Source organism: Bidens hawaiensis, unplaced genomic scaffold, assembly GCF_021521415.1.
Source record: "Bidens hawaiensis isolate Kalapana, Puna unplaced genomic scaffold, B.hawaiensis_p1.1 tig00043404_1, whole genome shotgun sequence".
In the NCBI taxonomy this organism is placed as follows: Eukaryota; Viridiplantae; Streptophyta; class Magnoliopsida; order Asterales; family Asteraceae; genus Bidens; species Bidens hawaiensis.
In genome coordinates, this window is record NW_027497683.1 from 1 (window position 1) to 59,635 (window position 59,635).

The following is a 59,635-nucleotide window of genomic DNA, read 5'->3' on the forward strand; positions in this document are numbered from 1 at the left end:
TGTTAAGGCAAAACCCTTCACATACCTAGCACCCGCAGGGAATTGAAGCCAAGAAAACCTTGGCAAACAAGTAACCGTAAGACGGATGCGGGTACAGTGTTAAGGCAAAACCCTTCACATACCTAGCACCCGCAGGGAATTGAAGCCAAGAAAACCTTGGCAAACAAGTAACCGTAAGACGGATGCGGGTACAGTGTTAAGGCAAAACCCTTCACATACCTAGCACCCGCAGGGAATTGAAGCCAAGAAAACCTTGGCAAACAAGTAACCGTAAGACGGATGCGGGTACAGTGTTAAGGCAAAACCCTTCACATACCTAGCACCCGCAGGGAATTGAAGCCAAAAAAACCTTGGCAAACAAGTAACCGTAAGACGGATGCGGGTACAGTGTTAAGGCAAAACCCTTCACATACCTAGCACCCGCAGGGAATTGAAGCCAAGAAAACCTTGGCAAACAAGTAACCGTAAGACGGGTGCGGGTACAGTGTTAAGGCAAAACCCTTCACATACCTAGCACCCGCAGGGAATTGACGCCAGGAATACCTTGGAAGTAAAGTAACCGTAAGACGAGCGCGGGTACAGTGTTAAGGCAAAACCCTTCACATACCTAGCGCTCCGCTGGAATTGAAACCAAGAAGGATCTTCTGGGCAATGCTTGCGGAAACGGAAATAACATCCCCGCATAGCGGGAACGTCGAGAACTACGTTGTTTGAAGCTCCAGGATGGAATTGGTGGTTTTAACATAATTGATCACTATGTTCAAAACTACCAAAACCTCATGGAGAATCCACACAAGTGGGACTCAACGCTCCTGACTTGCGAGGAGGTTACAGACCTACCCGCATCATACCCAAAGACCAAGCAGGAAACTCGGGAATTTCTGCAAGTGACAAGGACTTCCGCGGGAAGAATCCCCATGGAAAACCTTAAAAAACCCTTTTCAAAACCCTATGCTTAAGTCCAAAAGTTCACCTCACTTTATTAAACACTCATGAGAAGAACATTGGACTGGGGGGACTTGAAGAGGTAGGTCCCAGCAGAGCCCAGTTGGACCCGCAAGACTCACCTGGAAGAGGGACGTCTGCGCAGAAACCAACTGGATCCGCAGGACCAACCATGCTCAGAGACGTGACGTCCTTACGCGCAGTACGCAAGCTGTTCCCGCAGGAAATGCCTCCCAATGGTGAAGGACTCCGCCTGTCCCCGCAGCCTCGGATACAAGCCATCAGGGAAGGCCACCCGCGCAGCAAGGCTACACGCACAAGGCACTTAGCTCTCAATCATTCAGTGTCACCTGAAGGAATGAGCAAAGCCGGGAACAATCCCGCACAGTGGCGGGAGGGGGAATACTCCCGCCCAAATAAGCCAGTCCGTACGATACAGGAAGATCTTCTGTACTGTACCTGATGAGGTATGGGCAAAAGATCTGACTAAAGATACGACAGCTTATTGACAACAGTATGGCGAGCAGCATGCTCCTGTACTGTATGTCACTATTAGCCGCTGCCTGCTCACCAACTCCTGTCATACCACGTGCATAGCCGGCAGTTGGTGGAAAAGGAATAGTATACAGCAGGCCTGGTCACTATCAGCCGCTGCCTACCCACCAACTACCAGCAGGGCACGTGCGTAGGCTACTGTTGGAGAATGAAACAGGAATACTATTCAGCAGGCCACACCTCCTTGGAAATCTACCTTCGGCTATAAATACCACAAATGGTATGACCATCTCATCTTATCATATCTTACCATATTATCATCATATTATACCTGATATCTGCTCTAGCAATCTCTTAATATACATTTATATTTAAAGAGCAATCTAGTCTGATTCTCACGCCGGAGGGTAGTCACAAGGAGGAACCCCCCCCCCCCTTCTCAGTGACAAGCTCACGGTGTCTGTTTTGCAGGTTATCAGAAGAACCATCTTCTCTGGGTCTAACCCTCGTGGGAAACATCTATCTAACCCCCAGGTTACTCGTAATCTGCCCGGGGTCCCGGTTAGTGTTTCTTCAATAATATAACATGACCAGGTAAAAATAATAATTTTTTAGGTTTCTGATTTGGTCCGCCAAGAACATGTTGGACCTCTATGCGTAAATAACAAAACTTCTGTTAAGGTAAGATTCAGAGGGTCACCATGATCAATAACAAGATAAGATGCTACGTGAGCATCCGAATATATTCGAAGAAAATAAAACTAACAAGCTAGCCACACTTATTATGGAACTAGTTTCTTAATAGTCACTCAAGCTAAACCTTCAAACAAATTAAGGCTAGTTATTTGAATTATGTCTCCTTCCCTTGACAACTGGTGGTGCACCAATAACTCTTTAATCACCTGAGTATATGCTTTATCTATTTTCACAATTTCAAATTTATAATAATAAAAAAAAAGAAACTTATAAAGCCAAACTGCGAGTAAAACACTAAATTAATTTACCCTCATTCGCTTCTCCACGTGCACATAATATGTAAGTTCTTCCACACGCTTTTCTAATTCGTCTTTCCACCTTTGGAGGCACGTGCACGGATGTGCAGCCTAGAATTTACAAATAATTAATCACCAACTCCAACATGCTATAGGACACACTACACCATGTGATCTCACAATATCAACAAGTCAACACAAAATATTTAGACGGCTGTTCTGATTATAAAAATAATAAACTTTGAAAATTATTGGTCAAAACGGCTGCTTGAACATCTGGATCTTAGTTAAAAGATTTTTTATTAAAAAAAACACATGCACGTACAAGTTTAAGGCATCGAAGCTCTCTTCTTGCGACTCTACGCCTCCAACAACACTGGATATATAATGCAGCATTCTCCGGATTCTGAAGACTCTTGTAAAAATAATATGCTTTGTAGCAACGATGGTGTGCCTGCATTCCATCACAAGTTCCTTTAGTAATATTAATATTATCTAATTTATATATACTACTACTACTAATAATGAAGAAACACTAACCTGACCCCTGACAGATTACTGGTAACCTGGGGGTTGGATAGCTGTTTCCCACGAGGGGTTAGACCCTTGGAAGATGGTTCTTCTGATAACCTGCAAAACAGACACCGTGAGCTCGTCACTGAGAAGGGGGGGGGGGTTCCTCCTTGTGACCACCCTCCGGCGTGAGAATCAGACTAGATTGCTCTTTAAATATAAAAGTATATTAAGAGATTGCTAGAGCAGATATCAGGTATATTATGATGATAATATGATAATGTAATGTTGAGATGATCATACCATTTGGGGTATTTATAGCCGAAGGTAGGTTTCCAAGGAGGTATGGCCGGCTGCAACAGTGTTCCTGTTCATCAACAGTAGCCTACGCACGTGCCCTGCTGGTAGTTGGTGGGTAGGCAGCGGCTGTATACTATTCCCTTTCCACCAACTGCCGGCTACGCACGTGGTATGACAGTAGTTGGTGAGTAGGCAGCGGCTAATAGTGATACAGTACAGGAGCATGCTGCTCGCCATACTGTATCAGTGAGCTGTCGTATCCTGATCAGATCTTTCGCCCATACCTCGTCAGGTACAGTAAAAGGTCCTTCAGTATACAGACTGGCTTATTTGGGCGGAGTATTCCCCCTCCCGCCTCTGTGCGGGATTGCTCCGGCTTTGCTCATTCCTTCAGGTGACACTGAATGATCGAGAGCTAAGTACCTAGTGCGTGTAGCCATGCTGCGCGGGTGGCCTTCCCTCATGGCTTGTATCCGAGGCTGCGGGAACAGGCGGAGTCCTTCACCATGGGAGGCATTTCCTGCGGGAACAGCTTGCGTACTGCGCGTAAGGACGTCACGTCTCTGAGCATGGTTGGTCCTGCGGATCCAGTTGGTCTCTGCGCAGACGTCCCTGTTTAAGGTGAGTCTTGCGGGACCAACTGGGCTCTGCTGGGACCTACCTCTTCAAGTCCCCCCAGTCCAATGTTCTTCTCATGCGTGTTTAATAAAGTGAGGTGAACTTTTGGACTTGAGCAAAGGGTTTTGAAAAGGGTTTTGTAAGGTTTTCCATGGGGATTCTTTCCGCGGAAGTCCTTGTCACTTGCAGGAATGCCCGAGTTTCCTGCTTGGTCTTTGGGTATGATGCGGGTAGGTCTGTAACCTCCTCGCAAGTCAGGAGCCTTGAGTCCCAGTTGTATGTATTTTCCATGAGGTTTTGGTAGTTTTGAACATAGTGATCAATTATGTTAAAACCATCAATTCCATCTTGGAACTTCCAACAACGTAGTTCTCGACGTTCCCGCTATGCGGGGATGTTATTTCCGTTTCCGCAAGCATTGCCCAGAAGATCCTTCTTGGTTTCAATTCCCAGCGGAGCGCTAGGTATGTGAAGGGTTTTGCCTTGACACTGTACCTGCGCTCGTCTTACGGTTACTTTACTTCCAAGGTATTCCTGGCGTCAATTCCCTGCGGGTGCTAGGTATGTGGAGGGTTTTGCCTTTACACTGTACCCGCACCCGTCTTGTAGTTACTTGGTTGCCGAGGAATACTTGGCTTCAATTCCCTGCGGGTGCTAGGTATGTGAAGGGTTTTGCCTTAACACTGTACCCGCGGCCGTCTTACGGTTACTTGTTCGCCAAGATTTTCTTGGCTTCAGTTCCCTTTGGGTGCTAGGTATATGAAGGGTTTTGCCTTTACACTGTACCCGCACCCGGCTTATGGTTACTTGTTTGCCAAGGTACTTGGCTTCAATTCCCTGCGGGTGCTAAGTATGTGAAGGGTTTTGCCTTTACACTGTACCCGCGCCCGGCTTATGGTTACTTGTTTGCCAAGGTAAGGGGTATTTTCCCGCTTTTTAATATTTTCGAATTTTGAATTTTGAAATTCGAAGAGTTGGTGAAAAGATAAGAACAGTCCAAACCTCTGAAACGTCGTGCGACGGTTTCTTCTGACTGTGTCAGGACGTGCAGGAAGTTATGGTGACGTGACAGAACATGGTCATTCCAGTCGCTTTTTCAGGCGCGTGGGCGCGATTTTTCGGGCGCATGGCCGCGAAATTACTGGCATACGTCCTTTCAACAGCTGTTGCCAGCTTGGTTTTTGCCACGTGTCATAGTTTCATTGCACATTCGATTTCTCTCTCCTCCGCATTAATTTCACCGCATTAATTGCGATTACTATATAAAGGGGGAGAGGGTTACTTTGCAATTCACACTTTTTACTCTTCTCTTCATCTTTAAGGCGATTTCCGGCGAATACTCCTTTAATTCAATCGAGCATTCTCTCGAAATCGTTCTCTTCTTTCTCTGCAAGATGTCTTCTCGTGATGCTGAAGCTATATCTGACGACAGGGGCACTGCTGGCGAGTGCCAGTGTGCTCTGCCCGGCGATCAGTACCGGTATGTTGTCAGGAAGTTCATGCTCGATCATCTCGAGCCTGAGTTTCCTGAATCCCACCAGACCGTGTATGATGCCCCCAGAGGCAAGATCGGGGTTTATGCTGCATTTTTTGTCTATGGGAATCTTAGATTCCCGTTGACAAAATTTGTTTACCGTGTCCTTGAGAGGCACGGTGTTCATTTGACCGAGCTGCACCCCATGGCGATCGCCAAGATTCGCCATTTTGAGTGGGTGTGCCGGATTTTGGGCATCGAGCCCCATGTGGACCGCCTGATGACCTTCTATACCTGGAGGTGCATCCAGGGGTGGTACACCCTGACGACCCGTATTAAGGGTCTGAAGATTTGCGACACCGAGCGCAGTCTTCGCGCGTGGAAGCAGGAATTCTTCTACATTTCTGCCCGCGCCATCCCCCTTGCCATGAAGTTTAAAAATGGCCAAGCGATACCGAGCCTTCACGCCCCCAACTACCAGGAGGCGGAATGGTTTTCGAAGATATCCCGGATCCAATCTCCGGTTTACCGGTTTGCGGAATCCGGGATGGTTATGTTAGGGATGAGCCGGGTGTGGAAAGATGCGTCTCAGGTTCCCATCCTTCTCGAATACGGTTTGAACTCTATTCCCTATGGTATGTCTTGTCTTTCTTTTTGATACAAGTTTGTCTTCTAACTGTTTCTTTTCTTTCAGAGGGAAATAATTTGGAGTCGCTTCTGTTCCCGCGGGAAACCGACGGTCCCGCGCGGATGGGTTACTCGTGCTTTGGACGAGGGCGAGTTGCCCATCCTGGAGCAAACGGCGGATCGTTTTGTGGAGGTCTATCCGCTGGGCCACGAGATCCTGAGCCACCGGCGGCCAGGTAAGGCGATATTCTTTCCTCAACCCCTTAATGCTGTACCCGCTGTTGGAATTCTTGACCTGTCTTCTTCTGAGGAATCCTCAGATGCTCCTCCACTGGTGCGGAAGAAGAAAGCTACTGCCGGCGGGAAAGGGAAGGAGAAGGCCTCCACGGCTGGTCCGGTGGTTCTCTCTGACTCGAGTCAGATAGTGAAGAGGTGGCGGGGAACCCCGGTGGTGAGGAGACCACTGCTCCGGAGGCTACGACCGTTACCTCCGGAGAACCAACGAAGACGACGGTGACCGGTACCAAGAGGCCGGCTCCATCGGGTTCCTCCCCGCCCGTCCGTACGTTCAGGGTCAAGAAAACCCGTAAGTACAATCATAATGTCTTTGCAGATTTATCACTATAAATTTATCTAACACTTTCTTCTTTGTGCAGGCTGTGGGTGTTGACGCATTGCGGGGTGAAGCGCAGGGGAGTATCTCCCCACCAATGACGGTAGGCTCGGTCAGCCTTCCTGAGGCGTCGACCCAGGCGCCTGCGCCTGCATCCGCTGGTCCAGTTGCTCATTCCTTTGAGCCAACTGTTCCGGCAGAGATGACGTCACCGCCGGCTGTGAGTGCGATTTTTACAGCATCCTTCACAGAGCCGGCGGTTACTGCTGCTGCTTACAAGGCGGCGACCACGGCGGCGACCACAACGGCGACCACGGCGGCTGCCACCATGCCCGCGCCACCGGCACCGATGGCCGGACCATCAGGTACGCGCAGGGCTTCCCGCCGATTTTTGCCACCTTCCCGTCTGCCTGACCTGTTGGATGGATTTCCTTTAGGTTCAGGTGATGGGTTTGGCGGCTATCGGCCTGTCATTGACCCTACAGGTGCGTAGGGTTCCTTTCTTTTTCCCTTATGTTTTTTATCATCTTTTCCTTACTGCTTTTGTTTCTTTTGCAGTGTCAGATTCCAATGAAGTGTATGTTCCTCGATGGAACATACGCCGAGGAACAACCCTTCGCACACCTGTGGAGTGCGTGGACTGGGCTCGCCACGCTGCTCCTCCGGGTGCGTTGGGGGAAGCCATGGTTAGCTACCAGGAGGGTAGGCTAACTAATGAGCTTCGGGTTCTCCAGGCCCGGATGCAGCCGCGAGTCGAGCTGCTTTGTCGTGAAAACGACAAGTTGAAAGCAGCTCGCGCCAAGGACATATCTGAGGCGCGTGCTCTTCGGGAGGAGAACCAACAGCTGGCGGCAGCTGCCGCCGACAAGGAGAAGGCCTTCAAGGCCCTCGAGGTTGAAGTTCAGGCGCGACTCGAGGCCCGCTCCAAGGCTGCCCAAGCTGTGAATGAACAGCTTCGGCTGGCCAGGGAGACTGCGCGAAACGCAACCGAGAGGGCTGCCAAGGCTGAAGCCGTTGCTGAGCCTTTGCGTGTGGAGAATGAGGAGCTCAAGGCCAAATTAGAGGCTCTCCAACGCGCTCATGATGCCTTGGCAATGGAAGATGCCAAGAAACTCCAGGAAATCCTGGACCAGAGGGGGGTGCTTGACCACACCGAGCGGAAACTTAAGGGCGTCGAAGAGGCTGCCGCAAAGGAAGTTTTACTTGCCAACCTTAACAAGAGCGAAGCCGAACGCGCCCATAACGAAGCTCAAGCTGCCCTCCAATGGCTTCTTCGAGAAGCGTTGCCTCAGGTATGTGTAGTTTTATCTTCACGCTTTTCTTTTGTAAGAAAAGGTTCTAATACTTGTGTTTTCTTTGTAGGTTGTGCGTCGGGTCTTTTCAGAGACCTCTTACGATGATGCTATGACCGCAGCCCTCAACGCTTCTCATGAGGATGGGGAAAAGGCCGGCTTCTTGCTTGGTCTAGGGTTTGTTGAGAAAGGCGTCCCGCCTTCCAACTTCCCTTTGTTCAATGTGGATACCGAAGCCGTTTATGACCAAGCATTGAACCAATACGCCGCCTTCCCGCATCCAGTGGTGGAGAAGGTGGACGAAGTAGCTGCTGCTGATGATGGGTTAGCTGTCCTCAAAGCGTTCCTCGAACCACCCCGTTCTTCTGACGGAGCGGGTCCAAGTGGAAGCGGCCCTGAAGCTTGATCCTGAAGATCCCTTCCCATTGCTAAGATAGACTTGTATAGTTTTTTTTCTTTTAGGCGGGTAGTTACCCGGCCATTCTTGTAATATATTCTTGAAATATTAATCTTTTTGCGTATAAGATTGTTATTTCCTTCTTTGGGTTCCTTGCTTTATAAACTTATGACTTGCATACTTAGTTTAAATTAGCAATTTTCCAAGTGTTTTGAATAAGAACCTTTGAACGTGGTTGATAGTGGGTTAAAGTTTCGCTTCCTCCTTCGTGATTGTGCGGGTAGAACCGTCACTTGCACTTGGTAGGATGGCTAAACTTTAACTTTTATCTGACCTGCGTGTAGGTTTTCCTTTTCGAAATTTCTAAGGCATTAAGATAAGTTAACCTTTGAACGTGGTTGATAACAGGAAGTCTTGCTTCCTCTTTCGTGATTGTGCGGGTAGAACCGTCACTTGCACTTAGTAGGATGGCAAAACTTTACCCTTATCTGACCTGCGTGTAGGTTTTTCTTACCTTTTGAGGATAAGTTAACCTTTGAACGTGGTTGATAATAGGTGTGAAGTTTTGCTTCCTCTTTCGTGATTGTGCGGGTAGAACCGTCACTTGCACTTAGTAGGATGGCAAAACTTTACCCATACCTGACCTGCGTTTAGGTTTTTCTTACCTTTTGAGGATAAGTTAACCTTTGAACGTGGTTGATGATAGGTGTGAAGTTTTGCTTCCTCTTTCGTGATTGTGCGGGTAGAACCGTCACTTGCACTTAGTAGGATGGCAAAACTTTACCCTTATCTGACCTGCGTGTAGGTTTTCCTTATCCTTTTTAAGAATTTTGTTTTGAACCGTTCGACGCGCGGTTGTCGATAGGTTAGTGTTCGGTTTCCTTTAATGATTCATGCGGATAGACCGGCACTTTCATTTTTGGGTGCTGAACTCTTCCCCTTCAACTGACCTGCGTGAAGGTTTGTCAAGTTATTGGGTTCGTGCGGGTAGGACCGCCTTCCCACGCAACGACTTCACGTAATGTGAACGCCGTCACCAATGTTGTATAGTTTAACCGTTCGACGCGCGGTTGTTGATAGGTTATTATTCAGTTTCCTTAATGATTCATGCGGATAGACCGGCACTTTCATTTTTGGGTGCTGAACTCTTCCCCTTCAACTGACCTGCGTGAAGGTTTGTCAAGTTATTGGGTTCGTGCGGGTAGGACCGCCTTCCCACGCAACGACTTCACGTAATGTGAACGCCGTCACCAATGTTGTATAGTTTAACCGTTCGACGCGCGGTTGTTGATAGGTTATTATTCAGTTTCCTTAATGATTCATGCGGATAGACCGGCACTTTCATTTTTGGGTGCTGAACTTTTTCCCCTTCAACTGACCTGCGTGAAGGTTTGTCACGTTGCTGGGTTCGTGCGGGTAGGACCGCCTTCCCATGCAATGACGACGTAATTATGCGGTGAAAACCGGCATATTAGTTCAGAAAAGTATAAATGTAAAATCATCAGCTTCGGTGTTCTTAAAGAGAATCATTTCCATTAGAAGTGGCTCTTGGCCTTTTCTTTACAAATTGGAATTGATTTACATGCAAACTGTGTAAATGAGCTCCCTTCCATGTTGGGATGGGAGTGCCATCGAGCCGATACGCACCTGGTTCGGGAACTCGTTCTTTACGCAGCATGTAGTCTCGATTTTGAAGCTGGAATTGATTCGTGTTTTCCCCAGCTGGGGTTCTATACGCACTCGCCTGCTCAGCCTTTATTACGCCACGAGGTGCGCGAGCGTCCCATCTCTGACAAATGCTTCGACCATATCTTTTACATCTATGCATTCTTCAGTGTTGTGGCCCTTTGTCTTGTGAAAGTCACAGTATTTGCTCCGATCAGCATCGTGACGATGTCGGATTATTGGAGGCTTTGGCCATGGGAGCTCTTCAGTGGCGAATATCTCAGTGACGCTTTTGGTGAGTGGCGTCCATCTGGAGTTCCGGTGCGACTGTACATTATCCCTTCCGCCCAACCGATGTTGCAAGCCGGATGAGGTGTCAAAGTTTACCCTTGACTGCCAAATGCCTAGCTTTCGTTTTTTATTTAGTCGGGCGGTGAGGACGTTGTCTTCTCTCGTCCTCTGGGTGTAGAGGTTTGTGCTCTGTGGGAGATCTCTACCCAGTTGCTTCTCTGTTTCCGCATAGCGTTTTGCTGCTGTCATGATGCCATCCCATGTGGATGGCATGCCATCTTTACCCGTTAGGGTGCGGATGAGCTCTGGGTCATGTGCGCCCTGGATGAAGGCAGCGCGAACAAGATCTTCGCTGATATTGCCCAAACTTAGCTTCTTTGAGTTGAAGCGAGTGATGAAGTTTGGCAGAGATTCGTCTTCCTCTCGTATGCATTTGAGGATTGTCCATTGCTCCTCGGTATACTTCCGTTGCTGGCTGAAGTGTTGGCTAAACTTCTGTTGGAAGTCTGCCCAGTCGTAGATGTGGTTGACCGGTAGACGATCGAACCATGCTCTAGCAGCCCCAACCAGCGTCATTTGGAACATGTAACACCACGTGGGTTCCGTCCAATTGCTGACGGTTGCCCCTGCTATGAACCTGTTCAAATGATCGTCTGGATCAGATATACCGTCATATGTGCCTATGTTGGGCATTTGTTTGGCACTCTTTGGGGCGATTGCTTCAGCAATGTCCCTTGCAAATTTGGACGTTCCTGCATTTGCAACGTTTGGTCTGAACGTTTTAGAGAAGTCTCGTGGACTTCCACCTGTGCTTTTTGGTTTGAAGGCTTGTCCAAAATGCCTTTTCGGTTGGGATTCCGTTTCCTTACGCTTCCCTTTTGCCCTATGGCGAGGGTTCGCGTCGGAGTCGGATTCCTCCGAGTCATCCTCCCAGTACTCGAATTCGTCGGCCTGTTGCACGGAACGCAAGCGTTCGTCCAACTCAGCCTGGAATTCCTTTTGTCGTGCCTCCGCCCATGCCTTAACTTCATCGAGAGTCTGGCGGGGGAGTCTTCGTTTCTCAAACTGGATATCGGTGGATCCCAGTAGGTGATCATTTACTGCACTTGCCCCAGCTTTGGTAAGTGGGGTAGTGTTCGTAAAATTTACTTCACTTGCCCCGGCTTCGGTAGCCGGGGTAGTGTTCGTAAAAACTGTGTTGCCGGTATTCCCCCTAGTAGCAGGGGTTGTGGTTACCGGAATTTCTCTAACCATCTTTGTAGAAGTTTGAAAAAACTGGAGAAAAATAAAGTTCTAGCTTTATACACGGATGGCGCCAATGAAGAAACACTAACCTGACCCCTGACAGATTACTGGTAACCTGGGGGTTGGATAGCTGTTTCCCACGAGGGGTTAGACCCTTGGAAGATGGTTCTTCTGATAACCTGCAAAACAGACACCGTGAGCTCGTCACTGAGAAGGGGGGGGGGGGTTCCTCCTTGTGACCACCCTCCGGCGTGAGAATCAGACTAGATTGCTCTTTAAATATAAAAGTATATTAAGAGATTGCTAGAGCAGATATCAGGTATATTATGATGATAATATGATAATGTAATGTTGAGATGATCATACCATTTGGGGTATTTATAGCCGAAGGTAGGTTTCCAAGGAGGTATGGCCGGCTGCAACAGTGTTCCTGTTCATCAACAGTAGCCTACGCACGTGCCCTGCTGGTAGTTGGTGGGTAGGCAGCGGCTGATAGTGACCAGGCCTGCTGTATACTATTCCCTTTCCACCAACTGCCGGCTACTCACGTGGTATGACAGTAGTTGGTGAGTAGGCAGCGGCTAATAGTGATACAGTACAGGAGCATGCTGCTCGCCATACTGTATCAGTGAGCTGTCGTATCCCTGATCAGATCTTTCGCCCATACCTCGTCAGGTACAGTAAAAGGTCCTTCAGTATACAGACTGGCTTATTTGGGCGGGAGTATTCCCCCTCCCGCCTCTGTGCGGGATTGCTCCCGGCTTTGCTCATTCCTTCAGGTGACACTGAATGATCGAGAGCTAAGTACCTAGTGCGTGTAGCCATGCTGCGCGGGTGGCCTTCCCTCATGGCTTGTATCCGAGGCTGCGGGAACAGGCGGAGTCCTTCACCATGGGAGGCATTTCCTGCGGGAACAGCTTGCGTACTGCGCGTAAGGACGTCACGTCTCTGAGCATGGTTGGTCCTGCGGATCCAGTTGGTCTCTGCGCAGACGTCCCTGTTTAAGGTGAGTCTTGCGGGACCAACTGGGCTCTGCTGGGACCTACCTCTTCAAATAATAATAATAATAATAAATAATATATTTCACCTGCATAAAAAGTGCATTTCTGGTTTGCTTTCCGTGTGCCATTGCTCTAAATCCTGATGCCCTATGTGTTTGCTCTTCCATTGATGTCATTGAAAATTTTATAATAAAATTCTTCTAACTTTAAATAAAATAAATAAACGATAAGAGAGAAAAAATAGATGCACATAACAGAATTATATTGACTACTTCTCATTCTCTATTAGTAAGTTGATGTTGAATATTAATACACACATTGATTATAAAATATATCTAAATATCTAATAGCTATTATTTTTATTATTATTATTATTATTAGGGGTGAGTTATTGTACAATAATGACTTATCATTACGTACGGGACACTGCTGGTCATTGATTTCAATTTCACGCGGTGGCAGTTTGGTAAATAACCCAAACAGTAGTTCGCGATCAAATTCATCGATTTAAAATCGATTCCGATCCAAATTCAGAACTCCTTAATCTATCTCATCCAAACTCTAATCACAACTTACAGTATGAAATCTCAAAAGTCAAAACCCAAAATTGAAAAGAACGTCACTGAACATTAAAAATCTTAAAATTGATCAAAAATTGATGATTTAATCAATCGAATTGATTTGTAAGAGGCTTTAGAATCATTAATCGATTATGATAATACAGATTAACACACTTAATTGAGCTCTGATTAGAGTTCATGTTTAAACGTTCTGACCAAAATAAACACCAAAATGATGATTGCATTTAGATTCATCAATCAATTATGGAATTGCAGAAATAACGCACTCAATCGAGCTCTGATTAGGGTTCAAAATATTATGTTTAAACGTTCTGAAACAAAACCGAATACCTTTAAACGTTCTGACCAAAAAAGAACATCTTTAAACGTTCTAATACATTCTACGAAGCACTGGGTGTTCAAAAAAAATGAACATCTTTAAACATTCTAATACGTTCTAAGAAGTTCAGGTTGTTTAATAAAAGTTTAGAAGTTCTGATAAAGTTTAGAAGTTCTAGGTGTTTAAAAATCTGGGTCTTCAAAAAAGTTTAGAAGTTCTGATAAAAAGTTTAGAAGTTCTAAGAAGTTCTGGCTGTTCAGAACTTTTAAAACTAACCAAAAAAAAAAATTAAACACATGTAAACATGAAATTGAACACTGAAATCACTTCATATAATCTCATAATCATCAAACAATCATCAATCGACTGTTAATTTGATCATCGATTCGACCATATGAACAAAATATGGAACGTCTGCAACTGGGTTTCTGCAAACACTCAAAATTGATTAATTGAAACTTCAAATTTATGATTAATTGGACCAATTTCAAAGTTTAATTGATAAATTAGTTCAACAATTTCAATTTCAATTTCAATTTCAATTGGACAATTTTATCAACTGACATGTGAGCAACGATCGATGGTTGTGTCGGAAGAAGATGGTGGTCGCGAAGGTGGATGGTGGACGGAATCGTTGAACGGCGATGGCAAAGGTGGACGGAATCGACGACGGAGGCCGGCTCGCGTATTTGTGATTTTAGGTTAGGATGGTTATTGAAGATGGACGTTTCAGAATGTCGCGTACCTATTGTACGATAAAGGATTTTCGTATTCCATCCTTTACCATTATTATTATTATTATTTGAATTTATAAGTTTTATTTCAAATTTAATTTTCTATGCAACAAAAATATATTATCCTTAAATTCTAGATTTTTATTTTTATGAACTTTTATTATAATTCTTCAATAAGAAGTTTGAAAACTTATGAAGCTTTTTACAAACGATTTTAAAGGAAAAAATTCATCAACTTTTTAGGGTGATAATTTAGAAGATACTTCAATGTTATTATGTTCATATTCGTGCCGTTATGGAAGAGGTATGTACCCGCCTCAACACCGAGCGAGGCGGGTCAACCCACAAGATATAGACAAGAGTCTTGAAATCAAGACATTATGAAGGCACAAAGCCAAAACCTATGCGCATGGCGCATATAACATATGCTCATGCATCACATGCTCAGGCATCACATATGCTCACGCATATCACATGCTCAGGCATCACATATGCTCACGCATATCACATATGCTCACGCATATCACATATGCTCAGGCATCACATATGCTCAGGCACATCACATCTGCGCGTGGCGCATCCGCGCGTGGCGCATATCACATGCTTGTGCATATCACATCTGCGCATGAAACATCTGCGCGTGAGAATAAAGAGAAGACCTCGCGCATCCTCAGGATAGGCGCGTATCACACATGCACATAATCAACCTCGTCCTTATCCAAATCAGGATTAGGGCAACCTTGATTGTGCACGTCAGACAACCTTCCAGAAGGTATCTTTTTAAGGAATAAGAATATGCTGATGTTGACTGCTGCCAATGAAAGGTGGACAGCCCAGCAAAACCCATGTGCTACCACGTAATTATAACCAATGAAAAAGCACCAGGTGTCCCCAAGGACACGTGGCGCAAATCAATTGGAGGAGGCTAACAAGGCTGAGCCCAATCAGTGGAAACCTTAGCACTATAAATACCACATCAACTCCACAAAGAAGACATTCAATCACACTCAATTACACCCAGTAACACAATCACACAGTATTCAGCTACATTAAGCAATACTCTCCAGATTTCCTTACTCTCATATTATTATCTTCTCCTACAAATACTTATTCTCACACCGGAGGGTTACCCCAAAGAGGACCCCTCTGTCCCTTTCTGAGGGGTAAGTTGACGGTGCTGTTCATTTTGTAGGTGGAAGAACCCAGATCCCAGAGAACCATCGGTGAAATAGCATAATCACACCCGAGGAAAGTAGATCGTCTACCAGTGAGTCGATCCACGTCTCTTCATTGGCGCCATCCACTGTTACAACGGCAACAAGATCTTCGTCAGATCTATAAAAAAACAAATTTTCACCATGGTTTCTGGTGCTCGTAACGTCGATCAAGTTCTGGAGGATATTGAACGTGAGGATGTTAATGAGGGACAGCAGTTTCTGAGGATGCCGCGTGATTCTACGCGCACCACCAGTAACCGTCCCTTCATCACAACTCCTCATGGCCAGACTGAAACTCCTCCAGACGATCTCACGTTACAAAATCTTGCCGGCGCGAAACAAAAAGGACCAATGGGTCCAGAAGATGAAACAAATGACCCTAAAGAATGGCTCATAAACGAGCAGCGGCGTCTAATGGACAAGTATAATGAGCTGGTCAAACAAAAAACACAAAGGCAAGCGTTTGATAAGCAAACTGTTCATGGAACAAGAAGGGGGCGCGCGCCGGAAGAGGGTCACTCTGTTCACACTGAACACGCTGAGTTTAGTGATGAAGAAGTGCACAGCGTCAGGAGGACGCGAGATACTCATGCAGGAGGCTCACAGCCCCGCGCGCAATTGAACATGGCGCCTGGATCCAGAGCCGATCTGGATCTGCACGCACCATACAGCCCACCAGTGAGAGGGCAAGTGGACGTAACCACACCGTACAGGCCAGCCATCTTAGTGAAACATTCAAAATTCACTGAGCGCATCGCGAAGGCCCCCATTCAGCACAAAACCAAGATGCCAAGTGGTTTGGGCAAATATGACGGCACAACAGATCCAGATGATTATTCTTCATCACTAACTATGTCATGTTATGTTTATTCGTGTGTTGCCGTTATGTTAGTAACAAAAAATCTAACATGTTAAAACTCATTTTAATCCAAACTCATTGTTCATGACTTGTTCTGACTCGATACCCCACCCACCCTTTTTGCGGGCTGATATGATCATGCAAACTCCTAAACCGTCAATTTCCCAGTAACACAAGAGAAGAGAAAATAAACCCAAAATAATAATTCTTTCTTATTATAATGAGAACACCGAAACATTGAACATGAACAAAGTAAAAACTTCAAATCCAAATCAAACACAATTAAAAATAAACAGATAATGATATTTAAATATTAAAACTATCCCGCAAGATTTTTGTTAATCCAAATAGGAGATTGCGTGATCATATCACGAGCTTACAAAGATTGGAAGACTTTCAATTTATACAATGAAAACTCGATAAATAGTTACAAACACCTAGACAATTTATACAACCAAGTAATAAACCATGTTAAAATTTCCATACAAACATAAAAACTGGTTCTCTAGTCTACAACATGCATAAAAAGGTAAAATATACAAAAGGGTTATAACCCTAATATAAAAAATAAAATTTAACACAAAAGTAGATCTACAAATGAAGGTATGATATACAGTATACAAAATGAAGTTATACAGTTTTGATGACACTACTTGCAAATTGTCACCTAACAATTTGCATCTATAAATACAAAAATATTTCAAAACCAATAACATCACACACTTTTGGCAATATTATGAATTGCCATAACTAATAAATAATAATAATAGTAATAAATCACCCCATTCCAACCCAACCCAAAGGCTCAAAAGGAGTACAAAATAAATTGAACCCCAGACACTATTAAAAACCCAAAAAGCCTGAGAAAACGAAAAAAAAAATGTATTGCACACCGAAATAAATAAAACCGAAAAGATACTGTATTGACATGTATGCATCTTTTCATTCGGTCCGTTGATGTAAAAACACAAAACCCGAGTTTTCACGAATCAACGGTGGAGGTTCGATATCGCCTATTTCAACTTGCGGCATAGATTTGGATATATCGTCCACCGAAAATGGTATGCTGCAATAATAATAAAAATAACCCAAATATTAGTAACTATAGAAAACCATTATTAATGTGTCTTAAGTTTTGTAAATTTACCTGGAGTCGTCATCTAGTAAAAACGAGCTGCTAACAGCATTGTTCGAGTCCTCTGTCATCATAACTCTCATACTTGAAATGACCTAATTACCAAAAATAAAAACAAATTAGGATTTATTGAAATTATAATAAATTCCACAAAAAAATAATAATAAAGCAACTTACTTCTGAAGAAACACTGTGTGTACCGTACTTATCATCCCAATACATCGTGCTAATTCTGTATAACTGTTGTATACTAAGCACCTGAACATAACCAAGAAAAAAACAAATCAAAATTTATTCATCCTTTATACTATGTTTATATATTTTTTAAAAGATAATCTTACCGGACAAAGTTCGTTGGTTATTTCATTCAAAGTTTTCTTGGGCTTTTGATGAATAACCAAAAATCCAACAGCTTGTCTAATATGCTTCAACTCGTCCCACGCAGTGCCTGCATACTGAAAATAAAATATATTTTAGTAAAGCGTAATATTAAAATGTATTATAGTATGATATTAAAACACTCGGGTTAATGCTTACTTCCTCAGTTGCATAGCAACACCATTGTTCAAGTTCAGCCAACCCTGATTTTACATATTCGCCATTACTGAACGAGCAGCACTCGCGTCTCAACAGAAGACTAAATAAAAAATAAAAATGGTCAGAAATAATATATAGCATTTAATTATTTATGCTTTCGTCTCACCTGTTAAATAGCTGAACATTGATAAATGAGAATATCTGTGTGAATACTTTGCGCACCAAAAATGGAGGCACCTGTAAATCCAGAAAGCACATGATATAAATATTTTTAAACATAAGAAACCAGAACAAATTTGACGCGGTTATTTTTACTAGGCCTGTAAATGAAATGAACCTTCAGTGAACTGTTTATGAACCGTTAAGAAAGAAGTCTGTTTATCAAATAAACGAACGAACATGAGCACATGTCTCGTTGACTCGCTCATTCATTTGTTCGTTCATTTACATTCATTTATGTTCGCTAGTTTACATTTATTTAAGTTTGTTCGTTTACGTTCATTGATAGTCATTAATTTTTTTAGGCATATTACACTTTAGCTAGTTATGTACGCTCATCTATTTTAGCTATGTTCGTTTGTTTATGTTCGTGAACAGTTCGTTTGTAGTGTTAATGAACACACACAAACGAACACGAATGCACTATATTTCTAAATGAACAAACAAGGAAAAAAACCGCATTCGTTTAATTATTCGGGTTCAATCGTTTGTTCACTTAACGTTAAACGAACAAACATGCTCCGTTCATGTTCGTTTGGTTCGTTTTACAAGCCTAAATTGTACTTTTTAGGATATAAAACTTACAAAATTTGCTTTCATTGTCTTCAGATAATTATCAAGACTTTTAACAATACTCTGCCAATGAGCAATTAACGCTTGTTGAGCAACAGCATTAGCTTGTGACCGCCCTTTAACTAAACTTGCACGTGATGTCCTTGGAGCCTGCATTCAGTAAATTATATTAATTTCATCTTATAATTACTTCCTTTAAGATATTTCACTCGAGTCAAACTTTTACCTGAATACATAATCCAAGCAATGGAGATATTTCCTTCTTCAAATTGTCACGTATCATTCCGTATATTTTCTCAAGAAACGCAGTAAGTTGTTGTTTAAACAACAAAGCTGGATATTTTGCTTCCACTTGGCGAAGATCATCGAGTCTACCGAGCACTCGACCGTTGAGAAACGAAAGGCCAGCACTCTGAGGAGATGCGCGTAACCCCTGAAAGTTTTAAACTTTATTAGAAAAAAATATTACTAATAATATGAAAAATGGAATATATATATTTATGATGATCATACTTGTGACATTCTTCCAAAAAGTGAAGCTGATGATGATCGTCGCCTTTGTGGGGTCATATGAGCGGCCCCGCTTGCTTTAAGTGTGTGTTGAAGTAAAGTGAGTAAAGTGGAAGTGTTACATAACCAGTAGCCTAACACGTCATTACTATCCTGGACCTTCATCACACAAGATTCAAAGTCAGTTGACTTGTTGAAAATTAAATTTTTAAATAAATATATATTAACAAACACAAAAACGAACAAACTTAAACTAACAAACATAAATGAGCATAAACAAATTTAAATGAACGAGCATTCACAAACATAAATGAACCAACAAGACATGTGTTCGCGTGCATTCGTTTAACTAAACAAACAAAAAACTTCATTCATGTTTGTTCGTTTATTAAATAAATGAACCTCCCACCGAACAGTTCACTAAACGTTCGATTCACTTACGGGACTGCTAGCGGTTCGTTTACAGGTACCTAAAATTTAAGTTGATTTCTATCGTGCGCCTAATTTAAGGTTGGTTGCTAAAATGGCAAAAGTGTAAATATATGAAGCAGTCACCTCTATAGCTGAAGCAATGGTTTGAATTATACGATCAAACACGGTGGTTCTTTCAACTTCAAATGACCTCCAATGAAGAAGACTTTTGTATATCAAAACAGCTGCAACCGGTTTGCCACTTGAAAACCCTAGATCTTGTGTAATGCACTTGATAAGTAGATCTTGATTCTCCTATTAAAATTATTAAAAAAAAAGAAGCATAATATTGATAACGTATCAATTTGTTTTTATGAGCATAAATCAGAATAATTAATGATCATAGTCACTTACTTGTTGTTTTTCATTGAGATACTTTTGTGGTCTCTCCTCAGACTCGGGCTCTCTTGTATTTGATAAAGCATGTGTTGTGTCCTGATAAACATTAAAAAAATAAATATATATATATATGATCAGGATCATGTGAGAACTATTTTGAAATTGAGAATCATTTTAGACCACAAAAAACCCAAAATTTTAAAAAAAATCATAAAACATAAAGAAACGCAAAAATGAAAAAAGTAAAAAATCAAATTTCTTATTTAACATCCCAATTTCAAAAAAAAAGTCTCGGTTTAGCTTCGTTATACACATATGTATAATATGTACATACATGTATTATTTTTATACACATATGTACAATTTAAGGTAAATGATAATGTACATTAGTGTACATTACGTAACTAGGGATTAAATGAAATTATACACGTGTATAATACGAAGGCTTTTTTTTTTAAACCGGAATGAAATATAAGAATTTTGGTTTTTTACTTTTTAAATTTTTTTGTTTTTTTTTTGTTTTATAATTTTTTAAATATATTTTTAGAGGTTTTTTTGTGGCTCAAAATGGTTCTCAAAGTTCTCAATTTTAAAAGGGTTCTCTTAGGATCCTATATATATATATATATATATATATAATCAATTTTTGCATTTTTTAATATGTTTAGGAAGTCTATTTCAATAACATTAAATATTCTTACAGGTGTCGCCACCACCCTTGTTTCTCCTTTTTGAACATTTCCATTCTCTGGAGTTCTCTGTACATTCATAAAAAAATAATAATAATAACAAATTAATAATGCCTATAAACTATACATCAAGAATAACAAATAAACTTATAAATTTATTTTGTATGGTACCGGAATAATCATTGTTCTTTGCCTTAAAGAGATGGACTTTCCAATTGGTGACATGGCGAGTGCTTGCTGGCGAAGTACTTGATTCTCGGATTCCATATTAGATAGCTTTTCTTCAAGCCTGTTATATAATAATTATAAATATATTAATACTTTATCATCACAAACAATCAAGTGTATCAAAATCAAACCTTTGATTAGATTCTTGAAGCTGTTCTGCTCTTTTCTCGGCATCTTCGAACTTTTTCATTAACTCGGCATTCTTTGCATCAGCTGCTAATAAAGACTTTCTAGCCTCTTCTGTCTCTTGTTTTTGAGTCAACATCAACGCCTTTAAACTTGCAACCTCAGCAGTCAAAGAGTCGATCTTTTCGGTGTCTTGAATAATGACAGGTGTCTCCTTAACAACCGGTGGTGCTTCTTCAATAGCTTTACGTGCTGCCTCGCGTTCTTTAACTACTTTAGCATTCGCTTCGTCTATTTGAACTTGCATCATACGTAAAGCATCCTGCAACTTCGCAGTTTCTTGAGCTTTTGTCTCTTCTAATTCACTCTGTAAGAAGTTACATCACAAGTCTGAATTAAAACAAATCAGCCAATAGGCGAGAACTAGGGGTGTGCGTGGTTCAGTTTGGTGCGGTTTTTTCGATTTTGGTTCGGTTTTCCTTTTGGTTTTGGTTCTGATAGAAGCCGATTCGAGATGGCTAATCTCCCAAGATAGTGACCCTTTGAGCGGGTTAGACTCCAAAGAAATAGAGAGAACAAGACATAGTAATTTACTTCAATAATCTTCTTAATTAATCCAACAACGTATGCAACCTTATATAGGCTTACAAAGAAGACAATATATCAATCAATCATACCCAGTAGAGTCCCACCGACAGCAAAGCTATAAGTAGGGTCTGGGGAGGGTGGGATGTAGGCACACGGCACCTCTATCCAAAGGAATAAAGAGGTGGCTTCTAGAGAGACCCTCGGCTCTAAGTACATGTGTATGAAGCAAAATAAAGGAAATCAAAGTTTAACAGTTTTATAAAAACTACTACTAATAATAATAATATTAATAATAAGATCACAGTTTAACAGCTATATAAAAACTAATAATAATTATAATAATAATAATATATGTAAGGGAAATCCATTATGGTATGTGACCTAAATAAGTTAAGTCTAAGCCCTAAGGTATTCAATTCTCCCTAAAAATCCTTAACTTTAATTCTACTTCTCCACGAATTCCTATCCTCAACCATGTCCTCGGAGAGGTTTAGGTCTATCAAATCGTGCCTAATCCTCTCATCCCAAGTCAATTTCGGTCGTCCTCTACCCCTCCTCCCCGCTATAGTAATGTTTTCTACGGATCTAACAGGATTCGTCGTCTGTCTTCTCTTCACATGTCCAAACCATCTCAATCTCCACTCTCTCATCTTGTCTGCTATGTTCGCCACCCCTAATCTCTCGCGAAACACAGCGTTTCTTATTCGGTCTAGCCTTGTGTGCCCACACATCCAACGTAGCATTCTCATTTCTGCTACCTCCATCTTCCGCACTTGTGCCTTCTTGATGGCCCAACAATCGGTTCCATAAAGCATTACAGGTCTAACTGCCACCCTATAGAATTTTCCCTTTAGTTTAGTCGGGTAACTCTTGTCGCACAATATACCTGTGGCTGCTTTCCATCTACACCATCCTACCTGAACTCGATGGGTCACATCACTGTCTTGTTAGGATTAAACGCACACACAACTGAACACGACACGAAAGCAATAACGAACATGAGGATTTAACGTGGTTCGGTCTAAACTGACCTACGTCCACGGGTGGCAACTAGGTATTTCTTTTAATGAGTGACCAATATTACAAGTACATAATGTTGTTTATATAGAGACTGAACTAGGGTTAGTAAATTATTATACAAGAAATCTAAACCGGGCCGGGCTTGGGCCCGACCGCCCACACCCGTCTCCTCTTTTGACTTCATATAATAAACCGGGCCAACAAGGCCTACGAACCCAACAATCTCCCACTCGGAGGCCTTGAGTACTCTCGTCTGCACTCCTGATTGTACTTCTGTAATCTGAACATTAAACTTCTTCTAGTTGCCACCGCCTTCTCATCAATTAACCTGAAGGCCCGTTGAAGCTCCCCGGAGCTCCAACACGTCAGTCACGGCTGAAACTGCCCCTGACCCATTCTCTGTCCCTACCGGCTCCCACTGTAACGAACTACCGGATCCTAAGATAACCTGAGAACAAACACTCTCCATATTCAGCAAGTAATTCATTGGAGAGACTTTTACAGCTGGAATACTGGTTTTCTTAATCCACTGTCGACCTGGAACTGTAACTGAAACACGACCTGTGCTCCCACTGTCACGATGTCCCCCAACTGATTTAACCTTCCTAGCTCGTTCATCCTGAATCTTCACTTTGGCTCTGGGTTTGTTACTTGCAAAACGAACCTTCTTCTGCCCACGAGATTCTGTGAACCGGATTTTGTCTTTCACCAAAACTGGATCCACTCCTTTCGATGACATGCCGACCATATACAATGAACCAATTTTCTTTCCACGAGCAACAACGAGATTCCCTTTGACTACTTTCCACTGCCCATTCCCGAACTTAACATCGTGCCCTTGGTCATCCAACTGCCCAACTGAAATCAAACGTTTCTTCAAACTTGGAATAACCCTCACGTCTTTCAAAGTCCAAGAAGTACCGGCTGAAGTTATCAAATCAACGTCTCCCATACCTGTAACCTCTAAAATATCATCATTCGCTAGTCGAACCTTTCCAAAATCCCCAAATTTAAGATTCTTCATCGTTTCACTACAGTGAGTGGCATGAAACGATGCACCAGAATCCATCACCCAAGCATCAACGCTACTCTCAACACTACAAACCAAAGCCTCATCACTACTGACCCCGTCATCTGTGTCGTCTTCTGTAACGTTCACCTCTTTCTTACCATTCGGACACTGATTCCTGAAGTGTCCTTTCTCTTTACAACCCCAACATTCAATATCCTTACGAGTCTTAGACTGACTCCTCTTCCTGCTCCCACTGCCTCGCTGTTTTCCCCTACCTCTACCTTCTGTGACTAGCATATTGCCTGATGATTCACCTGAACTTTTGCGTCTTGAATCTTCTCCCAGAATCAGATCTCGAATCCCATCGAAAGTAATATTTGTAGACGAACTACAAACTGCAGTCACTGTTTGCGACCAACTGTCGGGCAAAGAGGATAATAACAAGAGGCCTTGAACTTCATCATCAAACTTAATGTCAACTGACACTAAGCGGGACAAGATCGAATTAAGATTATTGATATGAGTTGTAACTGACCCACCCTCTTTCATTCTTGTTATCACTAGCTCTCTGATAAGATAGACCTTATTCGCTGCCGAAGGCTTCTCATACATGTTGGATAGTGCGTCCATCATACCACGTGCTGTGGTTTCTTTCATGACGTTAAACGCCACATCTTCCGACAACGACAATGTAATACAAGCCCTAGCTTTCTTGTCTAACTTCTTCCAATCTGCTTCTGACAACTTTTCTGGTTTTTCATCCTCAAGCACTACATCCAAGTCTTTCTGACAAAGTAGTGCCTCAATCTGCATCTTCCACCAACCGAACTTCTGTCCGTCAAACTTCTCAATCTTGATCTTTCCGTCCTCAGCCATTATCCAAACTGAGTTTTGATTACAGCAAACAACCAAACTACCCAAGGAATAAAAGGACTAGAAACTGATCAGAATAAACGAACCAGCAGCTGCGGAACCCTAATCAGCGGCGGCGGAACTGTAGCGGCGGCCGCGGTACTGTAGCGGCGGCGGCGGTACTGTAGCGGCGGCGGCGGTAGCGGCGGCAGCGGTACTGTAGCAGCGGAGCAGCGGCGGCGGAACTGTGTGTATAATCGAGAACCAGGCTCTGATGCCACTTGTTAGGATTAAACGCACACACAACTGAACACGACACGAAAGCAATAACGAACACGAGGATTTAACGTTGTTCGGTCTAAACTGACCTACGTCCACGGGTGGCAACTAGGTATTTCTTTTATTGAGTGACCAATATTACAAGTACATAATGTTATTTATATAGAGACTGAACTAGGGTTAGTAAATTATTATGCAAGAAATCTAAACCGGGCCGGGCTTGGGCCCGACCGCCCACACTCGTCTCCTCTTTTGACTTCATATAATAAACCGGGCCAACAAGGCCTACGAACCCAACATGTCTAATTCCCCATCGCTCTGTACAAATGATCCTAAATACTTGAACTTCGTTACCTGCGGGACCACCTGCCCTTCAATGGTGATCTGTGCGTCGTCATTGTCGTTTATCCCACCAAAATCACAGTGTAGGTACTCCGTCTTAGATCGGCTAATCTTTAAACCTTGTCTCTAAGGTTGTTCGCCACTCCTCAAGCCTCATGTTTAGATCTTGTTTTTTCTCAGCAAGTAACACAATATCGTCTGCGAACATCATGCACCACGGGAGAGTCCCCTGAATCGACTTTGACAACTCATCCAAGACTACCGCAAAAAGAAACGGGCTCAAAGCTGACCCCTGGTGAAGACCTACCTCTACAGGGAAGAAATCAGTATCCCCCACTGGCGCACGGACACTTGTTTCACTCCTGGAATACATATCCATAATTATCTCTATGTATTTCTTGGGTACTCTTCTACCCTCCAAGCACTCCCAGAGCACCTGTCGTGGCACACTGTCGTAGGCCTTTTCTAGGTCAATAAACACCATATGTAGATCACGCTTCTTCTCCCTATACTTTTCCATTAATCTTCTTATAAGGTGTATTGCCTCTATGGTGGAACGCCCCGGCATGAAGCCAAATTGGTTGACCGTAACCTGAGTTTCTCGTCTAAGTCTAACCTCAATCACTCTTTCCCATAGCTTCATAGTATGACTTAGTAGTTTGATTCCTCGGTAGTTACCACAACATTGGGCGTCTCCTTTGTTCTTATAGATAGGAACTACAACGCTGCTCCTCCACTGGTCTGGCATCTTACCTGATTTGAGAATACTATTGAACAGAGTAGTTAACCACATGACTCCTTCCTCCCCTAGACACTTCCACACCTCGATGGGTATGTTGTCTGGCCCAACCGCCTTAGACCTTCCCATCCTCCTAAGTGCAGCCTTCACCTCTTCTCGTGTGATCCGTCGGCAGTAGCAGTTATTCGATTGTTGTCGTTGAAAGTTTGTGTTGTCATGTTCTTCTTGGTAAGCTCTCCCATTGTTAAAAAGATTGTGGAAGTAAGTTTGCCATCTTAGCTTGATGTCTTGCTCCTTGACCAGTACATGCCCATCTGTATTCTTTATGAACTTCACAGGTCCTAGATCTTGCCTTCTACGCTCCCTGGCTTTGGCAATCTTAAACATAGCATGTTCCCCCTCTTTTGTTTCTAGACGTTCATACATCCGTTTAAAAGCCGCCTTCTTTGCTTCCGCCACTGCCTTCTTCGCCTCTATCTTGGCCGTTTTGTAGTTGTCCCTCAATTCCACTCGCTCCTCCTCATTCGTGCACCTCATTAGCTCCCTAAAACATCCTTGTTTGTCCCTTATCTTGTCTTGCACTGCGTCATTCCACCACCACGACTCCTTATGCCCACTTGTCTTTCATGTTGTGACCCCGAGAGTCTCCTTTGCTACTTGAATGATCTTTGTCTCCATAGCTTCCCATATATGAGTTGAGTCCCCATTTAGTCGAGCCCGCGTATGCAGTATGAGTTTATCCTTAAACAGTAGGAGATTTTCGTCCTTCAAATTTCCCCATCGAATTCTAGGTGTACCTTTCTTCTCTCGAACAGTCAGCTTATTTCTGAAGGCTATATCTGTCACTAGTAGTCGATGTTGAGTCACAACTGCCTCCCCAGGTATGACTTTGTTGAGTCACAACTGCCTCCCCAGGTATGACTTTACAAAGAAGAAAATACAATAACTAAAATGATCATGGAGCAATAACCCACTAACCCACTAATAAAAAGAAAATACATAAAATAAAGAAAACCAATGTGATAATATTTCTAACTGCAAGGAACAATGGAATTGTGAACATGGGATGAATGCCATGCAACGTGGGCACGTATCAGGTTCGGTTTCGGTTTATTGCGGTTTTTGCCATTTGATCTTGAAAAATTTAGGCCGAAAAAAAGTTGGCAAAAAATAATGAATCTAGGTATAAATAATTTAGTTAATTGTAAAATAATAGAGTATTATATATTTTACCAAAAATATTTGAGTTACATATTTATAAAATTCTTATAAATTACTTAATATAAAATATAAAAAAAACAAAAAACTAGGAATTCAGTTCGGTTCGGTTTTTTCGGTTTTTATTACATGCAAAACCAAAACCGAACCGTCATTTCGGTTTTTACAAAAACATAAAACCAAAACGACGGTTTTTTTTCGGTTTGGATTTTTCGATTTCGGATTGGTTTTTTCGGTTTCTTGCACACCCCTAGCGAGAACAGTCAAGTAAAATTACTAATTTACCCTTAGACGTTTCTCCAACTGCAAACGCCATGTAAGTTCTTCCACACGTTTTTCTAATTTGTCTTTCGCCTCTTTGAGGGCCCCAGTCTCCCTTGCAGCCTGAAATTTACAAATAATTTAGTCACCACATATCATAATTTTTTCAAAAGTTAGTTAACAACATAAACACACCATTTTAAGCGACCGAAGCTCTTTTCTTGCAACTCTTCGCCTCCAACAACACTGAGTATATAATGCAGCCTTTTGAAGACTCTTGTAGTACGAATATGCTTTGTGGCAACGATAGTGAGCCTGCATTCATCATAAAATCAACTTACAAATTATAATACATACGATAACTTAAAACTAACTTAAACATTATAACTTATTTTGTTTAGAGAACCTGTATAAAGATTGCAGCTTTAGTTTGCTTTCGGTGTCTGAACTCATCTCTAGCAATCATTGCTCTTAATCCTGTTTGTATATTAATAGTAGAAGCCCGAAGTGTCTGATAGGATTTGCTTGCAACAAAACGCCTGTAATCTTTTTGAATCTTCACTGCTGCTGCTTCTCTTCTTAATAACTCAAATTTCTTGCAAGCCGATAAAGCTGTAATTAATTAAACAAATACATAAATCACATAATAATAATAATAATAATAATAATAACAATAACAATGATAATAAGATACCTCGCCAGCAAGCCTGTAACTGAATAGCAGCTTTGCGTATTGAAATATACTCTTTGCGTGCAATGTAAGTACGCATTTGCCTTTGAATGATTCGAGCTGCATTCCCAAGAACCTCAGCCCGCCTGGCATCCAGCTCAGCCATTTGACCAGCTCGTAGAAATACCTTTGTTTTACCGATCTGCAAAGGTAGTTAAAACTTACAGTAAGAAATTTTGGTTTCTTTCTTGAAGCTTCATCTCAGAAGTACTACGTTTAGGGCTGTAAACAAACCGTTTGACAGGAACTTTGTTTGTGTTTGTTTATTTAATAAATGAGCGAAAATGAACAAGGAATCATGTTCGACTAATTAAATGAAAGAACATAAACAGAGGTCGGGTTTGTGCAGTTGTGTTCGTTTATGTCCGTCAAGGTCATTTGTTTATGTCCATTAATGTTCGTTAATTTACATTCATTCACACTACTTTGTTGATGTTTGGTCATTAAAGATTTTATATATATTATATTTCATACATTTTAGTATATTATCCTAACATTTTAACTTTATTAATTTTTTAACTTTTTATCAACTTAATTTTTATACTATGTTTATGATTATTATGTCAAAAGTATTTTCAGATAGTTATGTCAAGTACTTGAATTTATATTTATTTTGGGTGATTGGGTTTAAGAATATTGAATTTTACTTTTCAAGTTAATATGCCTATGTGTTCCTTCATGAGCGAATAATAGAATTTTTAAAGATGTTACCTGGTAGCCTTTTAATCCCATTTTATCCAAAAGCATCTGGCATGCAACCTTCTCATCATATCTACACAATAAAGCAGTTGTTAGAAAAATGAAAATTAAGAAAAAAAAAAAAAACGTTTAAAACCCGTACTTTCCGTCAAGAACATCAGGATAAAGAATACCAAAACGAAGAAGAAACTCATCAAACGTTCGCCTCGTGGGATAACCAGCACAACTGATCCTGATTGCCTCAAGAACACCCTACATTAAAAGGTTATTTCAAAATAAGTAACAAATAAATTCAAAACTAAACACAAAAAAATATTAAAAAAAAAATACTTACACCACATCTTAATTGTTGGATAATATTTAGGTTTTCAAAGATGGCAGGCTTAAGAACATTATTTGGCTTCACACATCTAATGTAATGAGGTTCTGTTGTGCTCAAGGTTTCCATTAGAGACTGAAGTTGCAGCTGCAATTAATAAACACAAATCCAACTTTCATAACATGTTTTTATGAAAAAATTGTTATATTTAGTTACATATAAGAGAAATAAATAGTAACTATACCTTAAATCGCGAACCGATAGACGAAAATTTTGAAAACTTGGAAGATTCTACAGGAAGTGGCGGAAATAAGCCAACAACAAAGGGACATTTTGAGGCGGTTAATAAATCTTGATGTTCAGCCACCACATAATCCTTGTTTTTGTCTAGAAACTGATCAGCTAAATAAGTCACCTGAAGTAAAAATTTCAATCAAAAACATTATTAAATAAATGTTCACACTTAATTATAGAATAATGCAGATAGCATACCTCCCCTGCATAATGAGATATTGTAAAACTAGTACGCGAAAGCTTCGGTTTTATAAACCGTTTGTTTCTTGGAAATGTCTGGTATAGCTTCTGAGCAAACGTTTCATGAGTAGACTTTGGGAACATGCTGCATTTAAGTATTTTAATAACATTAATAACTTATGTTTATAAATTATAACCAATGTTTTTTAATCTACATATATAGGGTTGATTAATACCATGCTTCATCCAGAAGTGCAATGATTCCTCCCGGTTTCTGTAATAAATTTCATTAGTTTTCAACTTTTTGTTAAAATAATTTATCTACATACAATTATACAAATACAAACAAGCAGGATGTATAATACCTTCTCAATAAGATCCAAAACATCTTGGTTGTCAACAAACTCTATGTAGCTCCAGTTTATCGCTTCCTTTGTATACTCTTCTTGCTCCATTTTAAAGACATGCTGCATCGATTCATCGAATACGTTTCATTTTTAAATCAGCACATAAAAATTTCATATATTTAATTCACGAGTGTGACCGATAAAACCTAACCTGATTGAAATGTTGTTGCAGTTTTTCGTTTGTGAAGTTGATACAAAACTGCTCAAAACTATTTCAAACAAATCACTAAAGTTAATTCTTTATAATAAAATAAATTCTGTATTCTAAAAAAATTACCTGTTATGCTTAAAACTTTCAAACCCGTAAATATCAAGAACACCAATTAGTGATTTTGAATTCGGATCCTGCCCGATCGATTTGTTTATTTCTCCACAATCCTGCAAAATTATATTCTTAAAAAATAATATAAAATTAATAATATGTGATTACATATTTGACCAGATTTTACCAGTCAAACAAACGAGAGTAGATTGTTTTAGCTAAAGCATCTCTACTACCGAGTGCAGCTTCCGGATCAAGAGTTCTTGTAATAACTTCTTCTGGTGTTATCATCACACGTTTAATCAATGCATCCTCTAAGCTTTTAGCATCACACCTGTTCATTAGATGTTGGTTAATAAATAAAACTCACATAGAACTTATAACTTAAATTATTATTAATAAAAAAATTTAACTTACATAAGCAATTCAGCTGTCACATTCAGATGAAACCTAGATTTCTCGTTTTTAAGAACCGAAGAGTCGATCTCCTCTCCTTTAGCAAACTCAATATTACCAAGATGAAGAATTGCAGCATCACACCTGTTCATTAGATGTTGGTTAATAAATAAAACTCACATAGAACTTATAACTTAAATTATTATTAATAAAAAAATTTAACTTACATAAGCAATTCAGCTGTCACATTCAGATGAAACCTAGATTTCTCGTTTTTAAGAACCGAAGAGTCGATCTCCTCTCCTTTAGCAAACTCAATATTACCAAGATGAAGAATTGCAGCTACAACCCTAAAGATTGCATCCTGAAAGATATATGAAATGTTAGAAATAAAAAAAATAATAATAATATTAATAATAATAAGATATATATGAACCTGTTCTTCTTCACTGATTCCAACAATGTCCATTGCTCTTCTGGTAGCAAGATATTCATGAGCATCGCTTACGCCTTCAAGCTCATATGATTTTGACTGGTTTAAGTAATGGTATGACTGTGGACTTTCCAATTTAAACTTTTCTCTATCCTGCAAATTGAGATAAAATTGCTCTTTTTGAATCTCAACTCCTTGAATTTATGAATATGAGTTTAAAAACAAATAAAAATTCAAACTCATAGATGAAGAAGAAGAGGGTAGTTTAATCAGTTGAATATTTATGTCAAGGCCACACCACTAGGCATGTAAACGAACCGAACGTTCAATGAACAATTCATGAACCATTCAGCAGAAAGCCAGAAAGTCCGTTTATGTGCGTTAATTTAATAAACCGCAAACATGAAAAAAAAATATTTTGTTCATTTAGATCAAGGAACGAACATGAACACGTCTCCTTTATTCACTTATGTTCATGAACGTTCATTTACATTCCTTTCATTGTAATCATTCGTTTGCTTTCATTTATGTTTGTTAGTTTACGTTTGTTGGAGTTCATTGGTTTACGTCCGTTGATATACTCATTTAAATATTTTTGGCCCATTGCAACTTAATTTGGTTTTCTTAATTTATAGGCCTGGCACATTGTTACCACGTTACTTTTAACTAGGTTTAGCGAAATTTTGTTAGTTCAGTTATGTTCATTCGTTTACGTTCATCAACCGTTCTTTATATTGTTGACAAACAGTTGAACAGACCCTGTTCATTTAGCTATTTGTGTTCGATCGTTTGTTAGGTTAAAGTTAAACAAACAAACGCAAAATGCTCCATTCGTGTTTGTTTGGTTCGTTTACAAGCCTACGCGCCACTCATATATTAAAACTACTTTAAGCTATGCATATGGTTTCATTTGTAAAATTTCGGTCAGAGACATGCCGCATGATAAAAATGCCCTTAGCTGTGTCTGAAAAAGACAACTGCTTTAAACTTATAACACATTGACACCACATCAAAGACATTATTAACTTCTTAATGTCCTTTTCGTCATAGGACATTTGGTATAAACAAAACCAGATACATACTTGTGTGGCATATAAATTGGTTCCAAAACATATGCGACCCTACTGAAAAAAATTAGAAAACTTGGGACTATTCTCGTGACTAAAAGCTTAGAAAAATCAAAAATATAGGGACCATATATGTAGTTGACTCATATATACAGGCGACCGCCTCTGGCTAATAGTTTTTGTTTATTTTAATTAAAGAATTTATTGTTTTTCATATACATAATATATTTTTAAACTTTTTTATGGTGCGTTTTTTCTTTCTCAGGCCCTCGCTTTTTTTGCGCTTTGCACCTTGGCCCCAAGGGAGGCCTATGCGCCTTAAGTGCGATTAGCGCCTTTGATAACTATGTATATACCTCAGGTGGTGCGGCACAAAGAAGATAAAAACAATGGTAGTTCCTTTCGGGATCTGATATCTGACAAACACGTGATCTTTCAAGCAGATACGTTCTGATAGCCGCCCCCGATATCCTCCCACTTTTATCAAACTGTATCTCAACAAATTTACCAAAACGACTATTTTCACCATAACAAAACCAAGACAGTAAAAAAAAATTAGTTTCCTAGAAAAAAGAATCATAAATGTAGCAACTTTAGACCAATCATATACCTCGAGTTATTGTTCCTCACAGTTTTTGCATTCCCAAATGCTTCTAGTACCGGATTTGACTGCAAATGAGTACACATTAATTACATAACAAAATTCTAGACTCAACATGTCAGGGGCAATAAAGTAAATTCATTCTTACTTCAAGAACTTGTTGTTCAACCGTGCGCCCTTCCACACCGGATCGACCCCCTAAATGTGCAAGGTATCTCATAAGCATCTTTGTTGTTTCGGTTTTACCAGCACCACTTTCTCCACTCACCAATATTGAATTACTTTTCCCTTCATTAATCATCGCCCTAATATTTTTTAAAAAGTAAAAAATTAATATAACATTACAAAACATTATTAGTTTCATAATATATTAGTATATACCGGTATGCAACATCTGCTACAGCAAAAACATGTGGACTAAGTTCTCCGAATCCAGCTCCTTTATATTGTTCCATCATGTGTGTATCATACAAATGAGGCAATCTTTGAAACGGATTTATAGCGATTAAAATATTTCCAGTGTATGTCTACAAAAATCATAAAAGAAATATGTTAACGATAAATTTTTTAAGAATAATGAAATGTGAAATCTCACATAAATCTCGTTAAGTTCATATCTAGTTGCCAAATTTTGTAACACTCCTGGTTCATGTGAATATGAAAGACGTGTCATATCATCTACACCTCCCGGAGGAGCTTCGGTGTCTTTCGGGAACACTTTCGAGACATTTGTAACAATCTGCAGTCAAATTAAGTCAAATCAAAGTCAACTTAGTTTTTGCAAGATGGAAATGAAAAAATGTTTAAAACTTACAGTTTTTCCCTTTGTGGTTTGTACATGAAGCTCTTGCCCATTGATTCGGGTCACTTCGCCATCGATCCATGCTAAAGCAGGATCTTCAACCCAAACGTGTGACCCCACAATAATATTAACTGGAGCCGCCTGCAAGTGTTATATTTTGTCAACACAAATAAAAGAAATAAAATGTAAACTCTAGAAATTGAAGTAGTGAACTTAGTTACAATAATAACAAACTAAATGTTGTATTAAATGTTATATACAACTAAGGGTGCAAACGAGCCGAGTCCGAGCCGAGTCCGAGCCTGTTTAGTTATCGTGCCCATGATCGAGCCTTGTGTATTTTTTTTAGTTTTACCTCTTTTGCACTTATATGTATTGATTTCACACTGCACAACCGAGCTCGAGCCGAGCTTTGGCTCGTTTAAGGTGCTACACGAGCTTATGCTAAGGTTAGGCTCGTTTAAGGTTTTTCCCAAAATATATAGAAATAATTAAAAAAATGTATCTAAACTAACGAAACCCGAGCCCAAGGTTGAAAAAGTGTGTCACGAGCAAGCTTGAGCTCTCGTAACTTCGCAAGTCAATATGAGCTGAGCTCGTCTTAAATTTACACCCCTACAATACATTATATGAGTTACAAAACCCTAGATTGTGTTAATAACAACTTTTCTAGTTGCCGGTTTTGCTCAATTATCCCCTCTAATTAACAACAGCCAATTTCAACATACATCCACAATATAATAGCAAAAAACATAATATTCAAAGTTAAAATTAGCAGAAACCTAATATAATATAATCAACATATTTGAAGGAAGAAAACAAGATTGAAAGAATTGGAAAGCTGGTTGAACAGATTTGACTTCACCAACACACAATCAACCAACCAAATTGGACCAGTAATCATTCAAATAATTCAGCATAATAATAATAATAATAATAATAATAATAATAAACACAAATATTATTATTAGTATTATTAGCATACCATTAAATTATGATCTTCTTCTTATTCTTCACATCAATGAAATGGAGAACCAGTTGAAGAAGCCACAAATTAGTTGTTGAAGAGGTAGGTCCCAGCAGAGCCCAGTTGGACCCGCAGGACTCACCTTGAAGAGAGACGTCTGCGCAGAAACCAACTGTATCCGCAGGACCCACCATGCTCAGAGACGTGACGTCCTTACGCGCAGTACGCAAGCTGTTCCCGCAGGAAATGCCTCCCAATGGTGAAGTACTCCGCCTGTTCCCGCAGCTGCGGATACAAGCCATCAGGGAAGGCCACCCGCGCAGCAAGGCTACACGCACAAGGCACTTAGCTCTCAATAATTCAGTTGTCACCTGAAGGAATGAGCAAAGCCGGGAACAATCCCGCACAAAGGCGGGAGGGGGAATACTCCCGCCCAAATAAGCCAGTCCATACGATACGGGAAGATCTTTTGTACTGTACCTGACGAGGTATGGGCAAAAGATCTGACCAGAGATACGACAGCTCATTGACAACAGTATGGCGAGCAGCATGCTCTTGTACTGTATGTCACTATTAGCCGCTGCCTACTCACCAACTCCTGTCATACCACGTGCACAGCCGGCAGTTGGTGGAAAAGGAATAGTACACAGCAGGCCTGGTCACTGTCAGCCGCTGCCTACCCACCAACTACCAGCATGGCACGTGCGTAGGCCACAGTTGGTAGAACAGGAATACTATTCAGCCGGCTATACCTTCTTGGAAACCTACCTTCGGCTATAAATACCCCAAATGGTATGATCATCTCATCTTATCATCTTATCATATACTATCTTGTATCTTACATATTATACCTGATATCTGCTCTAGCAATCTCTTAATATACACTTATATTCAAGAGCAATCTAGTCTGATTCTCACGCCGGAGGGTGGTCACAAGGAGGAACCCCCCCCCCCATTCTCAGTGACGAGCTCACGGTGTCTGTTTTGCAGGTTATCAGAAGAACCATCTTTGACGGGTCTAACCCCTCGTGGGAAACATCTATTTAACCCCCAGATTATCCGTAATCTGCCCGGGGCCGATTAGTGTTTCTTCATTGGCGCCATCCGTGCATAAAAGCTAGAACTTCATTTCTTTTCGGTTTTTTCAAACTTCTGGAAAGATGGTTAAAGAAATTCCGGTAACCACAACCCCAGCTACTGGGGGGGATACCGGCGACTACACAGTTTTTACGAACACTACCCCGGTTACCCAAGCCGGGGCAAGTGCAGTAAATTTTACGAACACTACCCCAGTTACCCAAGCTGGGGCAAGTGCAGTAAATAATCGCTCACTGGGATTCACCGATACCCAGTTAGGGAGACATAGAACGAGGCTCCCCCGCCAAACGCTCGATGAAGTCAAAGCGTGGGCGGAAGCACGTCAAAAAGAATTCCAAGCTGAGTTGGATGAACGCTTACGTTCACTCCAACAACCTGAGGAATTCGAAGAATACTTGGACAATGATTCGGAGGAATCCGATAGTGACGCAAACCCTCGTCATAGGGCGAAAGGGAAGCGTAAGGAAACGGACTCCGAACCGAGAAGGCGTTTTGGAGAAACCTTCAAACCAAAAAACGCGGGTGGAAACCCACGTGACTTCTCCAAAACATTCAGACCAACTGTAGCAAATGCGGGAACGTCCAAATTTGCAAGGGACATTGCGGAAGCAATCGCCCCGAAAAGTGCCAAACAGATGTCCAACATCGGCACTTACGATGGTATATCTGATCCAGACGATCATTTAAACAGATTCATAGCGGGGGCAACCGTCAGTAATTGGACGGAACCTACGTGGTGTTACATGTTCCAAATGACGCTTGTTGGGCCAGCTAGAGCGTGGTTCGATCGTCTACCGGTCAACCACATCTACGACTGGGCAGACTTCCAACAGAAGTTTAGCCAACACTTCAGCCAACAAAGAAAGTATACCGAAGAGCAATGGACAATCCTCAAATGCATTCGAGAGGAAGATGAATCTTTGCCAGACTTCATCACTCGCTTCAACTCAAAGAAGCTAAGTTTGGGTAATATTAGCGAAGATCTTGTTCGCGCTGCTTTCATCCAGGGCGCGAAAGACCCAGAGCTCATCCGCACCTTAACGGGTAAAGATGGCATGCCATCCACATAGGATGCCATCATGACAGCAGCTAAACGCTTCGCGGAAACGGAGAAGCAACTGGGTAGAGATCTCCCCCAGAGCACAAACCTCTACACCCAGAAAACAAGAGAAGACAACGTCCTTACCGCCCGACTAAACAAAAAGCGGAAGCTAGGCATTTGGCAGTCAAGGGTAAACTTTGACACCTCATCCGGCTTGCAACATCGGTTAGGCGGAAGGGATAACGTACAGTCGAACCAGAACTCCAGATGGACGCCACTCACCAAAAGCGTCACCGAGATATTCGCCACTGAGGAGCTCCCATGGCCAAAGGCTCCAATAATCCGACATCGTCACAATGCTGATCGGAGCAAATATTGTGACTTTCACAGGACAAAAGGCCACAACACTGAAGAATGCACAGACGTAAAGGACATGGTCGAAGCATTTGTCAGAGATGGGACGCTCGCGCACCTCGTGGCGCAATGAACGCTGAGCAGGCTGATGCGTGTAGAACCCCAGTTGAGGAAAACACGAATAAAATTGCAGCTTCAATGTTGGAGACTACATACTGCGTAAACAACGAGATCCCGAACCAGGTGCATATCGGCTCGATGGCACTCCCATCCCAACAACATGGAAGGGAGCTCAATTACACATTTTGCATGTAGATCAATTCCAAATTTGTAAAGAAAAGGCCCAGAGCCACTTCTAATGGAAATGATTCTCCTTAGAACATCGACGCTGATGATTTTACATTTATACTTATGAACTTTCAACACAGATGCCGGTTTTCACCGCATACATAAGTGTGAAAGTCGTTGCGTGGGGAAGGCGGCAAAACCCGCATAAACCCAAAAAACGGCAAACCTTCACGCAGGTCAGTTAAAGGTAAAGTTCAGTCATCCCACTAAATGAAAGTGCCGGTCCTAACCGCACGAATCATGATAGAGGAAACTGAGCACTAACCTATTAACAGCCGCGCGTCGAACGGTTAATTTATTCAACACGGATATGCCGGTTTTCACCGCATAATTACGTGGAAAGTCGTTGCGTGGGGAAGGCGGCAAAACCCGCATAAACCCAAAAAACGGCAAACCTTCACGCAGGTCAGTTAAAGGTAAAGTTCAGTCATCCCACTAAATGAAAGTGCCGGTCTATCCGCATGAATCATGATAGAGGAAACTGAACACTAACCTATTAACAACCGCGCGTCGAACGGCTAATTTATTCAACACTGATATGCCGGTTTTCACCGCATAATTACGTGGAAAGTCGTTGCGTGGGGAAGGCGGCAAAACCCGCATAAACCCAAAAAACGGCAAACCTTCACGCAGGACAGTCATAGGTAAACTTTGGTTATCCAACTAAATGAAAGTGCCGGTCCTAACCGCACAAATCATGAGAGGAAACCGAACCTATTGACAACCGCGCGTCGAACGGTTAACTTATTTAAAATACTTTAGAAAATTTCTAACAGAAGGATGAGGAAAACCTCCACGCAGGTTAGATGTAGGTAAAGTTTAGCCATCCTACTAAGTGCAAGTGACGGTCCTACCCGCACAATCACGAAAGATGAAGCAAAACTTCAACCTATTATCTACCACGTTCAAAGGTTAACTTATTCTAAACACAGAAATTTCTAAAAGGATGAGGAAAACCTCCACGCAGGTCAGATATAGGTAAAAGTTTAGCCATCCTACTAAGTGCAAGTGACGGTCCTACCCGCACAATCACGAAAGAGGAAGCAAAACTTTAACCTATTATCTACCACGTTCAAAGGTTAACTTATTTTAAACACTTGGAAAATTGCTAATTTAAACTAAAGTATGCATGAGCAAGTCATATAACGTTTATAAAGCAAGTAATCCAGTGAAAGTAGCGGTCTTACACGCACAAAGATTTATATTTCATAATATTCATTACAAGGGCCGGATAACTACCCGCCTACAAGAATATAAATCTATACAAGCTAAACCTATCCTAACAGTGGGAAGGGATCTTCAGGATCAAGCTTCAGGGCCACTTCCACTTGGACCAGCACCATCAGTAGAGCGTGGCGGTTCAAGGAAAGCTTTAAGCATAGCTAGCCCATCATCAGCAGCGGCAACTTCGTTTACCTTCTCCACCACCGGATGCGGGAAGGCGGCATACTGAGTCACTGCTTGGTCGTATACAGCTTCAGTATCCACATCAATTAAAGGGAAGTTGGAAGGCGGGATGCCTTTCTCAACGAACCCTAGACCAAGCAGGAAGCCGGCCTTTTCCCCATCCTCATGAGAAGCGTTGAGGGCTGCGCTCATAGCATCGTCATAAGACGTATCCGTGAAGACTCGATGCACAACCTACAAAAAGAAAAAATACAAGTATCAAAACATTTTCTATTTACAAAGAAAAGCGTGAAGATATAATGGAATTAAACATACCTGAGACAACGCTTCTCGAAGAAGCCATTCCTTGGCAACCAGAGCCTCTTGGAGGGCAGCTTGAGCTTGGTTACGGGCGCGTTCGGCTTCACTTTTGTTGAGGTTGGCAAGCAACACTTCTTTAGCCGCAGCCTCTTCAACGCCCTTTAGCTTCCGCTCAGTATGGTCAAGCACCCCCCTCTGGTCCAAGATCTCTTGGAGCTTCTTGGCGTCTTCCATCGCCAAGGCATCATGAGCCTGTTGGAGCGCCTCTAGTTTGGCTTTAAGTTCCTCATTCTCGAGGCGTAGAGGCTCAGCAACAGCTTCAGCCTTGGTGGCCCTCTCAGTTGCGTTCCTTGCAGTTTCCTTAGCCAGCCGAAGCTGTTCGTTAACAGCTTGGGCAGCCTTGGAACGGGCCTCGAGCCGGGCCTGAACTTCAACCTCGAGGGCCTTGAAGGCCTTCTCCTTTTCCGCAGCCACTGCGGTAAGTCTCTTGTTCTCCTCCCGGACAGCCCGCGCCTGAGCTACTTCTTGAATGCGAGCTGCTTTTAACTTGTCGTTTTCACGACAAAGCAGCTCGACGCGCGGCTGCATCCGGGCCAGGAGAACCCGAAGCTCATTGGTTAGCCTACCCTCCTGGTAGCTAGCCATGGCTTCCCCCAACGCACCACTGGGAGCTGCGTGACGAGCCCAATCCACGCACTCCACAGGCGTGCGAAGGGTTGTTCCTCGGCGGATGTTCCATCGTGGAACATACACTTCATTGGAATCCGACACTGCAAAAAACAAAAAGCAGTTAGGAAAAGATGATATAAAAAAAAAGGCCAAAAGAACCCTACGCACCTGTAGGGTCGACAACAGGCCGATAGCCGGCAAACCCATCACCTGAACCCAAGGAAAATCCATCCAAGAGGTCAGGCAGATGGGAAGGAGGCAAAGGTTGGCGAGAAGCCCCAAGCATACCTGAAGGATCGGCTGTAGCTACCGACGTCGGAGGCATGGAGGCCGCCGCGGTAGAAACCAACGGAGGTGAACTCACCGGAGGTGAACTCACAACCGTGGTCGCCGCTGCGGAATGCGCAGAAAAAGTAACCGCCGGCTCAGTGAAAGATGCGGTAAATATGGCACTGATAGCCGGCGGTGATGTCATCACAGTTGGCTCAACGGGATGAGCAACTGAACCAACTGAAGCAGGCGCAGCCGCCTGGGTCGTCGCCTCAGGTAGGCTGACCAAGCCTACCGTCATGGGTCCGGAGGTACTCCTCCCCGCTCCACCCTGGAATGCGGTAGCATCCACGCCTGCACAAAGAAGATAAGTATTAATGATGGAAAGCTATGAAGTTAAAAATAAAGTTTGTACTTACGGGTTTTCTTGAGCCTAAAGATGCGGAGAGGCGGGGACGAACCCGATGGAGCCGGCCTCTTTACGCCGCTCACCGTCGTCATCCTGGGCTCTCCGGAGGTGACAGTCGTCGCAGCCTCCGGAGCAGTGATCTTATCACCACCAGGGTTCCCCGCCACCTCCTCGCTCTCGGCCTCTGAATCAGACCGAGGCACCGGATCGGCAGTGGAGGCCACCTTCTCCTTCCCCTTCCCGCCGGCAGCCTTCTTCTTCCGCACCAACGGAGGACCATCTGCGGATTCCTCATCAGAACACAAGATTAGAGGAATTCCAGCAGAGGTTTCAGCATTGAGGGGTCGAGGGTTGAATAACGCCTTACCTAGCCGCCTGGCGCTCAGGATCTCGTGGCCTGGCGGGTAGACCTCCACGAACCGATCCGCCGTCTGTTCAAGGATGGGCAACTCGTTCTCATCTAGATCACGAGTACCCATCCGAGCGGGACTATCAGCCTCCCGCGGATACAAGAGCGACTGCAAGTCGTTCCCCTCTGAAATAAAAGAAACAGTTAGAAGACAAACCTATACAAACAAAGAAGACAGAGCATACCGTAAGGAACAGAGTTCAAACCGTATTCAAGGACGATCGGGATCTTTTGCGCCTCCGCATCCTTCCACACCCGGCTCATCCCGAGCATCACCATCCCGGACTCCGCAAACCCGTAAACCGGAGATTGGACTCGGGATATCTTTGAGAACCATTCCGCCTCCTGGTAGTTGGAGGCGTGAAGGCTGGGGAGTGCTTGCCCATTCTTGAACTTCATGGCAAGGGGGATGGCGCGAGCGGAGGTATAAAAGAACTCCCGCTTCCATGAACGAAGACTGCGCTCGGTTGCGCAAATCTTCAAACCCTTGATCCGGGTTATCAGAGTATACCACCCCTGGATGCACCTCCAAGAGTAGAAGGTCATCAGGCGGTCGACGAAGGGCTCAACGCCCAGAATCCGGCACACCCACTCGAAGTGGCGAATCTTCGCGATTGCCATCGGGTGTACCTCGGTCAGGTGTACACCGTGCCTCTCCAGGACACGGTACACAAACTTTGTCAATGGGAACCTAAGATTCCCATAGACAAAAAATGCGGCATATACCCCGATCTTGCCTCTGGGGGCATCATACACCGTCTGATGAGGTTCAGGAAACTCAGGCTCGAGAGACTCGAGCATGAACTTCCTGACGATGTACTGATATAGATCGACAGTCAGAGCACACTGGCACTCGCCAGCAGTACTCTTTTCATCGGCGTACACCCCAGCCTCCTGGGCTGTAGCCTCAAGATCGTGAGAAGACATCTTGCACGTATGAAAAAGAGAACGATTTCAAGAGAATGCTCGACTGAAAAGGTGAGTATTCGCCGGAAATCGTTTTGAAGATGAAGAGAAAAGTGAAAGTGTGGATTACAAAGAACCCTCTCCCCCTTTATATACTAATCGCAATTAATGCGATGAATTTAATGCGGAAGAGAGAGAAATCGCAGGTGCAATGAAACTATGACACGTGGCAAAAAGCAAGCTGGCAACAACTGTTGAAAGGACGCGTACCATTAATTTCGCGGCCACGCGCCCGAAAAATCGCGCCCACGCACCTGAAAAAGCGTCTGGAATGACCAGGTACTGTCACGTCACCATAACTTCCTGCACGTCCTGACACAGTCAGAAGAAACCGTCGCACGACGTTTCAGCAGTTTGGACTGTTCTTATCCTTTCACCAACTCTTCGAATTTCAAAAATTCAAAAAGATTCAAAAGTAAGCGGGAAAATACCCCTTACCTTGGCAACCAAGTAACTGTAAGACAGGTGCGAGTACAGTGTTAAGGCAAAACCCTTCACATACTTAGCACCTGCAGGGAATTGAAGCCAAGAATACATCGGCGACCAAGTAACTATAAGACGGGTGCGGGTACAGTGTTAAGGCAAAACCCTTCACATACTTAGCACCCGCATGGAATTGACGCCGGGAATACCTTGGCAACCAAGTAACTATAAGACGGGTGCGGGTACAGTGTCAAGGCAAAACCCTTCACATACTTAGCACCCGCAGGGAATTGACGCCAGGAATACCTTGGAAGTAAAGTAACCGTAAGACGAGTGCAGGTACAGTGTCAAGGCAAAACCCTTCACATACCTAGCGCTCCGCAGGGAATTGAAACCAAGAAGGATCTTCTGGGCAATGCTTGCGGAAAAGGGAATAACATCCCCGCATAGCGGGAACGTCGAGAACTACATTGTTTGAAGCTCCAGGATGGAATTGGTGGTTTTAACATAATTGATCACTATGTTCAAAACTACCAAAACCTCATGGAGAATCCACACAAGTGGGACTCAACGCTCCTGACTTGCGAGGAGGTTACAGACCTACCCGCATCATACCCAAAGATCAAGCAGGAAAGTCGGGAATTTCTGCAAGTGACATAAGGACTTCCGCGGGAAGAATCCCAATGGAAAACCTTAAAACTAAACCCTTTTCAAAACCCTTTGCTTAAAGTCCAAAAGTTCACCTCACTTTATTAAACATTCATGAGAAGAACATTGGACTGGGGGACTTGAAGATGTAGGTCCCAGCAGAGCCCAGTTGGACCCGCAGGACTCACCTTGAAGAGAGACGTCTGCGCAGAAACCAACTGGATCCGCAGGACCCACCATGCTCAGAGACGTGACGTCCTTACGCGCAGTACGCAAGCTGTTCCCGCAGGAAATGCCTCCAAATGGTGAAGTACTACGCCTGTTCCCGCAGCTGCGGATACAAGCCATCAGGGAAGGCCACCCGCGCAGCAAGGCTACACGCACAAGGCACTTAGCTCTCAATAATTCAGTTGTCACCTGAAGGAATGAGCAAAGCCGGGAACAATCCCGCACAAAGGCGGGAGGGGGAATACTCCCGCCCAAATAAGCCAGTCCGTACGATACGGGAAGATCTTTTGTACTGTACCTGACGAGGTATGGGCAAAAGATCTGACCAGAGATACGACAGCTCATTGACAACAGTATGGCGAGCAGCATGCTCTTGTACTGTATGTCACTATTAGCCGCTGCCTACTCACCAACTCCTGTCATACCACGTGCACAGCCGGCAGTTGGTGGAAAAGGAATAGTACACAGCAGGCCTGGTCACTGTCACCCGCGCAGCAAGGCTACACGCACAAGGCACTTAGCTCTCAATAATTCAGTTGTCACCTGAAGGAATGAGCAAAGCCGGGAACAATCCCGCACAAAGGCGGGAGGGGGAATACTCCCGCCCAAATAAGCCAGTCCGTACGATACGGGAAGATCTTTTGTACTGTACCTGACGAGGTATGGGCAAAAGATCTGACCAGAGATACGACAGCTCATTGACAACAGTATGGCGAGCAGCATGCTCTTGTACTGTATGTCACTATTAGCCGCTGCCTACTCACCAACTCCTGTCATACCACGTGCACAGCCGGCAGTTGGTGGAAAAGGAATAGTACACAGCAGGCCTGGTCACTGTCAGCCGCTGCCTACCCACCAACTACCAGCATGGCACGTGCGTAGGCCACAGTTGGTAGAACAGGAATACTATTCAGCCGGCTATACCTTCTTGGAAACCTACCTTCGGCTATAAATACCCCAAATGGTATGATCATCTCATCTTATCATCTTATCATATACTATCTTGTATCTTACATATTATACCTGATATCTGCTCTAGCAATCTCTTAATATACACTTATATTCAAGAGCAATCTAGTCTGATTCTCACGCCGGAGGGTGGTCACAAGGAGGAACCCCCCCTTCTCAGTGACGAGCTCACGGTGTCTGTTTTGCAGGTTATCAGAAGAACCATCTTTGCCGGGTCTAACCCCTCGTGGGAAACATCTATTTAACCCCCAGATTATCCGTAATCTGCCCGGGGCCGATTAGTGTTTCTTCAGTTGCTGATGCTGCTGACTCAGATCTTTAACAATAATAATAATAATAATAAGGTGATGATTATGAACAAGAACCCTAGATTATGATGATGCAATTACAAAGTAAAGGAAAAGGAAAGGAAAGCAAGACAACTTTTTGGAATATGTCTCTATACTCTGGAATGACGTCACAAGTTTTATGTATTTGTATTTGTATAATGTTATTATTATTGTTATTGTTTATACAAACAGCCAAGCAAAGTGCAATATGTGCTGTGGGCTTGTTATTTATTTATTGTACTCTCTCTCTCTAGAATAAAAATAATATTATATTATTATTAAGCTCAAGACTCAAAATCAGACAAGACATCAAGTAGCAGCTGTTTGAGGGTTTGGGTTAGAGTTTGGGGTTTGTGTTCATCTTATTTACCAAATTGCCGTCTTCATGTTTTTCTCTTCTTGTTTTTTTTTTACCTTTTTTGTTGTATGCAGATTTGGAAATTTTGGAATTAAAATTTTGTAAATGCTAACGTTATAATTATTTGCAATGGTAATTTTTTAACTCAAAAATTAAATGTTTCATAATTGGTAACATATTAGTTGCTGTTGAGTGTTTTGAAATTTTCATTTTCGAATGAAACTGTTCTATTTTTTTTCCTTTTATACTTATTAGTAAAAATATATATACTAAACTTTTAAAATTGTATGCTTTAAAATAAGGTTGATTGTAAAAAAAATAAATATAATGTATAGTTATGCATATGATTATATAGTCAATATTTTAAGATTGATATACTCATATAGTTATGTTATAAAAAAATCGCTGTTATAGTCGTATGTAATAAGCGACAAGTCGGTCATGTATGATGTATCACATGTAATTCGCTTATCAAATGAAAAGCTCGCTTAAATTCACATTATACAAGTCGGTCGTATATAGCATTTAATTCATTTATTAAATGAAAAGCTTGCCTGAATTCACATTATACCAAATTAAACACTACATGCAAAGAGATGATAATGAATAAAGGGTATTTTGTCGATGACGGTGATCTAAACGTATCAAAACTCTTTACGATAACAAGATCAAGCGATGCAGGGCCGTCTCCGAGGATTTAGATACCTCGGTCGAGCCGAAATAAAAAGGCCCCTAGCCTTAACAAGTAAAGAAATATAAGCTAATTTTTTTAAATGACGCTTAACGTTATAACAATAAACATAGAAAACTATATTATTAAAATCAAATACGTAATAACCAACAATTAACCAATGATTCGTGAAACTCTCTTAACATTGGAAAAAAAATAGCTTGGTCAACCGCAGAGGAGCCTAATGGTCAACAATGAACCAATAGTGGTGGTCGGTTGGGTTAGTCATCGTTCAGGTTTTGATTAACATTCACAAAGAATGAAGGAAGCAAAAAAGGAATCTCAATCGACAGCTATTTCTTTTATTTTACATTGGGAGTTTATTTATTTTTTTAGTTTTTAGTTTTACTTTGGGCCTAATAATGTAAACTTGATTAAATGGATTATGAATAAAAAAGAATTTTGGGCCGACAATTATAAGATGGTAAAGAGTAAATCATATTTTACAAGTTTTATATTTTTAAATGTATATATAAAAAATATAGATATAAAATTTTTTTATTGGCTCGGTGTACATCAAAGACGGAAATTGAACCGTCCATGGACCCACATGCCAGTTGTCGTCCACTCGGGCTCCACGCGACAGATAGGACAAATTTCCTGTTGGTGCCTTTATCAGTAGCCTTTGAGCCTTCGGGCTCCACGCGACAGATGGATTAAGTTGAAACTAGTTTCCATTCAGCGGTATCTCATAGTTTGACTGATGCACTGCTGCCTCCAGCAACAGCAAGAGTGGTACCCTGTAAGACATAATTATTTGATTTATGTAATAAACAAGATGAATCTGCACTAATCCGTCATATTTTGTTTTGAATATGTTGAGTAAGCATGAATCTCAAGTCTCGTTTAAGCTACTTCACACAAACTCTACCCAATCTTTAGTCTTGTTAATTTTTTTTTTCTCAAAATATATAAAAAATAAAGAAAAAGGTGTATATAAATTGATTAATAAGTAATAAGAGAGCTGAGCGAGCTGAGCTTGAGCTCTCGTAAATCAAAACGAGTCAAACTCAAGCGTAATCTTTATTTTCTATGAAGTTCTAAAAACAGATTCAGAAGAAAAAAAACTCACTTGAGATTAGGCTCGTCAAGGTTTTTCTTCGACATAAAAAAATAATTAAAATTGCATATAAATCAATTAGTTAATAAATAAAATATGAGTTGAGCTCGAGCTTGAAGGAACAACTCCCGAGCTCGAGCTCTCGTAAGTCAACGAGACAAACTCAAGCATAGTCGAGCTCGAACTTCATACCCCTAGACAATTTCTATGAAATTCTATAGACAGATTCACAAAAATCCATAAATGAGTTCCAATAACAAAATCAAAAGCAATTATCAATGAAAGTCAAGAAACAGACCGACGTTAACAAATATTATAAACAGAAACCAAAAACCTAGCTAGAGTCATAATAAAAAAAATAAGTATATAAATTTATATTATGTTATATATAAAAATCATAACTAAAAAATATATATACAAATATAAGAAAAATAATTAATAAATAATAACGAGTCGAGCCGGATCCGAGCTCTAGCTTGAAAAACTACTCACGAGCTGAGCCTGAGCTCGTTTACGGTATAATATCACAAAAATCAAAACATTAGCCTAAACGCGTTCAAATAACATAATCATCAAACACTCTAGTAACGCCGCCGCCGCCGACGACTAAAGAGTGTCCGGTGTTAGTACGGACGAGTGAGAGGTCGTCCGGATTCCAGAGGTGAGGAGGTAGTGGTGGTGTTGTGCATGTCCGGTGTGAGAGGATTCCAGTGACCGGAGCCATGCCAGCTTCATTGATGGTTATGGTTATGGATCAAACACTGACGAACCACCTTTACAGTTTGGGGTTTTATTTTTTCAACGGCCAACGTATAAACAGGGTTGTCCAAGTCGCTTTAAGTTTTGTAACGTTTATTTACAAAATACAATTACGCTCGTAAACATATTTAATGCAAGGCTAACAATTCGTGTGTTAACAGGTTTGAAGCGGCGCGTGTAACAAAAGTACCAAACATAAATACGACTCGTTTAACTATTTGATATGGCATGTCTATAACACTTTTTAAGTTTCATGTATTAATAAAGAAAAAAGATGAAGTTTCAATTATTTAAGAAAATAAAAAAAAATCACCGACTGCACTTTTTTGATTAACACGTCTTATAGTGTCTTAAACAATTACCCAATTGTTAGCCCTATATTAATGGATCCAACATAAATTTTCATCATGTGCCGTTGAATCCTAAACCTCCATCCTTCTTTTATCTCCATATAATAAAGCAAATCCATAATGTAAATTGTTTAATTTTTCGAGAAGTACACAACATAATGTTCAATTTCACTCTAGAACTCGAAATCAAAACACCCTGAATTGAAAATTTATTATTAAATAGTCATATCCAACGGAAGCATGGATTACACTGTCAGACATGGTTGTTTATAATTACGGCTACCTCATGAATCCGTCAAACACTTTCATAATCAGTCAGATCTGTCGGAAAATTTCAATACGTGTCAACGTTTAGAGTTCAGGTTTAAGTTTTTTTTAATGATTATTTACAAAATATAAAATTTTAAATCGGCTGTAAATAAAGGTGAACAGTTCGGGGTTTTTTAAATCCTTGTTTCGGGTATAACCGAGTATTGGCCATACCTAGGTTAGGTTTGGGTATGGGTCGGGGTATTGTCTCTAAAAATCATACCTTATGCATAAGGTTCGGGTAAGGTATTCTAAAACCGGTATTTGAATATCCTATTTTCGGGGTTTTTTCAGGTATAGATTGAATTTTTTTAAGGGGCTACACTTTTTTAGGGTGTTTTTCGGATAGTTTTCAGTTAATTTCTTGGGTATTTGAAATACCGGTTTTCGGGTTTTACCATTTACCAAGTATAAATCAGGTGTAGGTTTTGATACTGGAATGCATACCCTACGGATATGATCGAATACGGGATCGGTTATAAAAAAAGCCCCATTTTTTTCACCTCTACTTTGCATTATTACATAAGAAGGCGGGCCCAAATAACTACTCCGACGTGGTTTTCACTGTAACTAACCAGAACCGTCTTCTACGTTCTTCAACCACCATCCACCGTCCAACCTCTCTCTACTTGCAACCTCACCACCGCCACGTGTCCATCTCCTATATTATATATCTACCATTATAATAAAACAAAACGGGGTTTTTTTACACCTGTCATCTATACACATTATTTTCACTGTTGTTTTCATTCTGACACGTGGGTGCAGAACAATTCTCCTAACCAACTGAGCAGTTGGTTTCCAAACAAACAAACAAATTTCTTTTATTCCTTTCCTAAGCCCTAATATGATGTTCGGTCATTCCATTTTACCATCGTACCTTACTCCGGCGGCATTCCTTCTTCCGCTATTTATTTTCAATTCAGATTGAACCCTATGGCCTCTGATAAGGAACTAATTTGGTTGATTGCCTGTTAAAACTAAAGTTAATCAAACGCACACAACCTAGTGCATTGCTTTAGTGGAAACCGAAATAATCTTCAATTCCAAGCTTAAGCAATTCAATATGAATGTCCTGTTAGAGTCAAGATTCAAAAGGATTTCATTCAATATTGGTAATAATTTGTTAAATTTTAATCACTATGGCATGAAGATCATCCAATTCACTTTTGTAAGTGCTCAGCAAGGTTTGTTTTATTCATCTCAACATTTTCAATTTTGGACTATTTAAGTGTACAAAATGCATATGATTGAGGTCCCTTTTAAACACGAAAATTAATATTACGTATTTATAATTGTAAAATCATTTTTGTTCTGATTTTGATGTGAAATTGAATCAGACACTAATGTAGAAATATAAATTTCTTAGGTTGTAAATAATCTTGCTAATTAAAACTGAACAAAAGGATCAAACTGAAAACAAAGTTATAGGTTCTTTGTCATTGTAAATTAAGCATTTGATCATAAAATGATTTTACAATTGTTACCCAATGGACTAGCCTTGTAAAATATCCAAAAGATTGTTGTTAATGAAGATCATTTAATGTGTAAGGTGGCAAAATGACTCACAATTGAGGGAAACTAGAGAGTTGGTCAGATTATTTTAACCAGTAATAATGGAAGAATGTAGTGTAAATAAAGAGAAATTTGTAAAACGGCCAAACATGTTGAAGTTATAATTAGTTCAGTTGTTTATCTTACTGTCATATCAGCATTAGTCAAAGGTCCATTCTCAGTCAGTTTCACAGATTTAAGGGCAGGGGCAATTTGGTAATTTTGTCGGGCACTTTAAAATTATTGATACAGGCATTATTGACATATTGTGGTTATTTGAGTAAGTTGATGAAAGAGGGTGTTATGGTGTCGGCTCTTATGTGGCAATGATTTCTATTAAGTTAGGAACGCATCTCAAACGGGTTAAAGGTTTTAAAGGGTTTATTTCCTTTTTACTATAATGATTTTGGTTTCTAAATAAATGTTTATGTTATAGTTAACTCTATTAAGTACAATTAATAAACAAAATTCTTTATTTAATTCCAATCTAATGTAGGGGATCACTTGGTACAGAGAGGGTCTTGATAGTTCATGTTTAAGCTTATATGTTGCTGTAAGTTTGACTTTTCTGTTATTAATTATTGACCAATTTAGTCAACTCTTTTAACATATGATTTTGTACATTATAAATTGTAACTTTTAATGTTTAAAATGTTAGAATTGCTTACCTATTGGGTTTCTTCTTTAATTGTTAAATCATATGTATAAAAAGTTATATAGATAATAAATTAACAACATTATGGTTTGGTTTTACATGATATGAGATTTAGTTCAATATTTTTGTTTACAACTTTGTATATTTACATATTTTCAATAATCAATCTAAACATACTAATTACACTTTGTTTTTGTAAGACTTCTTTGATTTTGCAATTGATCTGTGTTTGCGTGTTAATCATTGGAGAATAACTCATGATTGAAAGTAGGTTCTGAGTGTACAGTGGTCAAATAACGGTGCAGGAAATTGAAGGTGATAGATGATAGATCATAAATTGCCCGAGACTCAACCTGTGAGCTGAGTAAGTCTTTAATTCAAATAAGAAATTCGGTTGTGTTATTTCTCGATTTAAAATGTTATGTTAATACTGATAATGATTTGTTTCTATTAAAAGGGTTGTTATGAAAGGAATAAGAGTTATCTTGAGACTTGAGAGTGATGGTGGTTGTTACAAGAAGCAACTTTATGGGTGGTAGGATGCTATACAAAGACAGCTTCAATGATCGCAGTATTACGTGCAATATAATCGAGCTACTCAAATGATATTATATTTTGGGTGCTTGCTCTAGTTTTCTTGCTAGGTAAGTTTGCTTTCCTTTGGCATAGATTTGGATACTGTCAAAAAATTTATATATCTTTGTTTAATTTCGGGTACTAAGAAGTTAGTATGTTGTTGAGACTGCTTGCAACATCAAATCTCATAAATCAAGGCTAATAAGAAGTAAAATATATAGGCAGAGGACATGAATTATGTCACGCAGTATGTGATGAAAATTGTGAATCCCAAATAATATTTTTTTTTCTTTTCTTTTTCATAGTGGGGCACACATATAGTGTTTTTTATGGATGATCATCCAACTATTCCAAGTTTTTTTCATTATTGATCACCCAAGTATGTATTATGTTTTGTTTATGCAGATTTGACCCAAGAAATAGTTAATGGCGAATGTTTCTTTGATATTCTGACCGTTGGATAAGCTTTTACTTTTCAGAGCATAAAATGTAACCAAGTCTTAAGCATCATACAATATTTGGTATAATCTGAAACTGTTACATATTTTGATGGTCTTAATGAAAGAACTTGAATGCGGTCTCTTTATAAATGATTCCTTCATCTTATCACTAAAACAAACTTAAAAAAAACTAAGAATATGCTCTCTCATGGCATGATTTACAGTTTATGTGAGTGTGAGGTTTCTTGTGCATCTTGGTAAATGTTTGGTACCCAGTTCCGTGCATTGCACGAGTCATAACCTAATATATATATATATATATATATAAATCTCCAAATTAACCACAATCACCAGCTAATCAAATGGCGATAATGAATAATACTACTACTACTGAATTATTAAACTCCGACGACGGTCATCCGCTCAGCGGTTATTACTTGGGTTCAAAACCATCTGCTGATGCTGCGTTAAAAGACGAAACGGTAGCTGACCGTACGATGCGATTGAAATCCAAGTAAGTCACTCATTCAACAGTTTCTGATGAATTCGAATGATAACATATATGTGTTTGATTTTGTAGTTATGATGCTCGTGGCATGAGGATTTCTGTACAGGCAGTGATGTTGGTACGTACGTTTTATGTATGTCTTAAACACGGACATGCAGTTAAATAAGTTTGAGATTGGGTTTAACAGGTCTTGTGTCTTAAATAGGTCGTTTAAATTCGTGTTAATCATATTTGTAAAACTATTTATATATTTTTCTTATTTTAAAAGATAATAAGAAAAATATATGTGTTATTTACTGGATGGATGTTATGATTTTATTTTAGACTTTATGGATTGTTGTTTTAAATATATATGTTAAAAAGTATGTATTAATCAGTGTTGTAAAATTCGGATTCCAAGGCCTTGGAATCAGCGGTTACTTGGTCCTCCACCTTGGTCTACTTGGCCCTACTCGGCCAACATTAATTTTGACTTAAACTATTAAAAGCAAGCTAAAAAACCCTAATTCTATCACAAACATGATTAATTGTTTCAAATTGTTATTTTAAACATGTATCATTTTGAATTATGTCTATTTTTCACAACAATTATGCTTATTTTCACGTGAATTATGCTTGTTTTGACATGTATATAATATCAATTAATTTTCGTTATATTTATCATGTCCAAGTCCTCCCTCCAAGGGGTCGGCCACCTAGTGACTTTTGCAACATTGGTATTAATTAAGATATTTATAATTTTTGGCAACTTTTGTAACTCTAAAAAGAGTTTTATGGTGTCCCTAAACAAGTCGTACCGTGTAACCTGTTTTTAAACAGATTTGTATTCGTGTTCAGAGAGAAATGACACGATTAGTTTTGTGTCGTGTTGGTGTCTAGCATCACATGTAATCATGTCTATCGTGCTAGACTGTTGTGTCATGCAACTTGTCTCTAAACAAGTTCGTGTTTAGAGAAAATGACATCTTGTCGTGTTCGTGTCTAGCACCACAGGTAATCATGACCGTCAGTCTTTGAACATATCATCATAATTGGCAATAATTGTCAGTGTGATTCAGAACCATATTTTTCTGAATTTACATTAAGTTGATGAAGACGAACAACGAGCTTGACCTTACCCTTCTTAGGTTTAACTTTTTAATCTGCTTATTCAGGTGGAACTATTCAAGCATCCTCATGTGTTATTGCTGCAATCCAAAAACTGCGTGTACAATCTTCCCGGTGGCCGCTTAAGACCAAATGAATCTGGTGAGTTTTAAAATCACTTATTATATCCGTAGATTCAATGAAACAAATTATGCACCTTTTAGACGTCGATGGCTTAAAACGTAAGCTTTTGCGCAAATTATCTGCTGATGATGACAACAATCAAACCAACTGGGAGGTAGTTTTGATGTTGAATTTAATCTTTAATTCTTCATATTCGATATTGAAAACGATAACGATTTAATTATCATTTGTTTAGGTAAGTGAATGCATTGGATCATGGTGGAAATCTGACTTTGAAACACTACCTTACCCATATGCACCGAACGCCCCTAAGGTGGATTTCTTTGTTACATTGGTACACTTGATGAATGATGATAATTGATGATAATATATTCCGTTTTCGTGTATGCAGGAATGCACAAAACTCTACCTTGTGAAATTGCCATTAAACCGAGACTTCATCGTGCCTAAAAATTTCAAGTTATTAGCAGTTCCACTGTGTCAGCTTCATGAAAATCGCAAGGTATGCATCGTTAGAAGTTGCATTAATTTGTTTCACAGTTTGAATGTTTTGTGATGATGAGTATGTTGGCAGCAGACGTACGGATCGATCATAGCGGAGATTCCACAGTTGCTTTCAAGGTTTTCTATTAATATGGTGAGTACTAGTACTTAAAAAGCAAAATAATAAATCTGGTGTCTTTTATTCTTTTTTTTTTTTTTGTGAGATAGTGAAATAATAATCAAGCACTGAGATGTATACTTGTATTGATATATACTGTATATGTAATGTAAATATAATTGATCTTGAAAACATTTATTTTGGTTAATTTGCATATTGAGAATGCTATTTGCCTATTTGAAGATTCAAACATCCATCAATCTAATTCAATCCATTTGACTCATTAAATGAAATATTGTATTTCATCATCATCATCATCATCATCGTACTCAGTATATCCCACCAATAGCAATGCTATGGTAGGGTCTGAGGAGGGTAAGATGTAGACAGCCTTACCTCTATCCCATAGGGATAGAGAGGCTGCTTCCGGTGAGACCCCCGGCTCGATAGTAGTTTTGAATCAAGCCTTGGACATAAGACACATAACACTCAATCCTCGGGACACCGGCTGATTGGTGCATGTGCCCTTGTCTTTCGGCTATCAACGCCACCACATGATGCCTGATTAACCTTCCGCCACTTTTAACGTTATTTTCACGTGATTAGTAAAATAACGTCAAAATTAGTGCAATTTTACTTTTGCCCACCCAAGGGTTCACACATATATACATTATATGTGCGCACCGCAAGCAGGGCGTTAAATGAAATATTGTATTTGAGAAACAAATAGTTGTAGACAATTTAAATGTCTATAACCATCTGTCTAATTAGTTTTCTTTAGGGGTGAGCAGAAAACCAAAAATACCGAACCTATACCGAATTAACCGAAAAAACCGAACCCAAAAAACCGAACTGAAGCATTAACCGACGATTTTTTTTGGTTTTTCTGAGAAACCGAAATTTCGGTTCGGTTTGGTTCCCATTTCAAAAATACCGAAAAAAACCGAACCGAACCGATTAACTTTAAATATTAAAATAAATAATTTAAATGATTGTTAATATATTTATACTAAGCCATATGCGACAACAACCGAAACAAATTAGGAGTTTGTTGGTTCAATAGATTTGTAAGAGAAATTAGAGTTTGTGAAAGGAATAGTAAATGTTAATATGTATTTTTGTACGTAGGAACTAGTCGCATAAAACAATTAATAGAACAGAAAAAAACAACAAAAAAAAAACCGAATATAACCGAAACCGAAATACCGAAAAACCGAAACTGAACGGTTTGTATATATGAAAAAACCGAATTTTCGGTTTCGGTTTCACCCAAAAACCGAACCGAACCGTGCTCAGCGCTAGTTTTCTTCATGATCATAACCAGTTATAAAAGTTTATCTCATACCCCGTTCAAATGTTGTCGGGTATTGAGCACGCCCATGAGATCGTGTATATTTTTCGGATGTATTTTATACAATGTGTACTCGAAATAAAGCGGGTTAATGGAAACTATGGATATATCCTGTATATTATATACCGAGTAAATATACTTAAAATTAATAAATAAATGAAAAAAGGAAAAAAATTATGTTGGTTATATAATCAGGTATACCAATGTATCATCAAATCTCATACCGTGAAAATTTATAAAAGTGATCCTATACCCGACGCATACCTGATTACCCGAGCTTATCACAGTTTCAGATTTTTCAAGTTTTGGGTTCCCATTCGGTTCAAGTTGGGTATCAGTGTCATCTCTAAACACACCAAACTCTATTAAATTGGATGTCAACGCATGAACCATAAATAACCTCTCTTTCTAATAATGATTTGGACCACTGATAATGATTTACAAGTAGATGAACACTAAATGATTTTACAAGTTGGAACACTTGAAATTTTAGTTTTGGGCCACGGATAAAAATGTGATTTTTCAAGATAAACACTTATAATGTATCTATATATTAAGCTAAATGTTGAATTAATGTTAATGATGCAATTAGTTGATAATATAAACAAGTAGCTATCCAAAATGACACCAATACTCGTGTTTATAGGGATAAATTAAAATTACGCCAATTAGACATCTACTAGAATTTGTATAAAAAGGCCATTATACCCTTGCAGTGTGTGTCCCTTTGGTTGGTAACATAAAAATTTTGAACCCTCATATGTTTTTTAACGCCATCGTCATCTTCATCACATTAGCATTCCTTCTCTTGTAAGGTTTTGTGTAGCACCATCTCGAAAATTATGTGCTTTTAGGTACATAGGTTAACAAAAACTTTTAATGAATATCCATTCTTAGTCAAACTTGTTAGACTGTTCATTGTGGAGGGGCTTCGTCGCTCATTTTCATAACATCTCGCTGTAGTTTAAATTCTCTTTTTATGTGTGTGTGTGAGAGAGAGAGATAGGCACATGGCCCCACCCTTCCCCATCCATGCCGAGTGGCATCCGGATGAAGCCCCAACACAAGCCGCCCCCTTCAAGCCCAATGTGATAGTTTTATAAGTAAGTAATAAAATAGTGAAAAACAAATGTGTGATAGTCAAACTCATGCCATTGACATAAGGATAAGCGTGGGACAGTACCCGTATTCGTATCCGTACCTGTACCCGATTGTACCCGTACCAAAAATCAATAAAAACACGTACCAATACTTGTACCAAATTTTTCGGTATGGTACTGGTACGGGTACGGGTATTGGTACATGTATTTCGGTATAGTACCCGTTTTTGTACCATTTTGCTTTTTTATTTCCAAATCTTCGACGATTTTGAAACCGATACTGGTCTCGTACCAAACAACCTGAATTAGTCCGGGTATCGGTACTTTCACATGTACGTGACGGTTACCAAATTGTACAGGTACCAAATTGGTCGTCGAGTTAATGATAAAATAGTATTCAAGAACCCTAATTCGGTCACCGACTTTTAGTGATTTGCTTGTTGGTTCAAGTCTTGGATGCTATATTATTTAATTTTAAAGAAACGTTTGATACTTGTTCAATAATAACATGGTTGGAGACTTTATATTATATATTAAATATGAAGAATCTCAATTAAACCTTTATATACTCCAAACAGGTACAAAATACCAAATGTACCTGTACCGTACCCGTATCTGTACCCGTACAAAAATTCAACAAAAACGAGTACCAATACCCGTATCGAATAAGTTAAATCGGTACGGGTACATGTACATGTACGGGTACGGGTATTTGGGATAAAATGCTCATCCCTACATTGACATATCAATCGGTGTTTTTTCTTCGTTGTATAAAAAGATTTAAATGCTAATGTTGTTGTTGATGCTTATGTTGTTGCTCCAGGAGATTAAATTGTTGTTGATGTTGCTATTGTTTGTGCTGCTTTGTTGTTGTTGTGTGAAAAGACTACTTTCCTCGTGGCCCCACTCTTTTTTAACGGACAAACAAACATTGACTTAACGGATAGGCTCAAAGTAAGTGAGTTTGCAGAAGTCGGGGGGGGGGGGGGGGGTTCAGAAGCGAAAAACTGGAACTTAGGGTTGCATCCTGCATTTTGATGGTAACCACATAGATGCATATTGCACTTATCTAAAGAAAATGTAATGAAGGGCTGCATTATAAGATTAAAAAAACTTACACTTTAAATTAAAAAACAAGTTTTTTAAATAATCAGGAGATTGTAGAGTGAAATATGGAATAACCTTCTTGCCATTCTCATTAAACAATTTGACTATAAATAATACATAGAATCCCTTATTTTAGAGATAGATTTACAAATATTGAATTCTTGATATTAATCTAATTATAGACAATATACAATTACTATTACACCCCCGCAGTCGAAGTGGGAGGTTGTCGAATGCTGAGACTGGCTCGAAAGTCATCAAACAGAATCTTCGGGAGGCCTTTCGTGAAGATATCTGCGATTTGATAACGGGTTGGCACATGAAGGATGCGCACGTTACCACGATGTACTTGTTCGCGAACGAAGTGTATGTCGAGTTCGAAGTGCTCTGTTCTTTGGTGTTGAACCAGGTTGCCGGATAAATATATTGCACTGATGTTGAACGAAGTGTATATTGCACTGATGTTGTCACAGTAAACCAGTGTTGCTACTGATAGAGGACGATGAAGTTCAAGTAACAAATTCCGAAGCCAGCATATCTCCGCCACCACGTTCGCGACACCCCTGTATTCAGCCTTTGCACTAGAGCGAGAAACTGTAGATTGTCGTTTTGACGAACAAGATAACAAGTTATCCCCCAAGTAGACACAATACCCGGAAGTGGAACGTCTCGTGTCTGGGCAACCTGCCCAATCTGCATCGGTGTATGCTCGTGGTGCAATGGTGCGTGTTGGTCCAAGCGTGAGGCCGAAGTCTGAAGAGCCCCGAAGATACCGAAGGATACGAAGAAGAGCATTCCAGTGTGACATCTTAGGTGAATGCATATGAATACACACCTGTTAGGCTGCGTAAGAAATATCAGGGCAAGTGAACGTGAGATACTGAAGAGCCCCGGCTAGGCTTCGATAAAGGGTTGAGTCACCGAAATCTGACCCGTCATGTTCACTTAACTTCGGTTTTGTGTCGACCAGGGTCGGGACGGACTTGCAGGTTGACATGCCAGCTCGATCCAAAATTTCATTCACATAACTACGTTGAGACAAGAACATAGAGTCACCTGTGCGTTTTACCGAGATCCCCAAAAAGAAGCTTAGAGGACCAAGGTCTTTCATAGCAAATTCTGAATCGAGTTTCTTCATAATGTGACTCCGTAGAGTTTCTGTGGAGGTTGTGAGAATTATGTCATCCACATAAATGAGTATATAAGCAGTCTCGGATCCATGGCCGTAGACGAATAATGAGTTATCGCATCGGCTCTGTTTGAAACCGAGTGTGATAACGAAATCTGTAAATCGTTGGTACCATGCTCTCGGTGCCTGTTTTAACCCATATAATGACTTTTTAAGTTTACATATGTGATCCGGATAGTCTCGGTGACGGAATCCCATTGGCTGATACATGTAAACTGTCTCTTTGAGAGAGCCGTGTAGAAACGCATTCGTCACATCTAACTCTGATTAATTGGCCAGGATTGTGAAAGTGCCAATGAGAGTACCGTGCGGATTGTTGCCGGTTTTACTACGGGACTAAATGTTTCTTCACAGTCAACACCGAGCTGTTGGTTTCTACCATCACAAACCAACCGCGCCTTGTACCGTTCCAATGATCCGTCCGACCGAAATTTATGTCGGAATAACCACATACACCGTATGACATTCATGTGGGGTTGGCGCGGAATTAATTCCCAAGTTCCATTTTTAATAAGGGCGTCAAATTCCGTTCAGGTGTGGATAAGGCAACCGTTGGGTTACGTGGAATAGGGGCGATGGTTGTGTTATTGAGATTAAATGTTTGTTTTGGTTTTACGATTCCATCCATGGATCTGGTGCGGATGGTACGGGTTTGAGTAAGTGGGGTTTGTGAGTTTGTGAAGTGAGTTGACTGGGGCGAGAGTCCGTAGTATGTATAGGTGGGATTGTGAGCACAATGGGATTCTGGTGGGCCGAAGATTGGGTAGGAGCATGGGCCGAAGATTGGGCTGCTTGTCTGGTCCGACGGGTATAGACTTGTAAGGGGGATTGGGCTGTGGGTGTGGGTTGTACAGGTGGGGTGGGAGTTAAGGGTGGTTGGTCGGTCTGTGTTTTTGATTAAGTGCCAAAGTTGCGGGTGTATAGGGTCGGTTATGGAGTAGTTTTCAAATGGTGGTTTATTAAGGTGTTTAAATGGGAAGACGGTTTCGTCAAATCTCACGTGTCTACAAGTGATGAGTGTGTGTGTCGATAGATCGAGACATTTGTAACCACGGTGTTGGGTTGGATAATCAAGAAAGACACACGGTTTCGAGCGAAGCTCAAGTTTATGGATTTTGTGTAAGGAATGAGAGGGTAGCAGAGACACCCGAACACTCGGAGATGGTCGTATGAGGGTGATCGGTTGTAGAGGAGTTGAGTGGGGGTTTTGAAGTTGTGTGTTTTACTAGGAAGAATGTTTATTAAGTAGGTAGCGACCTCTAGTGCATGATGCCAGAGTGTGTTTGGTATGTTGGATTGGGCAAGAAGGGTGCGGATGATGTTGTTTATTGAGCGGATTTTGCGTTCCGCTTTACCATTTTGAGAGGATGTGTATGGGCATGAGAAACGAAAAGTCATACCGTGTTGATTGCAAAA

The 59,635-nt window shown here is 40.8% G+C and overlaps 1 protein-coding gene and 1 pseudogene across 2 annotated transcripts; one reads left to right on the forward strand and one right to left on the reverse strand.

The window, feature by feature from the left end:
- Positions 1-16,740: 16,740 nt before the first annotated feature.
- LOC143594245 (myosin-17-like) lies at positions 16,741-34,570 on the reverse strand (annotated as a pseudogene). Its single transcript, XR_013146297.1, has 37 exons — positions 34,492-34,570; positions 33,519-33,647; positions 33,300-33,443; positions 33,086-33,231; positions 32,853-33,009; positions 32,714-32,772; positions 32,460-32,619; positions 31,040-31,189; positions 30,831-30,967; positions 30,376-30,541; positions 30,223-30,323; positions 30,097-30,154; positions 29,904-30,005; positions 29,775-29,812; positions 29,557-29,683; positions 29,309-29,479; positions 29,080-29,211; positions 28,888-28,997; positions 28,758-28,818; positions 28,011-28,188; positions 27,723-27,928; positions 27,512-27,631; positions 27,341-27,439; positions 21,011-21,372; positions 20,823-20,940; positions 20,664-20,720; positions 19,978-20,058; positions 19,708-19,878; positions 19,156-19,311; positions 18,869-19,075; positions 18,655-18,792; positions 18,017-18,087; positions 17,851-17,950; positions 17,655-17,768; positions 17,491-17,571; positions 17,326-17,408; positions 16,741-17,244 (listed from the first exon to the last, which is right to left on the reverse strand). The product of XR_013146297.1 is annotated as a myosin-17-like (transcript).
- Positions 34,571-51,495: 16,925 nt separating this feature from the next.
- LOC143594241 (pre-mRNA cleavage factor Im 25 kDa subunit 1-like) lies at positions 51,496-53,548 on the forward strand. The gene is made up of 7 exons (XM_077073599.1): positions 51,496-51,647; positions 51,714-51,759; positions 52,796-52,889; positions 52,952-53,025; positions 53,107-53,184; positions 53,263-53,373; positions 53,449-53,548. Exons 1-7 carry the CDS (start codon positions 51,496-51,498, stop codon positions 53,524-53,526), a joined length of 633 nt encoding a protein of 210 aa, XP_076929714.1. The 3' UTR covers positions 53,527-53,548.
- Positions 53,549-59,635: the final 6,087 nt, after the last annotated feature.

What these genes read in the sequence shown, in the direction of transcription:
- LOC143594241 (XM_077073599.1), top strand. Translation starts at nt 51,496, where the DNA reads ATGGCGATAATGAATAATACTACTACTACTGAATTATTAAACTCCGAC. An exon ending in CTGTACAGGCAGTGATGTTG is followed by an intron (nt 51,760 to 52,795) that starts GTACGTACGTTT and finishes CTGCTTATTCAG; the next exon opens with GTGGAACTATTCAAGCATCC. An exon ending in ACAATCAAACCAACTGGGAG is followed by an intron (nt 53,026 to 53,106) that starts GTAGTTTTGATG and finishes TCATTTGTTTAG; the next exon opens with GTAAGTGAATGCATTGGATC.